The sequence below is a fragment of the Pleurodeles waltl genome, chromosome 9 (genome assembly GCF_031143425.1).
Source record: "Pleurodeles waltl isolate 20211129_DDA chromosome 9, aPleWal1.hap1.20221129, whole genome shotgun sequence".
Classification (NCBI taxonomy): Eukaryota; Metazoa; Chordata; class Amphibia; order Caudata; family Salamandridae; genus Pleurodeles; species Pleurodeles waltl.
The window spans coordinates 545,081,191-545,153,279 of NC_090448.1; positions in this window are offsets into that span (position 1 = coordinate 545,081,191).

Consider the following 72,089-nt stretch of genomic DNA (forward strand, 5'->3'; position numbering starts at 1 on the left):
TGTGTTGTTATTACGATAGAAACTTCTTTTCTTTTCTCCTTCAATTTTGGCCCTTCATTTTCTTTTAATATTTCTTTAGTCTTTGATTTCACTGGCGATATGGTTTGTCTTCGTTTCACGCTGCTTTCACCTGATGGACCTGCAACCGGTTCTGGAAGAATTTGAACAATTTCACTCTGTTCTGTCTTGTCTCCTTCGCCTAGGAGGTCAATCAGGTTTTCTCTTTCTTTGCCTGTATCGTCTGCTTCTTGGAAAGCCCTCCTCTTATTAGGCTCTCCTGCTTCTTCACCTGTGACAGGATCTTTGTTACCTTCAGGATCTTTGTTGCTTCCTGAGGCTTCTTCTCTGTTGTCCTCAAAAGGATCGACTGCGTCTTCCTCAGAAAATATTTCTTCTGTCTCTATTTCTGCTTGTTTGCCTTCAGGCTCTCTTTGTTCTGTCTCAGTGCCTCGTACTTTCCTGTCGGTTGCTGGTAATTTCAGCGCTTCAATTTCCTCTTTTGTGGGACACGTCACCCTTTTCGTGTGACTGGCGTGAATCCAGTTGGGAACTCCTGCACACTTCACAGCGGTGGTAGTTGTTAGAATCACTTGAAAAGGTCCTTTCCAACAGGGTTCCAGACACGACTTCCTCACGTGCTTCTTTATCACGACCCAGTCACCTGCTTTCAGGGCGTGTCCTGGACCTTGGATCGGTGGCAAGGTGGTTGCCTCCACCTGGTGAGAAAAAGAGCGTACCACATCAGCCAGAACTTTGCAGTAGTTCAATACCATATCATCGGTAATATTTACAAGAGCATTTGCAGGAACTGCTGGAAGTCTCATGGCTCTGCCCATGAGGATTTCATGCGGTGATAGTCCAGTTTTTCTATCAGCTGTGTTTCTCATAGAAATTAACACCAAAGGCAACGCGTCAGGCCATTTCAAGTTTGTGGATGCACATATTTTCGCCATACTCGATTTCAATGTGCCATTCATTTGCTCCACTAGTCCTTATGCTTCAGGGCGGTAGCTACAATGCAATTTTTTTCAATGTTCAGTGCTGGACAGAATAAGTTGATTAATTCGTTATTGAAGTGACTTCCCCTATCTGATTCTAAAGAGATCGGGAATCCGAAACATGGTATTAGTTCTCTCAAGAGTAGTTTTGCAACTGTAAGGCTGTCATTTCTCCATGTAGGGTATGCTTCAATCCAGTGACTAAAAATACACACAATCACCAACACATGTTTGAAGCCTCCATGCTTAGGCATCTCAATGAAATCCATATGCATCCTGCTGAATGGCCCACCTGCTCTTCCAATGTGGCTCAAGTTTACTACTGTTCCCTTCCCTGCGTTCATTTGTTGGCAAATGACCCAACGATGGCAAACTGCTTCAGCAACTTGACGGAATTTGGGATTGAACCAATCAATTTTGAATAGTCTAATCATGGCATCCCTTCCAAGGTGGGCTTGTCCATGATACAACCTGGCTAATCGCGTCAAAAGACTGTCTGGCAGAACCAATCTCCCTTCACTTGAAACCCACAAATCATCTGGTTTCTTTACGCATTGTAATTTACTCCATGAGAGCTTTTCATCCTTACTAACATTACTTTGTAAGAATTTCAATTCTTCGATTGTGTCTACGACTTTTACAGCAAAGGCTTCATTTGGTTCAAGTTCTGGCTCATTTATCAAGTTCCATTCATCTCTGAGCAATATACAGTTCAATGCGCAAAACCTTGCGACTTGATCTGCATATCCGTTTCCCAAAGAAACAAAGTCTTGTGATTTTGAGAGTGCACTGCATTTTACCACTGCTACTTCTCCTGGTAACTGGATGGCATGTTACAATTCTCTTATTCTTTCACCATTTTTCACTGGTGATCCTGAAGAGGTCAAGAAGCCTCTCTGTGACCACAATTGTCCAAAATCATGCACTATTCCAAATCCGTACTGACTGTCAGTGTAAATGGTGACTTTCATTAATGCAGAAAGTTGGCAAGCTCTAGTAAGGGCTACTAGTTCCGCCACCTGTGCAGAGTAAACTCCCTGAAGCCAAGATGCTTCCAGAACACCAGTTATTGTGCATACAGCATATCCTGCTTTCAATATTCCCAGTGCGTCTCTTAAACATGAGCCATCAACAAAAATAATTTGATCATTTTCTTCCAATCGGGTGTCTTTGATATCAGGTCTTGGTTTTGTACAAAATTCAGTCACCTGAAGACAGTCGTGCTCGATGTCTTCAGCGTTCTCCATTTCGACATTTTCACTGGGAAACAAGGTTGCTGGATTCAACGTAGTGCACCTTTTCAGCGGCACATTGAGTGATCCCAAAATTATTGTCTCGTACCTTGTAAGCCTAGCACCGGTCATGTGCTGTGTTCGGGAACGTGTCAAAGGTATTTCAACTGAGTGAGGGACCATAGCTGTTAAAGGATGTCCCTTCACTATTCCTTCACTCTGATTTAGGCTTATACCAACTGCTGCTACAGCACGCAAGCATCCTGGTAAGGCTGCTGCGACTGGATCCAAAGTAGCTGAAAATTTGCTACTGGTCTGTTTACACCACCATGGGCTTGAGTCAAGACAGACAAGGAACATGCATCACGTTCATGACAAAACAATGTGAAAGACTTTGTGTAATCAGGCATACCTAAATCTGGAGCTCCGCACATGCATTCCTTTAATTCAATAAAAGCATCCATTTCATCTCTTTTCAACACTATTTCATCCAGCGCATCTTTCTGGGTCAATTTCAGTAAAGGTTTGGCTAAAGTTGAGAAATTGGGAATCCACTGGCGACAATAGCTCACCATTCCCAAAAAATTTCTCACCTCTTTTCTCGTCTTGGGTGGACTCATTTGAAGCACACTTGTTATTCTTTCTTTCATGATTCTTCTCGACCCTTTCTCTATCTGATGACCGAAATACTTCACTTCCTTTTGACAGAATTGTAATTTTGAAGGAGACACTTTGGTGGTCATTCCAACCCTGGCGGTCCGAGACCGCCAGGGTTGGGGACCGCGGGAGCACCGCCAACAGGCTGGCGGTGCTCCCATGGGCATTCTGACCGCGGTGGTACAGCCGCGGTCAGTGACGGAAAACCGGCGGTGTACCGCCGGTTTTCCGCTGCGCCGCCATGGGGATTCCGACCCCCATACCGCCATCCTGTTCCTGGCGGCTTCAGCTGCCAGGAACAGGATGGCGGTATGGGGTGTCGTGGGCCCCCTAACAGGGCCCCAAAAAGATTTTCAGTGTCTGCCATACAGACACTGAAAATCGCGACGGGTGCAACTGCACCCGTCGCACCCCTTCCACTCCGCCGGCTCCATTCGGAGCCGGCATCCTCGTGGAAGGGTGTTTCCCGCTGGGCTGGCGGGCGGCCTTCTGGCGGTCACCCGCCAGCCCAGCGGGAAACCCAGAATAACCGCGGCGGTCTTCTGACCGCGCAGCGGTATTCTGGCGGCTCCCGCCGGCCCTGCGGTTACCGCGGCCGGCGGGAGTCAGAATGACCCCCTTTGTGTCCATTCCTTCCTAAATGGTTCAATAGGGCAATAGTGTCAACCGTACAGTTATTTTCTGTCTTGGATGCGATCAGTAAATCGTCAATATACTGTACTAAGGTTGATTGAAAAGGTAATTCCAATGATTCTAAATCTTTCTTTAGAATCTGATTGAAAATTGATGGTGACTCCGAAAACCCTTGAGGAATTCGACACCAACTGTAGACTCTGTCCCGGAATTTGAAACAAAAGAGAAATTGGCTGTCCTCATGAAGAGGCACAGAAAAGAATGCTTGTGACAAGTCGATGACTGAGAACCACTCTGCATCAGAGGGAATTTGAAACATTATCACAGCTGGATTTGGTACCACGGGACAACATTTGACTATTATGTCATTTATTTTTCTCAAATCTTGAACAATTCGGACCTTTCCACTTGGTTTTATTAGCCCCATGATTGGTGAATTACATGGACTACTTAGTACTTCTTTCAGAACTCCCTGTTTCACAAACTCATCAATGAGTTGGGCGACTTTCATGAGAGTGTCCAATCCTACTTCTTTCCCTGTCATATCCCACACTTCTTTTTCAACTGTCTCCTGTAACTCAGCTGGAATATCTGCTTCAGTGAGCATAGGATAAAGAGTAATCAGGGGATACTCTTCATCGACAGTTTCCACTTTGTCCCCTCCTAAACTGTCCTCTTCTTCCTCATCATTGTTTGTCTGAATTTTAATTCCATCATTTGAGCACATAATCGAGCATCCCAATTTGCACAATAAATCTCTCCCTAATAGGGATATCGGACTCGAGTCACACACCACAAATTTATGTGACCTTTGAAAGTTACCAATTCTAACTTGCACTGGATCTGTAATTGGGTTTGTCAGATACCTATTTGCTACTCCCACTACTTGAACTGTTCTCCCTGAAAGTGGCAAATTTGGTACTTCAATACTTCTGACTGTAGAGCGTGTAGCTCCTGTGTCAACCAAGAATGAAACGTTGTGACCCATAACTCTTCCTTCCACATACGGTCCCTTTTGATCAACTTCCAAAGATGCTGCAAGCATACATTTCCCTCCTCATCTGAACTTTTACTCTCCCATTCATTGTTTATTCCATTCTCACTGTGTAACGGAAATTGGTGTACTGTGTCACTCTGATTCATTCCTTGACCCGTGACCTGTTGAGGAAGCATTACTTGTTGCTGATTCATTGGTGCTAAGGGTATTTGCATTTGCTCATTGGGTACCATAGGAAACTGCTGTTGCATTGGCTGCAACTGTGCCATTTGTACACGGGGCATTTGCACCTGCTGTGATTGTATGGGTTGTAGACCCTACATCTGATTCACATTATTTTGGAAATTTGGATTTGGACCTCTCAATTTCGGTCCTCTCATATTCTGAAATGTATTGACATCATTGTATTGCTGACCTACACCTTAATGCACCAACATTGGGCACTCCCGTTTCCAATGCCCAACGATTCCGCACGTGTGACATGGCATCACCTTCTTCATTGCCTGTATACCATTTGGAATCACAACAGTATTTAAATCAGGACCATTATTCACAAAACCTCCTCGGCCTCTGCCTCTCATCTGTGGCTGAAACATAGCATTTCCCTGCTGTTGCTGTTGCGGCAACTGTTGTTGGAAACCTTGCAAACCTTGCAAACCTGTCTGAGCTGCTCTAATCTGCATCACCATCACTTTTTCTTTCAACCTTTTCTGTTTTGTCTCAATCTCATCACTGCAGTATTTTGCATAATTCAACACTTCATCGGTCGATTTTGACTGCCAACAAATCAAATGCATTTTAATCATCTGGCTAATTTCGGGTCTCAATCCTTCCACAAATCTGAACACAAAATGGTTCAGTCGTTTCCGTGCCACTGTAATTTTTAAATGCTTTCAACAATCTCTCATAGTATGCATGTATCGACTCTTTAACTTCTTGTGCTGTTCTGTCAATTCTCTGCCAATCCACGTTTTTCGAAGCAACTTTTGTTTTTAAATGCTCAATCACCTTGTGGTATAATCTCATTACCTTAGGCGATGGTGCACCTCTGTCCCTATCTCTTTCTGGTTCACTTGTTGGCCAACCTACAGCCCTTTTACAATCTTCCCACAAATCTGCCGGAACCACAATTTCAAATAAAGTATTCAGGTCTTCCCAAAGACATTTTGCGAGTTTCACTAATCTGTTCGTTGATACCACTCGATCGGTTTCTCTCTTAATTTAGGGAAGTCATTCGTAAAGGATTGAATATCACACCTGTGCCATGGTACATGGACTAGCTTTACCCCTGATTTTCTCTTATTGGTAACATCGTTATAAGATCATCATTCTGTTGTGCTTTCTCATTCCGGCCTGGGGTTTTTTCTTAACCCACCTGCTCTCCCATTTGTCTAAACAGCTCCAAACCTGCGCACTTTGCAGTATCTCTTTAAGGTGCGTTTTTTCATTCCTGCAGATCTCATGTGTTCAAAATCTTTTGTCTCAAAGTCTAACCTGTAACTTCTGCTCAAGTGTTTGGTTTTACCTATGTCTACTTTGTATCTATCTGCAATTTCTTGTAACCTCCTATGTATGCTGCTTACTTCTCTTGTGATTCTAGGGCAAATGTATCTCAGCTCTTCTTCTGTGTATGATTCTAACCTGTTCAGACTCATTGTTCCCTCTACTAATTCGTCTGCTTCCATGCCCAATCTTATTCTATTCAAGTATTCTTCTCCTTTCCCGCTGGGTGCACTCTGTGGGGAGTTCAGACTGTTCAACCATTGTGTTAACTGTTGTGCATCCAGTCCCATTAATGTGGCACTTACGTCTACTGCTACTGATGGTTTCTGTAACATCTCTGTTTTTGAAGTTAGCGGTACTATTGGTGGTGGACCTGATCTTACCACAGTTGACGGAGCACAAGCTGGAATTGGACTTAATTCCAACAAGGACCCAGATCTATTTAGCAGTGTACCTACCGGAGTCGTTTCTTGAGTATTTTCTATGCATCTCCTCCCTGTCTCATTTTGTGTCATTACCCCTTGGTCGCATACATTCGGCTTTGACTGTAGATACAATGGCACTGACGGACCTACCGTGATAGGCAAAGATATTGCATCCGGATTCTGTCTGTTCCCCGAACTCTGTGGCATGTTAATTCCCACATTATGGTTCATCATTGCTGGCATGCCTAACTGGTTTTCTGCTATTTGAATGTATTTCGGCACTTCTTGCATCTGCTTTTGAGGCATCAAAATTTGTGTTGATTCGGCTTGAATCAATGTAGGTCCTTGGTAATTCTGTCCTCCCTGCGCCATTAAACCAGAAGTCATTTCCAGATTATGCTCATCACAATAGCGCCTTTGAACCTGTGGCTGATAATCATTGACAGGTTTCAATTTAGGCACGTCAGGATATATTCTCTGAATTGTGGTATTTCTGGTGTAAAAGGCATATCGGGACTACTTTGCCTCTGTAATATTCTCAAGTTCGGTGCTACAGTACCCTGTATTAGTTCTGGAGGGGCAGTACTAGTGGTTGGGCCATTTTCGCTTACCACATATGGTGGCGGGCGGTCATTTAGCAATTGCAGAATGAACTCCTCATCGTCTGATTCGTCTGACCTTTTCGAATTTCTATTGTTTTCTCTATCTCCGGACTGACTCCTGTTCATTTTATAGGTAGCTTTCCTTCCTTCCGTCTCTGCTTCGTCAGTAATTGCTGGAAACAATATAATTCCCTGCAATAAGTCTGATCTCCAAACCTATTGAGTACTATCCCATCTAGCATCTGCTAGTGTCTTTTCCACTTTTCTCACTCTTGTTTCAATTTTTTTTTGTAGCTGTCTCCTAGCCATTTGCTCCCAAATTGCTAATGCTTCAAACTGTGCTGGTCTTGGAGGTACTTTCATGTCGTATAGCGCGAATCTTAGATTCTCCAAAACTCTTAGATTAAACGACCCATGGATAGGGAAGGCTACACTTCAATGCTTTTCTGTTAATTTACACCATTGCTTTAACCAAAGACATGGTGCGACACCCTTTTCTTCAATCATTATGTAAGCTGGTGTACCCTCAGGTGGTGTTTCTTCTCCTACATTTGCTTTAATATATACATCTCCCCTCAAGGCACTTTTAAGTGCTTTGAAAAACGTCATCTTTCCGTCTTTTGTTTTCTCAAAAATGTAATCAATAAGTGACTTTAATTCCCGGAATACTCTTCACTTGCCTTTCCCCACCAATTGCGCTTCACAGACTGTGTCCAATCCGTGCGCGACCCTTCTCACCAACCAACCTATCCCAGCGCAGCTCCTAGTGACGTCACACCCACACACTGCGGCTGAGAAAGACTTGCGGCTTGTCCTCCTTCATTCAGCATCACTCAAAACTAATTTCTGCAATATATTGCGGGCACTAACCAAAAAGAAGAAAACAAATCTGTCGGTTTACTACAGGAAGGGTAATACAATCGCTTCAGAAACCTTAGGGATTTTTCACTAGCCTCGGCATTTATTCCATCTTTCTCGGTTTCCCACTTTTGCAAGCAAAATTTGACCCGCAAACTTTACTCTCAACTGATCAATGAACTATTCTAGCGCGCCTTAGAATTTGTCAAATCTCAAAGTCGAACATTTTCTTTCATTCCTCAATATTCATACTGACTCGTTGACCACGCCCGATCAACCTATTAAACCGAACAAATTACAACATCAACCAAGTGTCTCATACACTTTTCAACATACTCCGGAGTCTCTTGACCTCACAGGGCCTGTCTCAACATCAACAACCACGTGGCCATTTTTTCCTGCACAAAGCGCTACACACATATGAAGTTCGACAACTTCCCTACTCTCACACTTTGGAGTATCACTCCTCTAAAATTTTGATTGGAGTTCGTAGCCCCCTAAAATCCTCACAAACTTCACAAATCATCTGCAGCATAAGCTATGCAAGCGCAAAACCCTAACTTCACTCATACCATCACTAGAAACGCCGAAAATATCCATTTCCTCCATTCTCAAGCTCCGAGATTCCAGGAAAGTCATTGGGGATTTAGGGCATCATCATCTCTCCAACTTGTTTTATCAAAGAAAATTCTAACTTGAATCCGTCTATTGTTCGGATGGGGTCCCAAAGGGCGAAACCATCAATCTCTGCTACCATCTACTGATAGCGCGTCCAGTCTTTATAAATTACTTTTACTTGGACACGCTGGAGGTTGGTGAACCTTTTAACCATGTTGGGTTCTCCTCATCCAAGAATAGTCGGATCACTCAAATTCAATAATCAATAGCCATCATTATCAATACCCAATACTCAATTAATAGATCAAACAACACATTAAAAATCAATAACAATCAGTATTTTGATGCACCATGACCTTTCAGTCATGAATTACCACACCAGTTTATTAAAGTTAATGAGTTTATTTCCCTATATTAACAAAGCTAACACAATATAAGTAAGTCTCAAAATCAAATGATATACGTATACGAACATTACTAGCTGTCCATAGCGACGGAAGAAACGCAATCTACGCAAAATCTGGATTATAATGCACTCGGTTATGGCAATACAAATCACTAATATATGTAACTGAATTTGACTAATTGCATACATCGGTCAGCATAACAAGATTTCAATTTAGCATGGTGCATCAAGTGAGTACCTCAACTAACCTCTAATTAGCATTGGCATGTGGGGCTTCATGCAAAACGAATTTAGTCAACACAAATTTAGAAAACTTCTAGCTTGGGTTCTGTCAAAATGAGCAGTTGGTACCTAAGAAGGAAAACACAATGCATAATACAATTATCCTTTCATATTTACCAAATACAATCAGCATTCAAGGAAAAGTCTTCATCCTTCAGGTACCGGTTCGATCAGCATGGGGGAGATTTCAAAGGGGCAAAGTTAAAGCAAGTTTCCTTTCGGCAGCAAGGAGAATGGGGCAAAAGTTACTGCATGGACAAGACGGGGCAAAATTAAAGTTAAAGTCTCTAGGGTGAGAATTCTTTAAGTCTCTTTCTCTGCGACAGAGAAAAGGCATCAAAGGGTCATTTAAAATGGCGTCTTGAATCTGGCTTCAAAATGGCATGAAAGAAAATGGCTGACTTCTCTTTGTCCGGTGGGTTTAAGTAAGAAACGTTCCAAATTCTTCAGGGTCTTCCATTGGAGGGTTCATAGGGTGGCTTCCTTTTGACCAATGAATAGTGTCTTTCTCTTAGTACTCATTTATGCATAAGGTGTCCTTGGAGCCTTGGAACACAAGTTGCAACAAAGTTTGCCAATTATTTCTGTATCAGAGTCTTTATTGTCTGCACCTGCAGAAACTGACCTTGCTTCAAAGGGGATGAAACTAGCATAGCATGAAACCTTGAGATAAGTGTATTAGTCATTTCTACTGGAAAAATACAACCTTAAAGTAAGAAAATATGTTTTTGTTAATACAAGTGAAAACCACGCAGTTAAATTAGAGACCAGGAAAACTAGGCCAAAGCCTCTGCTAAATTTAAGCTAAGCATAAAACAGTTTCAACAAGAAAATCATGGAATACATCCAGAATGCCTCCTCCCTCTGTAAGTATTATGTTTCGAGTTTAATGTGGTTTCTGGCAAAATGTTACATGTGTTCCTTCCTCTTCCAGAGAGTGACCTAGAAAAATGGTGAACAAAAGCTACCTCTGGAGACAGGGGTAATGTAAAACAATATGGGTTGTGTATGATTTGTCTCTGTTCATGGAAGCCGGATCCAATTAGGGACCGGGTGGAGTGCGAATCTAAGAGAAAGAATGACATTCTTACTTAATTGTCTAAGCATGTTTAGTTACTTGTGTCCTGGAATGACACTGTCTCAAGTTTCACTCTAATGACATATTTTCTGAATAATGTATTTATCTCACTGTTCAGTCTATGTGATACCACAAATATTCCTGCGCTATGAAACATGTTCTAATGAATGTCACTTTACAGTATAACGGAAAATCATTTTCATCCTTTAATCGATGTCTCTTTCTAGTTTAGTTGGTGTTGCTTGTAATGGTGATTCACAATCATGTGGAAGAGTTGGCTGGATAGGATATCTAACCACACATATCAATGACATTACAAATGGTTTCCTTCTCCAAAATATGTTTCTTTCCATGTTTTTTTATTAATTTAGATACTGGAGAATCACTGCGCATTAAAACTGCAATACCATTTAAAATCATTTTAGGTATTTTATTCGAGGCTCTGTCAGCTCCATGGAGCAGCAGAGAGTTTTAAAGAGAATATTTTGCTCAAAAACGAATGCTACCTGGAACAGTTGCATGTGTGAGGTCTGGATGAGGAAAAATTAGGAAAAACAGGAAGTGATAGGAAAAGGGGAACATGTAATTGAAACTGCAAAATGTACAGTTGTTTTATGTAAATAAACATATATTTTACATAACTCAATTCCACAGAACGTATATCTGGAATTTAGAAGGATACTGAATATGAAGCGATTCCCCACTTGAACCTCAGAGTATAAAACAGAGATGGATCTCACTATCAACACAAAGTAGGGCTTAGGACTTGACTTAGAGTGTGGCAGTGTCCTGCCCGCAAACTGAAGATCCGCCCACTCTTTTGAGCATCAGGAGGAATGTCTTATCACTGACTGTGCCTTCAGAAACCATACACCAATAGCCAGACGGAGTTGGTGCCATCGGTATAGGTGCATCAGAATAACTACCTCATTTACATTTAGAGAGGACAGCCTGAGGTATTTTTTTCAGGGATCCTCTAGCAGTCCCATACTGAAAAAAAAGAAAAACCACTCCCAGGGTGTAAGGAGAGATATATTTTTTGTTTTTCAAAAACAATATCACCCTTAGGGTGTATGGGTATTTTTTTGTTTTGTTTTCCAAAAACAAACTGCCACTTTAGAAGTTTGTTTCTGGAAAACCAAAACGTGTGATGGATGACACCTGATTCAGTAACACTAAACTTTCAGTGTATCCCATCTGAAGGTACAACAAAATCCGCAGTGCTGGTGAAGATCTCTAAATATGACCAGCGGTAGTCCAGTCAGCGTGGAGAAGGAAATTAACTCCTCCACCTTGCCAAACGGATGGCTGCCTACAGGATATGAGTGTAATATCGTGACACTATAGGCATCATATGCTCCTGACCCAGAGGTTGACTGGTTAAAAAAATCAAATACCAAGTCCAACTTATTGGTCAGGATGCCTCAGGGGCTCACACCATTTCTAGGTTTGCCAAATTCCAGTTAATGTGCTATCCACTAATCCTAACACTGTTACGAACGTAACATTTTGGAGCATTCTAGACACCCCAAGCTCAAAGAATGGACTGGATGCACCCTTTCATTATGGATTTTTAGTATATGCAACTGTGAAACAATTTGCTAGTCTTAAAAAAGACAGAACGCACCACTACGTGCTAGATTATCATAATTAAGTGCCAGTGCTTATAAACAGGAGCTGGTTCCAAACAAGAGTAAACACCTCTACAAATTAAGTCTCTGTCCTGACCCTAACTTCCTGAGCCCCAGAACACTATGGGGGTCATTCTGACCCTGGCGGTCGGCGGTGAAGCAGCGGTAAGACCGCCAACAGGCTGGCGGTCTTTTTTCATGTATTCTGACCATGGCGGTTACCGCCATGGTCAGCCGCCGCTTCACCGTTCCGACCGCCACGGCGGTAACGACCGCCGGGCTGGAGACCTGGGTCTCCAGCCTGGCGGTCGTCACATACCGCCGGCGGTATTCCAACCCGCCTGACCCTGGCTTACCGCCATGGATTTCATGCGGTTGGGGACCGCCATGCAATCCATGGCGGTAAGCACTATCAGTGCCAGGGAATCCCTTCCCTGGCACTGATAGGGGTCTCCCCCACCCCAACCCCCTCCCCGACTCCCTCCCCTACCCCCCCACCACCCCTGCCACCCCCAAAAGGTTGCAGGACCCCCGTCCCCCACCCCGATCCCCAACATATACACACACATACACTCATACAGGCACGCATTCATGCACATACACACACCCCCCCGCATTCATGCACGCATTCATGCACATACACCCCCCCGCATTCATGCACGCATTCACACGCCCCCTCAATATACACACACGCACACCCCCATGCACGCACACAACTCACAACACCCCCCCACCCCCCTTCCCTAGCGGACGATCACCTTACCTGTTCCTGGTGATCTTACGGGAGGGAACGGGCAGCTCCGCCGACACCGCCACGCCAACAGAACACCGCCACAGCGAATCACAGGTCGTGATTCGCTGGGCGGTGTTCTGTTGGCGTGGCGGTGGAGGTGGAGCTACCTCCACTTCCCCGCCTGCTGCCAGTATGGCTGTTGGCGGCTCTTCGTCCGGAAACGGGCGGAGCGCTGCCAACAGTCAGAATGGCCCATGCGGAAGACCGCCAGCACTGGCGGTCTTCCGTACGGCGTTCCCTCGGAATGACCCCCTATATCTAAAACATAATCAACAAAATATGGATTATGATGTTACATCTGGACACAGGGATGAGTCCAGCTCACATAACACATATCCACTGAGACCCAAACAGCATATTTGAAATTTCAGCAACTGTTAGTATTCACGTAATTGAAAGGATACAACTCCTTGGCCGGTAAGGTAAGTGAGCCATCACCAAATTGTGCAAGACTTGTATAAGTGGCTTTTTTCATGCCGCTACTAACGGAATCCATGTCAGCCCATCTTCTGTCCTGTTCTGCTTGACCTTCCCAAATAAATCCTACTGAGCTCTGCTCACCTGTCTCACTGACCCAGCTTGTGTAAGCATGACCCAAAATACATAGGGGCATAGTTATGAGCCCCTAGCGCCACTGGAACATCACTTTAAGAGATGCTCCATTGGCGCTAACATCTGCTCCATATTTACAAGTAGGTGTAACGCCATGTTTTGTGTCGTTACACATCCTTATAAATATGGTCCCCTCCGATGCAGTTATCTGTGTCAGAGGGGTGTGCAATGAAAGTTGCTATGGGCGTGCCACAGCAACACCCATTGCATTTTGACGCTGCCTCAGATTTACAAGATTTCATAAACCTGAGTCAGCGCCAAAATCTAACGCCACCCCCAGGGTGGCATTAGCAAGGGACAACAAGGAGGAATGCTTTTATTCCTCCTCGTTTTTTGCTTTTTCTATACGTGCTGCATTCTGCAGCACCCATAGAAAGAGCAAAATGCCGAAATGATTGCTTATGTGCAGGAAGCTGTCCACACACAGAAGTGCCGAAGCGCCATTAGTGATTGTTTATGTGCAGGAAGGGACAACTTCCCGCTCATAAACAGTCACACCCCTCAACGCAGACATCCTTGCACGATGGTCCAAGGATGCCTGTGTTCGCACTGGCAGCTAAATTTAGCGCCAGCGCAGGTGACAAAACAGGGGTGTGCTGTATTCACTGAAATACTGCACATCCTTGCATTGTGAAAATAAATGACGGAGCGCGGCGCTGCCAATATTTGCACAGCGTTGTGCTCCGTCATTTTCACATAAATATGGACCAAAGAGTTTGAGCCAGAGGTACTAGCATTTTTAAGGCTGCAAACAACCTGAATCGCTGTTTGCCACAGAAATGGTTTTTTTTATCAATGTGCTTAAGGCATTTTGAGAATCTGCAAATTTTCACTGACTCCTAAAATGCTTTTGTGACTCCATTCCAAATCACTATTTGGAAAGGGCATGATGTAGGCGTATCTTCTAATTAGCGATTCTGTATGAGATGTGTTAATGTTTTGCAACCGAAATCCGGTTGCAAAACTTTGAAAAATTACAGGCTTCTGAGGTGGAGTGGTAAGTCAGTCGCAAAAGGTAAGTTGTCCCCTTTGAACCCTTTCCCCTTTGTGAATGTAAAAGAAATGTGTGTTGTGGAGTATTAAGTGGTCCAGAGGACCACTGCCAACTCTGAAACTAACTTTTCACAAATTAGAAGATCTTTCTTTTTAAGCCCAATACTGTTTTCGTTGATGAAAATGACTGCATTCGAAAAAAGTTTGCATTATTAGAAGGCCATCACAGACATAATGATCTGTTGAACCTAGCAAGCCAGCATCCCTGTGACAGTCACCGATATGAGTGAGTCACAATTTATTTCCTAACTTATTAAAATTCATGAGATAGGTCACATTACAACCCACCCTAAATCGGAATTTGGCGAACCGACCTATTAGTACAAAAGTTGATTCATTAAGGGCCACATGTACGAAATACAGGTTTTGCGACTTGGAATTTGCGTGTCGCAAAACCTTACATACAACAGTGTCAATGACACTGTTTGCGATTCGCAAGGGGGTCACAAATGACCTACCTCATGAATATTCATGAGGTAGGTCGCAATTTGTGACCCCATTGGGAATGGCCGCCCTCACAGGGATGGTGGCCTGCTGGAGACAGCAGACCACAATGTCTGTGACTGCTTTTAAATAAAGCAGGTTTTTTTTTTCAAATGCACATTCCAAAAACAAAAAATGAAAAGTTTTCTTTTGCCAGCTCTGAAAAAATGTTTTCGCTGCCATTAACAAAGGAGAAGGGGTCCCATGGGGACACTTCCCATTTGTGACTGGGTTAGCACCAGTTTGAGACTGGTGTTAACTGCGATTGTTTTGCGACCGCATTCGTGGTCACAAAACAATCATACATGGGACTGCGACTCGCAATTAGGAAGGGAACACCCCTTCCTAATTGTGACTCGCAAACCCTTATTGCGATTCAGTAACTAGATTACTGAATCACGAAAATGGGTCTATACATCCCAAATTGCATTTTGCATGTCGCAAATGGCCAGATTCATCATTTACGACGTGCAAAATGCTTTGTACATGTGGCCCCAAATTTTTTACTGGTCGCAATTAGTACATTGAGCCCTGTATTTGCAAACACCACTGCTGCCATCCAATAATATAGTATAGTAGGACAACCAAAGAATAGAATAATTCTCGTTCTGTAGTGTATGCTGTCCATTTCCTTTAACCATAGACTTACAATTAGGAATGCCAATTGACGCATAACTTAAGTATTTGTACCAACAACATTTAACAATATTTTTTTCATTCCATTAGAAACTGCATGAAACTAAACACAATGGTAATAATGATACATAACATACGACAGCTACCACCACAAACTAACCCTGGGCTCCACAAAGTAGTGTGCTACCTGATTGCAAAGTACTCCAGTGCTTAAACAGGAGTAGAAAGATTTATAAAACTACAACAAAATACAATATTTTTGATTTATTGTATAAAAGAAAAGGAATTGATTTGCTTAGAATTTCACCACTTTTGGGTCAAGAATCAAAGTTGGCATTATGCCTCAAACCCCTGGCTAACAATATGACTACTAGATCACATCTCCATGCCATAATGTCACCTTATAAGGTTTTCTGTTTTAAGTATCCAAAGTTTTGCATTATGAAATACAGAAGAGTTAGAATTCAGTTTTTCTGTCCCTTTAACAAAATTGATGTATTTTTCAAGAATATTATTTTTGCTTTCTTATCAAAGAATTACACTAAAGCCTAAAACCAAATTAAATCCACAATTCTGGAGTCAACAAGAAGGAATGCCGCCTCTGTCTGTCCTGGGGTTCCCCTTCTACCATATTGTATGTTTTGGTGTTAGTGTGTGGTGTATCTTGCTGACAAGTGCTGTTAGAAGCAATGCGAGGGGCAACCATAGGGCTTACTGAAGTTCAATTGTATGTGTATGGGATGTTGTGCCTAACATGTATTGTGTATGTTATGTGCGTGTATAGTATCAGAATAGAAGGTGTTCGGATTACTCTAATTGGGTCATTTACATAGTGTAAGCAACATAGAAAGATAGTAGCGTACTAAATATCAAGCGGGAATATCGTTACACCCTAATATCATCGATTCTCTATACCTAACTCCAGAACTATGTACCTTGATGATACATGTAGCTTCAAGGTATGTAGATGTGATGTTAATAGCAAATCTATATTTCTCTATTGGACTTACCAGTCAATATTTTTTGTCCTCAGTGTTCTTTACTCTATATTCTAGACTACAACCAACACTTTTCATGTAAGTGTAACCACAGTGGGTCAGATCTATTAATCCAGATGGTGACAAGAAATAAAATGTGTCCTTTTCAGGACAGGGAAACGCCCTACTTCTCCACGTTTTAGAGCTGATGCAAAATGAACACTTTTGCAACTTGAATAGCAGTCATATTCGGTGACATACCAGAGTCCTGCGGCCTATTAAAGGTGCAGAGTTTCCATCTCCCCTTAGGCTCGGAGTGAAAACTTTTAAGCATGGATTTGTGCAACAAGCCCCTCTCATGCTACTATAGACTCACAAAGGTGGGCGATTTTTAGTAGAGCGAATCCTAGTGAGCTCATGTCTAAAACCCTAGCCTGTGGATATCAGAGTCAGGCGGAAATGGTTGTCAGGTTACCCTGCAGAGACAAGACTGATCAATATATGGGTCTGGAATATTGCAGAAGTAGTATCGAATGGTAACAATATCAAGACAAGAACTTCAGTGCCTAAATATCAACAGGTATATTTATATGTAGATTTTCTACATCTAACTCCATATCTATGTGCATTGATAACATATATAGCTTTAAGTTAGGTTGATGTAGAGTTACAAATGGTAAATCTATACCTCCCTCGGTGCACTTACCTTCTCGATTTTTTTATTTTTTATATATTGGTCATTATATTGTGGCCACTAAATATTCCTTCTATGATATTGCAGACTACAACACTGATGAGCCTCATATCACCCTTCGTCACCCCTTCTTACATGCATGACCAAATCTCTCAGTTAAATCAAGGATGCCATTGTAGTGCCCTGTGTAAATAAGAGGAAATTACTCCACTACCTTCCTCTTAGATAGTCTCACTTTCATTTTAGTATGGACTAATATTTTCAGGTATATCAATGTGTTTTCAATTAAAAAAGGCCAGGGGTGGAGCGAAAAAGTCTGCAGCTCCTCCAAAGAGCTTGCTCAAGCCTTAGTAAATCTAGGTCATAGATTATCTTAGACCTTACATTTCAGCAGTTTCATAGCTGAAGTACTTCCTTATCAGATTCAAATACACCTAAACCCACGATGGTGGAGTAATGCATCTCTCATGGCTCATTGAGAAGAAACCAGGTACACTGATTTCATATATACTTGTCATTCAGACACTTTCTTTGTGGCAAACACCTCCTCTTTAAGGATAAGAAGACTCCTACCTTCTGAGTGAGAGACTAGAATAATGGGAAACTAGTCTTGGGAGATCTGAATAGCTAATTAAAAACACTAACAAGACCAGTTGGCCACCTCTGAGTGTGATCTAAACATACCAGTCTGAAACAGATGATAACTGGGCTGCCATGATCCTTTTTGGGAAAGGAAAGCTTTGGCTAAAAGAGACACTGACTACTCTTGCCGATAAGCTTAGCTCCAACCTAAGGGGCATATTTAACAATCTTTCATGCAGCACAGAAAGCAACCTTGCTGTGCTGCGCAAAATGGAAAGGGCAGGAATGCGTTGTTTTTACGTTCTACAGTGCATGACTGTAATTTCCTAGTGCTGGTGCACCTTTGCCTGCCTAGCCCCAATGCAGGCATCCTTGCATCATATTGCATTGGTGCCAGCGTTGTAGGCGGGATTGTTTTTGTGCAGGAAGGAACACCTTGCACAAACACAATCTTTAGAGGCATTTTTCTCTTTCTATATGTGGTAAGGAAGAATTCAGCACACTTTGAAAGAGGAAATAATGAGGAGAAATAAAGATATTTCTCCTTCTTGCACCTCTGGTGGGGAGGAGTACAATTCTGACGTGTTCACAGGTCTACTAGTGATGGTAAATCTGGGACAGTGTCAGAGTCCATTTGTGAATGCGTGCAAACACCCATGCTACAGCCATGGAATGCATCTCTGCTGCAGAGTAGCACAAGGCAGCGATTTGCGTTGTCTTGTGTTACTCTAGATTTATCAAGTCACACACGGCCTCAGAAGGCAGCCTAAAGTGGCTTGATAAATCTCATTTAGCTTTTGTATCACTCTTCGGCTCCTTTGCATGGCACAAGGGCAACGCAAAACCCTAACACCCAGATTTATGAAAAATGATGCACAACTGTTCTTGCGCAGTTGTGCGTCAAAAATTTAATGCAAGCTACTGTCATTTCCTAGCGCCATCAGTGCACCATATTTAAAAAACAACACATGATGGTGCTAGGGAATGGTTAGTGTAAAAAAAGTGTGCTAACCGTTGCAACATGGCGCAAGAAAAAAATACGCTAATGCTGCAAAAATGGTGCTAGACAGTTTTGCGGCACGTTTTGTGACGTAAAATGGGTTAGCGCCATATTTAACTGCATTAGTGTAAAGAAAAAACACCCAAGCAAGACATAAACATTTGGGAACAAAAGATAGAGAATGCAGGCCAGAGAGACCCCAGGGAGACCCCAATCAGCCAAGTACCAGCCAGGAGGGTCCAGCAAAGTCACAGAAGAAGGCGAAGAGGAAGCAGAAGTGTCACTTTAGTGAGGAGGAGCATGACATCTTGGTCAGAGAGGTGATGGAGCACCAATACCAGCTCTTCATCACCTCCTAATTGCCAATAGGTAGGAGAGAGGCAGGCAATAGTAGACAAAGTAAACAGCGTGGCAGATTACCGATTGCAAGAAGCACTGGGGCGTTTGCAAGCACAGGACTAAGGAGAAACTGGCCAGAAACTGAAAGGCATCACTGCAGACTGGAAGTGGAAGTCCTGCACCAGACCTGGATGAGCTAGAGGAGATGGTCGCAGCAGTCATCCCAGAGGAGCTGGTCACTGGAATCGCAGGATAGAACAGCACTGACTACTATGAACTACCACAAATGCAGGGTAAGTGGCGGGGGACTATCTGTAATCTCACAAACGGCAGAAGAGGGAGGCACATAGGACACACTCAATGCATGCTAAAGGGTTCCTTCGGGACACATAGGCTCTGAATCAAAATGACTCATCGCAACCCAAGCCACCCTTGTAGTGACACTCTGATTGCGCAATGCACTTCGACATATACACATTGTGGAGATAAGCCACTCACTGTGGCTTTATACCACCATGTAAATATGCAGCACATTGCCTGGAAGGGGTGTGCAATTAGTGTGGCTGTGCCACAACAACACCCATTCCATATTGTCATTGCCCCAGATCCAACACAACATGTTCATCAGAGACTGGGACTGAAGTCAATACCACCCCAGGGGTGGTGTCAGGATAGCATAACAAGGTAAAATGCTCTCCTTTCTCCTTGTGTCATTGCAGCACACATTGAAATGCCAACTTGCCATAAAGCTTGTACATGTGCAGGAAGGGACACCTCCCTGCACATAAACAATCTATCCCCTCAAGGCATGCTCTCCTTCATCATGGTGCAGTGATGCCTGCATTGGAGCAGGGAGAACAAATCTGTGCAGGCACAGGGGGAATCTCAGAGGTGTGCCATATACAGTAAACATGGCTCATCCCTGTGTTTCAAAACCTGCGAAATGCTGTGCAACACACATTGCTGCTGCACGGAGCTCTGCCACTTGAGTAAAAATCAGGCCTTAAGTGTGCAACCTGTGGAACGCAAACTGACCGGGGTGGACCAACAACAACTTTCACATACCTCCATGCACAATTTGGGAATTGCCACAAAAGTTAAGTCATTCAACACATGGGGCATGTCTGTGAACATCATTTGTGCAGCTCTATAAGTAGCTGCAATCTCACCATCTAACAAGATTGAGTGTGTTGTGTGACTGGTTGTTGTACCGCTTAATGGGACATTCAACATGCGTAAGAACTGGCGCAAATGGTATCAAAGTTTCACTACCGGCACAATGTCACTAGCCCGTAATGCAACTGTACCATCATACAAAAAGTTCCCTATGTGGATCCAAGCGGCACATTCCCCTTGTGCCACATCAACAAAGTCTCAAAATGCATGCATTGATCCACATTCTACAGCCTTCCACCAACAAAAGCTTGTGGCAGATATTCTGTATGCAAGGAAATGTCCCAAATGTTGGGAGGTACAAACTAATGGGGTAGACAATCCATAATGGTTGCACTGTCCCTTCCAATTAGCACGTGAGTTGGGTCTGCTACAGGCATATGAGAATGCAACACAAGAATTGTATGCAATGGACCTACCTGTGCTATGCTGCACTAGTGCCATCATTCACTGTGGTGTTGCTGCAGTGTTGAGAAATCAGCAGTTCCTGTCGCGCCGCGCCACGCGGCGCAAGCCGAGCATTCGGCTCGCGCCGCACAGCGCGTTCTCAGGACGCGGCGCGCCCCGAGCCTTCTCTGCACAGCGCGAGGCCCCAGATTTTACTTGGGGCCTCGCTCTGCCTTTTGTTGCGTCCCCGTTTTTCCTTGACCTCTCCTTACCTGTTTCTTTTTCTTCTTCTTTCCTTCCTGAGGCATTTTCTGTCCTTTCTTTATGTCTTTCCCCCTTCCCATGTTACCTTTTTCTTCCCAGCATTCCTTGTTCCCTATTTTCTATGGTTCCTGTTCTATTCTATCCTATGTACTTTTTCCCTATCTAAGATGGTGTCTTTTTACTTCCTGTTGGTCACTTCCTGTTTCTTGGTATATAAGGGCTCTGTTTTCTCTCCTTCCTTGCGCTGCAACACTATCTGCTCTGATTGTGTCTTCGCTCCTGATTCTAGCCTTCGGTTCTGGATCTTGTCAATTTGTTTCTACCAGCATTTTTGTATCTTTTTGATTCCTGTTTTTGTTCTTGTTTCAGGAATCCACTGTTTGGAGGTTTTTTCCCCTTTTGGGGTTTTTTCCCTCTGGCACTATTTCTAAAGGGCACGGTCTGTTCTTGGCGGTTCCATTGCCGACAGCACCGTGGCTACTAGAAAGAGTCGCCCCTTTCTGGGCCAAAGCCGAACCTTCAAGACCCACGCCACTAGATCTGCGGTTTCCTGGCGCAAGCAACACGTAAGTCGTGACAGATTGCAGCGCCCAACCATTCCGACGTCCTCTGACACTATGGATGATACAGTGGCGGCGGCTGCAGATCCTGATCCATCTCTTTTGACTACCATTCAACAACAAGCTCAGGAATTGCAACAATTGCGCAACGAGAATGCGGTGTTGCGACAGGCTTTGGCCCTCCGCAGTGGCGATGTTCCGACTATCTCTGCCTCTACTCCTCGCTTCTCTGGTGAACCAACTAAATTGCGTGAATTCCTGGATGCACTAACGGTGTACTTCGCCTTCAGACCTACCCAATTCTCTCATGACAGAACAAAGGTGGGATATCTTATTAGTGCATTATCCGGTCCTGCCTTGGCCTGGGCAACCCCGATGGTGTCGTCCAACGATCCGGTATTGTCGGACTATTCTGCCTTCGTGACCCGTTTCAAACAAATGTTTAGTCGTCCAGGATTGGAAGCCTCGGCAGAGGAAGCCTTATGTGATATCCAGCAGGGTTCCCAAGATGTCCTTCAATATATCACACGTTTCCGTCAGTTAGCGGCAGAGACCACTTGGGTGGAGCGTACCCTGGTAACTTTGTTCCGCAGAGGGCTTAAGGAAGAAATAAAGGATGAATTAGTACATTCCACTAGAGTTGAAGATCTTCGTGGCTTGATGGATCAAGCACTTTCCATCGAGTATCGTCTTCAAGAACGACGAATGGAAAAGAGAAGGAGTAGAGGATCTTCTCAGCCAAACTCTTCACGGATGTATCTACCTCGTCCTGAGGAATCTCGTCCTCCTGTTAGAGACACAGAAGGGGAACCCATGCAAGTGGATACTACTCGAGGACCGCTCTCCGCTAGTGAGAAGGAAGACAGACGGAAGAAAGGATTATGCCTATACTGTGGTTCTGCTGGTCACATGCTTCGTACCTGTCCTGTACGTCCATCTAGATCCTCGGGAAACGCCACTTCCCGTCCTCTGTAAGAAGGGAGGGGACGGGATCATCGGCTATACCTTCCATCAGTTCATTCAATGACAATACTACATACTTGTTCGTGTTATCTGTCATATTACAGCTACCTGATGGCCGCCAAGAAAGAACTCTGGCATTGTTGGATTGTGGCGCTAGTGGTATATACATGGATAAGACCTGGGCCACTAAGCAACAGATTCCCACACAACCCAAAGACATTCCTGAACAAGTGCACACCGTGGATGGATCCTTGATATCCTCAGGTCCAGTCGACACTACGACCTTGATGTTAAATTTACAGTTTGGTAATCATCAAGAACACCTCTCCTTTGATCTCATTTCGTCTCCCAACCATACCATTATTCTCGGAATTCCGTGGTTTACAAGACATAATCCATATGTGAACTGGGTAACCCGGACAATATCCTTATCCTCACAGTTTTGTCTAGAAAACTGCTTTGCTTCCGATAAGTATTGGTCACCAAACAGACTAACACCTATTAAGAGTACTACGGAGTATTCCATCAATACTATCCAAGGTGTTCCTGAACATTATTTAGAGTTCCAAGACGTGTTTTTAAAACCATCCAGACCTGTATTACCTCCACATCGAGAGTACGATTGTGCTATTCCTTTGGAACCTGGAACAGTCGTCCCCTTTGGGAGGATGTATTCACTCACGGAACCTGAAAAGGAAGTTCTTAAGGAGTATCTGGAGGAAAATGTACAGAGTGGTCTCATTGTTCCATCGTCTTCTCCGGCAGGGGCTCCTCTCTTTTTTGTACCAAAGAAGACCAAAGATCTTCGCCCCTGCCTAGATTTTCGAGGCCTAAACAAAATAACTATCAAGGATCGTTATCCTTTGCCCCTCATCAAGGATATTCTAGAAGCGGTCAGAGGGGCTCAACGTTTTACCAAGTTGGATCTTCGGGGAGCTTACCACCTTTTACGTATAAGAGAAGGAGACGAATGGAAAACAGCATTCAGGACACCGTTTGGTCATTTTGAGTATAAAGTCATGCCCTTTGGTCTTACGAACGCCCCTGCAATATTTCAAAGATTTATGGACTCCATATTTTCCGATCTCTTGAACCAGACAGTCGTAATTTACTTAGACGACATCCTTATTTTCTCCAGACATCCCGCACTCCATTCTGCTCATGTGAAACAAGTCCTTCAAAGACTCCGAGCACATCAACTATCCTGTAAGCCCGAAAAATGTGAGTTCGATAAGACGGACGTCAAGTATCTGGGTTATCATTTAAGTCCCACCGGCATAGCTATGGACCAAGAAAAGGTACAAGCAATTCTCGATTGGCCTTCTCCTTCTTCTATTAAAGAAACACAATGTTTCCTAGGATTAGCAAATTTTTACCGGCAGTTCATTCAAGACTTTGCTAAACAGACCAGCCATATAACCCATACTTTAAAGAAGGAAAATCTTAAACAAGGGTTTGTCTGGACTAAGGCGGCTGAAACAGCTTTTCAAGATTTAAAAAAGGCATTCACTCAAGCTCCCATCTTAAGACACCCAGATACCAACAAACAGTTTATTGTAGTTACCGATGCCTCCGAAAGAGCTATTGGGGCTGTCTTACTCCAACTACAAGAGGATGATGGTCTTGAACATCCTGTTTTCTATTTGTCCCATATTCTCTCTTCAGCAGAACAACACTACTCAGTGCTAGAAAGAGAGTTGTTAGCCCTGAAGACAGCCTGCATCGAATGGAGACAGTTTCTGATGGGTTCCAAGGAGCCTTTCGAGGTGAGAACAGATCATCGCAATCTGCAATGTCTACGTAATTTTGTATGCCAAAATAGTCGTCAGGCCCGTTGGGCCTTTTTCTTCAGTCAGTATGACTTTTACATCACCTATATTCCTGGATCTCAAAACATTCTGGCTGATGCTCTGTCTCGCCGTTATCCAGATTGTACTCCTTCCCCGTCTCAGTTTCTACTGGAGCCTAGTAAGATCATTGGAGTTGCTCAATCTTTTCTGGAGGAGGTACAACTGGAGTACTCCAGCCTGTCTAATAGTGAAATAGAGAAATTAAGAACCTTTTTACGCAAGAAGGAAGGATACTATTATCATCAAAATCTGTTATTCCTCCCTACTAACAAAGTTCGAGACAAGGCATTACAGATGTGCCATGATTCACCGATTGCAGGTCATAGAGGTATCAAGGCCACACAAGAACTTCTTTCGCGATCTTTCTGGTGGCCTACCTGGAAATCAGATGTTGAAAGATACGTTCAGGCTTGTCCCATATGTGCGCAAGTCAAGATTCCCCGTAGTAGACCTGCAGGATTACTACAGCCTTTGCCAGTTCCACCAACTCCATGGCATACTATTTCCACTGACTTTATGTGTTCGCTTCCACCATCAGCTGGAAACCAGGTTATCATGGTCACTGTTGATTCTTTCACTAAAATGGCTCACTTCACTGCCCTAAAGAAGTTGCCTACATCCCAAGAATTGAGCCAGATATTTATCGACCATATTTTCCGTCTCCATGGACTTCCACATACCATTGTGTCTGACAGGGGGCCTCAGTATATTTCTCGGTTTTGGAGACATTTTTGCAAGACACTAAACATCAATATAGCACTATCATCCGGGTTCCATCCTCAGACCAATGGGCAAACCGAGCGTTTAAACCAAGGATTAGAACAATACCTTCGCTGCTTTTGTAATTCCACCCAAAGCAATTGGAACACTTATCTTTCTATTGCTGAATATTCATACAACAATACTGTCCATAGTGCCTCTAAGGTCACTCCTTTTTTCTGTTCCCATGGCTATCATCCTACCTCTTTTCCTACTTCTCCTCAATCTACCTCTCCTCTGCCTGCAATTACTTCTTTTTCCAAACGTCTCCTGCAACTCCATAAACTCATTAGATCTAATTTATTGAACACCAAGAGATATATGAAGAAGATCGCTGACAAAAAACGTGGACCCACTCCAGATTATCACCCTCAAGATAAAGTCTGTCTTTCTTCCAAATTCTTGCCCTCTCGCCTTTCTCTGAATAAATTCACGCCTCGCTATTATGGGCCTTTCCGTATTCTTCAGTTGATCAATCCTGTCACTGTTCGTCTTCGCTTGCCTCATACTTGGAAGATTCATCCGGTCTTTCATGTATCCCAACTCAAACCTTTTGTCCCTGATCCTTTCTCTCGTCAGTTTCCTTGTCCTCCTCCTGTGTTGGTGAATGATGCCCCTGAATATGAGGTTCAGGAGATTTGTGACTCTCGCCTTTTTCACCGACGTCTTCAGTATTTGATTCACTGGAAGGGTTATCCTCTTAGTGAATGCTCTTGGGAGGATGCATCTTCTGTTCACGCCCCTCTTCTGATTTCTCGTTTTCATCGTTTGTTTCCCTTCAAACCTGGACCTTCGGGGGGGGGACCTACTGTCGCGCCGCGCCACGCGGCGCAAGCCGAGCATTCGGCTCGCGCCGCACAGCGCGTTCTCAGGACGCGGCGCGCCCCGAGCCTTCTCTGCACAGCGCGAGGCCCCAGATTTTACTTGGGGCCTCGCTCTGCCTTTTGTTGCGTCCCCGTTTTTCCTTGACCTCTCCTTACCTGTTTCTTTTTCTTCTTCTTTCCTTCCTGAGGCATTTTCTGTCCTTTCTTTATGTCTTTCCCCCTTCCCATGTTACCTTTTTCTTCCCAGCATTCCTTGTTCCCTATTTTCTATGGTTCCTGTTCTATTCTATCCTATGTACTTTTTCCCTATCTAAGATGGTGTCTTTTTACTTCCTGTTGGTCACTTCCTGTTTCTTGGTATATAAGGGCTCTGTTTTCTCTCCTTCCTTGCGCTGCAACACTATCTGCTCTGATTGTGTCTTCGCTCCTGATTCTAGCCTTCGGTTCTGGATCTTGTCAATTTGTTTCTACCAGCATTTTTGTATCTTTTTGATTCCTGTTTTTGTTCTTGTTTCAGGAATCCACTGTTTGGAGGTTTTTTCCCCTTTTGGGGTTTTTTCCCTCTGGCACTATTTCTAAAGGGCACGGTCTGTTCTTGGCGGTTCCATTGCCGACAGCACCGTGGCTACTAGAAAGAGTCGCCCCTTTCTGGGCCAAAGCCGAACCTTCAAGACCCACGCCACTAGATCTGCGGTTTCCTGGCGCAAGCAACACGTAAGTCGTGACAGTTCCTCCTTGCTGCAGGTGGCTCATGTGTATCCACAAATGGCACCTGCCGGGACCTTTGACTCCACATCTCTATCCCCTGATGTGTGTGCAGCCCCCTCAACCTTAACAACAGCACCACCCATGGCACAAGAGGCACCACACACATCAGAGGATGAAGATGTGGAAGGAACAACATTCACAAGGAAAACCACCCGGTTGCACCAGACTGTGCCACAAGGACAGTATCTCCTTAGTTCTTGGCTTAAGATCAAGCTAGTTTTGTGACAGCAGGCAATATGCCCTCTTCACTCAACCACTGTTGACTTGTCTGCTATGTACTGTCATTATCTCAAATCTTACCTATTGGCAATTTGGACACCTCCTCACTAATGCGCTCTTCTCCTAACCATGTCTCATGACTTGTCGCTCACCCCTGGACTCTGATTGTACAACAAATGGCTCAGGATCTCTATTGGGGTCTGTGAACTGGTCATTGTTTAGCATTTGCAAATACACTTGCCCCTGTAAATAAATCACCTTGTTCACATGTAACATTTACTGTGATCCGTCAACTCAGCTAAATATATGCATTGTGTGAAGCTATGCCAATGAGAACAGAACATAATTACATGTGAGCATTAGTGTCAGACAAAAAGCTACACACCAGGATCCTAACATGAAAAAGGTGAATGATGGTGTTGTGGGCTACAACCAACTAACAGAGTCTTAAATACATGTATTGAACAGATATTCATGGAAGTTGACATATGGCATGTATGGGTCTCAACCAAGTGTATGGTAATTTACCCAAATGAAAGCACCAGTACAACTAATTTGTGTGGTTCAGAAGAGGCAAATGTAATCAGTGATGGGCAGCTGTCAGTGTGGCAGGATACAGACCCAAATATGGCTAATGTAATATGTGCCACACTTTCCACCAATATACTGCCAGACCCCAGCAATGACAGTTGAAGTTCCATACTCACCTGTCCAAGATAGCGTATACATACACAATGTGAATGACTGGAACTGTGGATGCCAAATGTAGCTGATGTCATTTAGCAGCCAACCTGACAGCTCCTTGGTCATAGGGGATGCACATGGTCATCCATGGAAATAAAGACAGAAAGCATACCCGGAGACATTCCTCCTAGTTGGCCAGTGCACACATGAGACCACCCAGACACTCATTCAACATAGATAGATAATTGTCTAATACTAACAGGATTTATTAAAACATATTAAAAACATCATATCATAACCTATCCTATACGCTACCCTACACTAAACTAACCTAAAGTAACTTAATTTAACTCACACCTATCTATCCTATTCTAAACTAATCGTACACATGTAACGCCACCCTCCCTTAAGAAACAAGACACAAGTAGGACAACATAAACTAAGGCTACACATGTACTAACCTAAAATATTACCTAAACAAATATAATTTTTTTGTAGATTTGTTTTTAAATAAATTATTAACATAGAAACCCCAACATAACCCCCCCAAAAATTAAAAATGTACTAAAACCCACCCCCATCTATACTTACACTTACCTATACCTTAACTAAACAATTTTACTATCCTAACACTGCCCACCTAAAACCCACTTACAAATTTAACATCAGTAAAAGGGAGAGAGAAGTAACTAGGAGGTTGTGGCACAATTTATTTTACAACTTGGTCAGTTTTTTCTGCAGTACTTTAGTAGTTGATAATTACAGGCATTGTCTCTTTCCAACTTCTCCAGCCTTGCCATCATGGCTGCCATGTCCCCTCTCATCACGGATTCGAAGGTAGAGCTTGTGGCTGGAGCAGGTGGCTTTTGGGGGCCAGGCCCTGGATTGGTGCAGTATAAGTGGAGAGGGTAGACCAGCAGAGGCCCCCCTGGCCCCAGATTTCTTCCCTGATGTGGCCTGACCAGTTGTGGGCTGTAGCAGAGGTCCCACATTTGAAAATGCACGCCAAGCCCCAGTTGATTTCTCCCTCCTATATTACTTCTCCATCCTTTGGTACCCGGCCTGTACAGCCATTTTGTGCCTGTACTTGTCAGCCCTTTTCTCAAAGGCATGTTTTTCGCCTGGGGTCATACTGGCAGCCAAAACATGAAGAGAACGTGGCATTAAATACAGCATTGGGTGGAGGAGGAACAGACATGCAATGTACACAGCATCCGCAAATGACACATGCTGTCCACCACACATTCCACAACACTGACAAACTCCAAATCGATACAAACTTCCTACCAGCCATCTACGGTATCATGTACATGTCACTGGGGTAACGGTGATTCATTGTTGACCATCAGGGCCCAGAGGTAAGTGGACTACTGTGTCCTTGCTCAACATTTGTGTCATCAGACTAGTGAGGATCAAGTGGCCCTACAATTCCAGAATCGCTGTGCCATTGTCAAAACGTGGCATAATTTATGCAATCCACCACTTTGACACCCCTGGTGCTACATCAAGCCTTTGCCAGCATCATGGATGCAAAGTGGGGGTCATCTGATAGGGGGACAGGAAACTTCCCACTGGCAATTCTAAGGTTTGGCAAAACATCATTCATGTGTCTTTGGATTTACTCCTGCTCAGAGCACGCATTACAAGGAAGCACACCATTGCTCACAATGGTCCGGCATGTACAGTTCAGGCTTATGCCCATATAGTGGGGCCAAAACATGAACAGTTCATCTATGTTGTCTACAGAAATGGTACCTATTGCCCGCTACCCTGAGCTATGTTGTGCACATTGGGTAATGCGGCACACACATGGTGGCTGTATCGGTGCCCTAAGAGGCACAGTTTGATTGGCACTGCGCTGAGTGCAGCTACACTAGTCCTATTTATCGAACAACGTGTGCTCATGCATGTCAGACGTCTCCTAAGTACCAGGTACACACTCAGATTCACATTCTATGAAGCAGTCACTTGATGTGACCAAGATCACTCACAAATATCATGATGGATAGACCATGTTGGTAAATGTGCACGCACCCAGCCTGCTACATACCGTAGATGTGTCCCACAAACTACTGTCGCGTGGGCTCTCATTCTTCTAAATGAGACTACTGGATTTCTAGGCAGCAGGATCTATAACGGTGTGGGGGACTGAGTCTGACCCACGTGTAAAGAACTCTGTCACCCTAAATCCGGTTTTTGCTCCGGCTAACTAGCAGTGCCTCATTTCTCCCATGTGGAAGGAATGATTTGGCAGCCGAGCGCATGACATCTTTGGAACTTCTCAGGAAGTCGTGGTTACTCAGATCCAAACCAACTCTCTTATTTCCATTATGATCTCATATACAAATGACAAAGACAGTATAAGTTTTATATAATGTTTTAATAAAACAACTGTATTTTAGATATTAAGGCGTGAGCCGCAATAACCAGAACGATACAACACAGTAGGATTGTAATAGTTACCAGGAGAGTAAAACATAAAAACAATGCTATCATATTGTCAAACAGTTTCTACTCTCCCTCTGCTTGTTCTATCTAGAGCACAGCATGTTAAGCTTCTAGCTTGCCTATTAGAATCACCGTGGAGATATCAGCCCTCATACCTGAGCAAAGACCTGTGATCTCGGTTCAGCATCTGCAACGAGGCAGTCAGCGTCAAGTTGTGGTTCCCTGGTCGGAATCTCCCTCTCGCGTGCATTGGGACAAGGAAGTGATTTTATAACTAACATGTCAACGTGATCACAAAATGTCCCTACGCAGGAATGCCAAGTCTAAACTTTTACCACGTCTATCGGCAATGTACCAGACTGTATCCTTGACTGAAGCACAGAGTAAATATGTTATGGAGAACTCCAGTGCTGAAGTATGCAAAACAGTGTGATATGAATAAAAAACAACACCGTAGAACTGGCTATTTGAAAAATAACAGTACGAAGCCTAATAAAAAGCATGTAGAGCAGAGTGCACAGAGGCTCTAAGCTGTCAGCAAATGAATAAAATATATTCAGGGCAAAATGCACAAAGGCCTAAAGCCTGAAGCTAAAGCGCAATGAATACGTAAAACTAACCACACTACACCCTCCCCTTGTCGGTAGCAAGTGGTTCCAATAATATAAAAGGATGCCCTAAATATAAACAATATCTAAAACAAGTATTTCGACAAGGTGAGAAGACAACAAAGTCATAAATTTAGGTAACATGTGAGCATAAAACCAAATTCAATAAAGTGTCAATTTCGTAAAAATCCAATCGTCAGACAGAAGCAATAGAACGCAGGAGTTCCTCCACTTCGATATATGTCAATATCGGAAGATCCACGCCACAAAGTACCATGGAGCAGGTGTGATCCAAAGCCCCAAAACCAGTCAGGGCGGCACCCCGTGCAGGGCCTATGAAAGAGACAATACCATCTTCCTCCAGGAAGGGAATCTCATAAACTGCCTCACGAAGCAAGCGCATCCGTAGTGCACAAGTCTGGGAATGAGCCCTAATCGGGAACATCAACAGATCAGTATCGACCATTGGAGGGCGCTGCAATGAGAGACAGAGAGCCAGTGCATGTTCAAACGAGCACCAAAGGCATCGAAACACGGGTTGCACACAATCCAAAACCGGTCAGAATGACAGAGACCAGTCGCACTCCAAATGTCCCAGGAGTGTCGCTCCAAAATGCTGCATCATGCGTTCACGACACAGCTGCGCTGATGGGAGCAGCAGTACAGGATCTCGTCGTGACGGGACAGCCATTGCGAAAAAATAGCAACAACAGCAAGACTCCAGCCAATAAAGCCAAAGTAATCGGGAAACCCCCAAAAATGCTTCCGAAAATAGAATGTATAGCCGAAGGTATCAAACCGAATATGGAAGAGAAGGTATGAGCAAAACCAACACCAACGACTTTGAAAAAATGTGCATTACCAGCGGTGCTGGATGCATTAAATATACGTCCCACAAGTTCACCGAAGTGATTCGGAAAGTTAGTATTCAAAAGGGACTGTATCTCCGCCGATGACCTTGCCACTTGAAGTGCGTAGGTCTCGCTAGCAGATGTAAGGGCCACATGCTTTTGAAACAATAAAGCTTTTAGCCGACTCAACTTGTCGAAATCAACCTTGGAAGTAGCAATATGAGGCCAGATGTCTGCTACCTCCCTAAATTGAGTGGGGGGAAACAACACATTCCCGCAGCACGTAACGGCCTTGTTGACAACGACGATGTAAACTATTCCGGCACGCATGCCACAGCAGCGTTCGCTGTTAAGAACAATGTAACTGCCGTTAGAAAGCACCTGGAAAGTGTTTTTAATAACCGGGACTGGAACTCCCTTCAGATAACAAGCTAAGTTAGCAATCGAAGCGTTACACGCCCCGTGCAAGGACAGCTGTTTACAAACCATTGAATGGCTGACAGAAGCTTCGCATTCGCTGCCGCTAAGAAAAACCTCCTTCAAACCATTAACACATCTGTACTGAAAGGGAAGGTCCCACACCTCGTGTATGTAACTGTCTCCCAATAGTTCATATCTACCCACCGGAATGTGCTTCAAACACGAAGTAAATTGCAAAGTAGAGATAGGCCAATTAATAACCCCATGGATCAACCATTCAGCTGACGGAATCTCAGCTACTGTGAAAGGCAGTTTCTCTAATTTCTCAATATTTAACATAACATATGTCGCTTCCTTTTTAGCCATCAGTTGTTGTTGACGAGTTAAATTAAAAGAGATAAAGATCTCTCTGGCACGAACGTGCTGCCATGGAACGCGACCCGCCTTCAAGGTCTGAAGAGTCCAACCCAGCTGCATGATGGACCGCGTCTGACTCTGCCCATGATATAAAGAAGACATGTCCGATTTAATAATGTCAATGGCAGAGGAAACAATGCTGTCAATCGTGTAAACACGTTCAGAAAGGGTATGCATGCCATTATCTACAACAGACAAAGAGGGTCATTCTGACCCTGGCGGCCAGTGGCCGCCAGGGCCACCGACCACGGGAGCACCGCCAACAGGCTGGCGGTGCTCCAATGAGCATTCTGACCGCGGCGGTTCAGCCGCGGTCAGAAGCGGAAAGTCAGCGGTCTCCCGCTGACTTTCCGCTGCTCATTGGAATCCTCCATGGCTGCGGAGCGCGCTCCGCAGCCATGAGGATTCTGACCCCCCCTACCGCCATCCAGTTCATGGCGGAAAAGCCGCCATGAACAGGATGGCGGTAGGGGGGGTCGCGGGGCCCCTGGGGGCCCCTGCCGTGCCCATGCCAATGGCATGGGCACGGCAGGGGCCCCCGTAAGAGGGCCCCAAAATGTATTTCACTGTCTGCCTTGCAGACAGTGAAATACGCGACGGGTGCAGTAGCACCCGTCGCACCTTCCCACTCCGCCGGCTCGATTACGAGCCGGCATCCTCGTGGGAAGGTCGTTTTCCCCTGGGCTGGCGGGCGGTTTAACTGGAACCGCCCGCCAGCCCAGGGGAAAACTCGTAATACCCGCCGCGGTCTTTTGACCGCGGCGCGGTAATTTGGAGGGCGGGATCCTGGCGGGCGGCCTCCGCCGCCCGCCAGGGTCATAATGAGGCCCAAAGTCTGCATCAGATTTTTTTGATCAATCTGCCTCAACCGGGCTGCAGCTTCTTGTTGTGAAAGCTTCCAAATCTCATTATAAACCTCGTATAAGAACCTTTTCTTCCGTGGTACTCTGGGACCTGACAAAAAATCTTGTAAATCAGTATTATTAGACAGTAACATGAGATGTGACTTAACTGCATCCAGCGTGGATGACTTCAACCATTGCTGACAAAGCTTCCCCACACTGTATGTAGTTATAATATCAGCATGTTCTGGTGAAACGTAACGAGGGTCCGCCCTACTAGTGCTGAACCCCCCTGAAGAGGTGACAAAACGTTGATGACACTTATTAGTGTCTACAGGCCATAATAACCACCCGCCCGGATGTAACAATGAAGTGTTAAGCGTACCATTCTGGACCCAATGTGTAAAGTCACTGAAAGTAGCATTCACATAGTGCTGCCAATTTTTTAATTTAGAAGGGACAGGTATACTAGGCAAAGTTAATTCCCTAATCGTCGCTAAGCCCAAACAGCTAGTCTGTTGTACTGTGTCATTGAGGAAAATCATCTGCACAGGGATAATACATGCTCTAAATAACGTGTCCCTGCCTTGCATTTGCCAATTTTTCGTACCCCAAACACTTTTCAAGTCAACAGTTTTAAACCAGTATTCATATCCCTCGACCGACAGTTTAGATACAAACAAATTGGAATACAGTAATTTAGTATCGGTCAATAACATTTGCTTATTAGAATACGGTGTAACTTTAAAATAGTAGGACCGAGCATTACGTGGATCATGCCCAGTAAAATATGCAAATTTTTCATTATACGTTTTTGAACTCCCTTGCGGAGGAGTCGAGCAATGTTCCCATTGCACATAATTAAACATGGACTTAGGGCTACTAGCTTTATGAATAAAATGGTGTCCATAATAGTTGTAACAAAACATGTCACCATGATTATCTCTAAACTGGTAAGCATCTTCATCGTCATAGACAGTATAATATTGCAAATCCGTTAGCATAGAATCTACTGTCTTCACATCCCAATCATCAGAAACAATGCCAGGTATAACAATATCATTCATTGATAATTTGAGGACATACGGTATTTGAATCAATTCAGTGGGACCATATATATCAAACATTACTTTATCCCACACAATTCCATCCGGAACTGGTATAGCAGAAATGTTCACTGTGGACAAGTCTCTTCGAACCATATGAGACGAAAAATTTGGTTTCAACACAGTCTCCACGTGCTCAATGTCAGATCGATCAGGAAGAAAATGACCATGTATTATCAGAAAAAAAGTAACCACAAATCCCAACCATAATAAAATAGTCATCACGGCCAAAAACAGCCAAAAATAGTTCCAAGGAAAAACAAAATATGTTCGTTTAAGCCATCCCAGCAGCCGTCGTGGACCGTGGACAGAAGACATCGAAGACGAGGAGCCGGACCCATCATTATCAGCGTCGTTGAAGCAGCCAGAAGCAGTTCTAGCAAAAGGTGCAACTGTGAACGAAGAAGCAGACGGAGGCTCTCGCCGTGGCATGCTATAAACCACATGTTCAGAAACGTCAGTAGAACGTACAGCAATTTGATCACAAGATTCCATATTAATCGCCGTCGGTGGAACAATCGCAAGATCATCATCCACCCTCCCCAAGCTCGGAGAGGAAACAGTGTCGGTGAAAATCACCTGCAGCGGGACTTCTTCCCCAGTAGTGAGAGGGATTCCGGAACTACTGGGTGTCCCTCTTGGTCTGCTGTGCAGAATCGGCCACATGTTGTAACTTGACATTATCAATGGAAACAAAGCGATTTCCTTTGGCCCCTCGCAGCGGCGGTAAAATCACAGTTCTCGTGCCGCTCACCCCCAACACAGGGACAGGTTCTCGATAAGAAGGACCAAATTCTTTTTTAACTGCGACCTTTTCACGCACCAGATCCCCAATCCTGGGTATCCAACCAGTAGGTGTTACTGGCTCATCCTTAATTCCTGAGGAGGCAGCACTGGCAGAAGAGTTAACTTCACGGAATTGTTGTAAATCCTGCAAAACAGTGACACGATCATTTATGTCAAAGGGCGTATCTGCCGCCTCCACACCAGGACCATCAAGATCAGGAACATACATTTGTGTTCCAAACAGGCACTCATATGAAGTACGACCCCCCAGTGACCTTCTAGGCAAGTTATTAAGTGCTCTCTGTACTCCATATAGGTGGGCTAGCCAACCACGACCCGTACCTATAACTCTGGCCGTTAAGGACTGCTTTAAATCACGATTTAAACGCTCCACGACAGAATTTCCCTCTGGATGAAATGGAGACGAGAATTGAAGTTGGACCCCCAACGAAGCCATGGTGTCCCTGAATGCCTTAGAGGCAAAAGCAGGGCCCTGGTCCGAATGAAAAGCCGCAACTGCAAATATATCGACAAAGATGCGCAAATCTTTAATAACAGTGCGAGCGTCAGCCGAGCGTTGTGGCCATACCCATACAAATCTGGAGCACGAATCTACAGCAACCAATATATACTTGTATGCACCATCTGGCGTCAGCGGACCACAATGATCCAAGTACACACACTGTAATGGTTTGTTTGAAATCAGAAGGGGCGTCTGCTGCGGGCGTCTAGCCGACGATGCCTTAATTAGTTGACAAATGTCACAACAAAGGACATACTGCTTCGTCTCTTTATAGAGACCAGGCCACCAGTAACGAGCCTGTAAAAGTGAAATTGTGGCAGCCACCCCAGCATGTGCAGAAGCCACCCCCTCATGGGCTGCAGAAATCAATCGAGGTCTCTCTATTTTATTCGGAATTTCACGTACACCAATGCTGGAATTGTAACAGTAGCATTTAGCGCACTATTCAAGCAGTAACTATATTTTGAAGGAAATCCTTTAGGAAAGGGCGTGCCATCAGCCGTAGCCTTTATGGCAGCCGAAATTTCTGTGTCTGGTTTGGAACTCGAACGAGTCACTGCAGCCACAGTGGCGACAGCCACTGCCGATTTCGCGGCTTCATCAGCCAAAGTATTCCCAGCAACGTGTATTCCAACGCGCTGGTGTCCAAGTGTATGCACAACATGGACTCTAGGAAGCGTTTCCTTCAGATCCGCAACCTTACCCCACAACATTTTATGCTTAATGGTGTTGCCTTTAGAATCTCTGAACCCATTCATCTTCCAATAGTGTAAATATTCGTTGAAAGACTGCACACAGTAGTAGGAGTCACAGACCAGCAAGGTTAAAAGTGCCGGATCCGCATGCTCCAACGCTAACAATAGAGCTTTGAGCTCAGCCAGCTGTGCCGTGCAATCTCCCAAGGTTTTAGTATAAGTATGTCGGGGGCAGAACACTTCCCCCTCCATAGTGCCGCTCACCACCGCACATGCAGCAGAATACTGTTGTTTAGTCCCAACCGCCGGTTGCGCAGAGCCATCTGTATACATGAACACTTCATATTGGTCAATAGGCAATGTACCAGCAGGAACAGGGTATTCTATTTCATATTGAAGAAATTCTTGAGTCTGCAGTTTAGGGTCAAATACATAATCTACATCAGTGGCTGTCAAAGACGTAGCCCATTGTATCATTCGCGGGTGTAGAGCCTTCGAATTAGGAACACTCGCTTTTGTAACAGCCTCTAAGGCCGGAACCGGGGAAACGACAACAATGCGTTGACCCTGGGCCAGCGGTCTTTCTTTAATAACAGCCATCTGTACTGCAGTGAGAATTTTCTCAGTTTGTGCAAAACGTTGCTCTGCGGCAGAATACAAGTGAGATTTGTATGCAATCGGGACAGTCTCCCCTTCATTAAAGGTGACATAAGTAAACCCAACAGCCCCAGGTATTACCCTGATCACTAAATGTGTCTTATTGTCCCGAGTGTGTAAGTGTTTAACTGCTAAAAGATCACTCTGTAATTCTCGCAGTATGTATGTATGTTCAATCGTCCAAAATTTACTCGAAAAATTCGGGCGAATCAACTCGTATAAGGGTTTTATACGCGTTGCATATTCAGGAATGTAAGTTCTGCCAAAATTCAGAAACCCCAACAATGACTGGAGCTTCCGAACCGTATTAGGAGGCTGCAATAAAGCACATTTCTCCAAAAAATGTGGCGCTAAGCTCTTGCCCTCACTCGACAACTCATAACCCAGGAAAATGACGCTGAGGAAGGCAATCTTTGATTTCTTAAAATTAAACTTATAGCCAATATTAGCAAACCCCACAACAATGCGCGATACACGCCTTAGATGTTGCAGAATCTCATCATCTGTCAGATATATGTCATCAACATATGATAATGCTTCAGGGTCGAACTCATGCAGCAGTTCAGTTACACGAGCCGAAAACAGTCCTGGGCTATTCTTATACCCCTGAGGCAAACGACAAAAAAATTTCTGAGAGCCAAACGCACTGAAACAGGTATAGTCCCGACTCTCGGGCGCTATGTTCTGGCAGAAAAATCCATTCGAGATATCTAATGTTGTCTTGTATTTTTTACGCACTATATTATTCATAAGCGCTGCGCTGTGTGAATTCTGTATTGCATATGTGCGTGTATGACTATTTAAATGTCGGTAATCCACCACTATCCTATATGAATGGTCCGGTTTAGCAACCGGAAACAAGGGATTATTCATCGGCGAGACACAGGGCTCAATTACACCCTGATACTCCAATTCCGTAAGAATTTGTCTAACCGATGCCCTAGCTTCAAATTTGATAGGATATTGCGGTTGTGGCTGAGGTTCGCCCTTTATCGGTATTACATGATAAGGTGATTGTCTGTCCCACCCCACGTTATTTCTATACAAGGCGGGAGCCTGTGCTAGAGCCCATGATTTACTATAGGACTCCGCGAGTTCTCTCGGAACAAGTGGTGAGAAGGAAGGTGTAATAACCTCCTCCCCAACTGGACAGTCGCGAACAAAGTCAGGTGGCCAATCTTGTTCGGCCAAGAGAACATCATATGATTTTACCACATGGTCCCAAAAAATGGCGTTTATAATACGGTCAATGTCCCCTTCCAATCGCAGAGTTACTTCATATACTCTATCAGGATCAGAGACTCGCATATCCGCCGTTTCGACTTGTATGAAGTCATCAGTTGCTTTCACCTCCAGATGCTCTAGAAGACTCCGGCGAACTATTGTGACCTCTGCCGCGCTGTCTAACAGTGCTAACGCCCATGTCTTGTTCGTCAAGAGAACTCTCTTCTTGAGCGGCATGTCTAACTGATACTGCTGCCACCTTCTTCTTTTTGAATTGCTGTTTCTGTTGCAGCGGTTTCTCTTCTTGTTTAATAGAAACCTCCGCTGAGCGTTGTGAATCCTGTCTCGGTTTCACGTACTCCGTCCTCCGCTCTGACAGCCCACCTCTCTCACTTCTCTTTTCCGAGGAGTCCTGAAAGGAACGAGATTGGCGTGTATCAGTATATTGATATCTATCAGGCATCTTCAAAGTATCCCTATTCCTGAGATTATACTTATTCTGTGGGGTCTCCGGTTACGGAGACTGCCCATCATCCTTCTTAGGTGTTTGCTGTTTCTTTTCCCAGCGCTTTTTCGAACCCTCAGGTTGTTGCTGTTTAGCATTATCTTTATTATTTTTACCCTGTAACTGGGGTTTTTGTGGTCTAGCCCCTAGGCTATCACGACCAATACTAGAATATGTTTCCGCTATTATTCTCGGAAGCTCCCGCTCCTGTTGAAGCAGCGGAACATCCCGAAGACGCATACGCACTGCTAGTGCTACCGCCTCTCCTTTGAGATTACTCAAAATAATAGAAGAAACTGTGGCAAAATTGCCCAGCAACTGCATGCCCAAATCCAAGGCAGGGGCAGCCCCATATTCATCCTGAATCTGTTTAAGTATGTCCGGTAAATTAGCTAATGTCGGTGTACCGTGTGCAGTAGTGTAGAGCGCGGCAAACACCGTGCCCCAGGTATTACAAAGGTCTACCGGAGGAACCATCCCGTACGGCAAACACATCGTCAAAATTCTATGTTTATCCTGAGGTCCCGTATGGGGAAATATTGCCTCCAGCGTATTAATTTTTTGCGCCAGCCAAAACGGAGTCTCCTCTCGTTTAGCCGGTACTTTACCCATAACTGAGTGTACAGTGGCCGGATTAAGACCCGGAACCACCGCCTGTGGGTGCGCTGGAGCAGCACGCGCTGCATTCGTATTTAATGTCTGCATCACAAACTGAACTAATCGTCTATATGTAGCCGTTAATTCTGTATATAAACGACGAACTTCAACCACTGCCAATTGAGCAACCGCAGGATGTGGTGTATATGTAGCCAATAAAGGCCAGGTAGGACCATCATTACTCAGTGGCCCTAACCTTACTTGTGCTATTGTGTGTGGGAGGGCGCCATCAAGCCAATTATGGTGTTCTTGATAAGATAGAGGTATTTCTAAATAAGCGTAAGCCCTGTATTGTCCAGGGACATTCGCAACTGTGTATTCGTGAAAAGTATTTGTTCCCCCATCCACTGCTGGAAAAGCGACCCAAGAATAAAAAAGTTCCGTTCTATAGGCTGCATGGGCGTCCACCACAAAAGTGACTGGACCCCCCTGGACTGTCAGTCCATGTGTTAATAGATGTCCCGTGAGCGGATGTCGCATATTAATTGCTATGTTCACTACATTAGGATTCGCCATTTCATTAAAAAACAGCTACAGGTCAGAGAAGGCACACCAATATCGGGGTGTTTTTCCTTTTCAAAGTTCAAGTTTGAACAACCAACCACTAAGCAATAGGTAGCACCTATGCCGTGGCGGCGGAAACCCTCAGCCCCACGGACGTCTCCGTATACGGAACCGAGGAGTCAAAATATATATGAGACCAAGAGAGTCAGTCGGACCTAATCATTAGAGCCAGACCAAACGTTGGCGGCGCCATGTCGCGTGGGCTCTCATTCTTCTAAATGAGACTACTGGATTTCTAGGCAGCAGGATCTATAACGGTGTGGGGGACTGAGTCTGACCCACGTGTAAAGAACTCTGTCACCCTAAATCCGGTTTTTGCTCCGGCTAACTAGCAGTGCCTCATTTCTCCCATGTGGAAGGAATGATTTGGCAGCCGAGCGCATGACATCTTTGGAACTTCTCAGGGAAGTCGTGGTTACTCAGATCCAAACCAACTCTCTTATTTCCAATATGATCTCATATACAAATGACAAAGACAGTATAAGTTTTATATAATGTTTTAATAAAACGACTGTATTTTAGATATTAAGGCGTGAGCCGCAATAACCAGAACGATACAACACAGTAGGATTTTAATAGTTACCAGGAGAGTAAAACATAAAAACAATGCTATCATATTGTCAAACAGTTTCTACTCTCCCTCTGCTTGTTCTATCTAGAGCACAGCATGTTAAGCTTCTAGCTTGCCTATTAGAATCACCGTGGAGATATCAGCCCTCATACCTGAGCAAAGACCTGTGATCTCGGTTCAGCATCTGCAACGAGGCAGTCAGCGTCAAGTTGTGGTTCCCTGGTCGGAATCTACCTCTCGCGTACATTGGGACAAGGAAGTGATTTTATAACTAACATGTCAACGTGATCACAAAATGTCCCTACGCAGGAATGCCAAGTCTAAACTTTTACCACGTCTATCGGCAATGTACCAGACTGTATCCTTGACTGAAGCACAGAGTAAATATGTTATGGAGAACTCCAGTGCTGAAGTATGCAAAACAGTGTGATATGAATAAAAAACAACACCGTAGAACTGGCTATTTGAAAAATAACAGTACGAAGCCTAATAAAAAGCATGTAGAGCAGAGTGCACAGAGGCTCTAAGCTGTCAGCAAATGAATAAAATATATTCAGGGCAAAACGCACAAAGGTCTAAAGCCTGAAGCTAAAGCGCAATGAATACGTAAAACTAACCACACTACACTACTTGAGCAGAGTTGTATTCTCATTGTGTAATCAACTGACTGTGGGCCAGCACAATAAGGCTCCTTCATGACCGCTACCTCACTCAAAATTTGAATAGTGAGGCACAGGTGGTGCAAGGGTCTCCTACATAACCCCCCCAGAGACCTCTAAACATGTACATCATCGGTACCATTTCCTGAGTAACTGAAAGCTACATCTGGCTCACAGTACTATCAAAAGTACTGTGACATATGTTGGCAACAGGCATGCTAACCAGATAAACAGCAGCTCAGACACATATGATTGACATCAATGTATATGTGGACATGCTTTCCTATTCCTAACACCCACTATTCCTTAGCAGCTCATGTTGGCACTTGTGCAAAAATCATCTCATACTCCTTCCTCAACATACCATCAGCCATGATGTCCATATCCTAACTCAGATGACGTCATCTCATTGGTCACACATTACATTTTATCATTGCATTGCACACATCAGACCCTCTTACACAAAACACAGAAATGACACACGTGACGCACAAGCTGACAATTACTGGCTGCATTGAGGTCTTCAAATCGGGACACTTCTCGAGTGGTGTATGGTGGAGGCCCACCTGCAATACATGACATGAAAACATATCCTAGTGATTTATGGACATTTCTGTGCATGGACAACAGTTTCACATTCAACTTGTTAAGATGAGTAAGCAAATCAACGTAGTGGTAGGTCAGAACAACTGCCAAACATTTAAGGGCCAGATAATGGAGACCCTGGCACCACCAAAGCATCACTTTCGCTGACACTCCTGTGGTGCATTTCTCTTCACCATATGTACATGGATTTGTCATGCAGCTGTCTATTAGCATTACACCTCCATGTCCATATGGTACAGCATGACAATATTCTGCATCAGAGGTGCATGCAATGGTTGTTGAGGTGTCCGTCCCATTGTAACACCCATTGCTTTTGACCCTGTCCCAGATGTTGAAGACATCTTACTCATTATCAGCGCTAAAAGACTAACAACTACCCAGGGGTGGTGTGAGCATAGCAAAGTGTTGAGGAATGCACTGATACATTCTTTCTTGTTTTTTTGTCACTAATAGGTGTGTGCCATGTCAAGGCACACACAATAGAGCTTAAACACCATGGCAGTTTCCTCATGTTCATGTAGTTGTCCCTTCCTGCATATTAACTGAATAACATTACGGATGTCTTGCCAGTGCTGTGTGGGCAGCCATTGTCACCATAGTAGAACATTTATGTCCAAGAAGGGATACCAACCTGTGCTTATACACTCCCCTCAACACAGACACACTTGCACTGTGATCCAAGTATGCCTGCATGTGGTGGTGGTTGCTGAGTGATGTGCTAATGCTGCCGCAGTTCAGGCCTGCCCCATACTGTCTGTAAAACGGGGCATGCCTGTGGTACAAATTCAGCACGTGTGTCAGATAATAGACACATTATGGGGTGTATGTGATACACGATGTACACAAAGAGGAATGTGCAAGTAGTCTGGACTCGGTGCCTAGCTAAGCTCCCTTAAATGCCATTGGCCAATGACACAAAGGAGCTGATTTAAGGAAAGTGGTGCTGCACCTCGTGCCTTGCAACTGTCCTTGCGCTGTATGAAATATAGGGCGCACCATGCCGCAGACTTGTGGGCAATTGCGTCATTACATATATATGCAAATTATGTACTCAGCAGGAGTGGCACCAAAAATGTAGCACTACTCCTCCACAGTACAAAGGGGACCATCAAATTAAAGTTATGCCCCCTTTGAATGCCTGCTCTGAGAAGGCGTTCAAAGTGGGGGAAAATTGCCCTGGGATATATAAAGTTATTCCCTACCTCATTTATTTTGACAACCTTACAGGGGAAGGCCTCCCCTCCCATACATGATGATTAGCACAACCATCATGTTGTCCAAGGCTTAACAAAGTGGCGCTATGCATGCATCACACCACTTTGTTGATATGGCACTGGGAAAATTGCACTTCTGCCCTGGCTTGGCGTAATTTGTGAATTTCACAATAGCAGCACTAAGGTGGCACTAGGGACTCTTACATCTGGTCCACAACAACCTGTCCTGACCCTTGACAAAACATGCTGCACTTAACCTTATGTCAGCCGGTCATGCACTTGCAAATAAGGATGTAGCAATGCAAATGGGGTACTTACCAACTGGTCCACTAATCTGTATCCCCAGATGATCCGGTAGATCCTGCTCCCATGGTATTAGGTCGGTCCAGCGGTGCTTCAACTTTTGGTTGGTGCACACTACTCCAAATATTGTGAGCCGGTGGTGGAGCAGCTTGCCCCACCGCAGCTTCTGTGCCTCTGTGAGGTAGCCCTGGATTAAGCAGCCACCCAGAATTAGCATCATCAGAAGGTAATGCTGCACCAACCAAATGAGCCCTCCCAGTTCATCAACTACCATCATGGTTGCCCTTCCTTTCCCACACATTATGCAGTATGTGCAGACTGAAAATGTACCAACCCAAAAAAACTAAATTAACAAACTACCCCACCTAACCCCAATTACCCCAACAAACTATGCTACACTTAGACAAATAAACCACAATGCACTCACAAATATAGGACTAAAACATTACAAAAGATTGATAAAAAAGACAAAAGCAGACAACAGCAACAGGACACACACAAAACTCTCCAAAAACACCAATCCTCAACCAGCATCAGCTCCACAGACCCTCATACAGTCACAGACAAAAAGACTGTGAAGTAAAAAATAAAGTGAATGCACTTTACCATTTATGCAGCCAGGAAGTCCTGTTTCATCACTTCTTTTCTCTCTCGGCGAGCACTCTACGCTCACCTTACCCCAGACACAGTACTAAGGTTCTACCCACTCACTATACCTTTCCTCTCCGCCCCCTACACTTTCCTCCTAGCAAGATGGCAGAAGGCCTAGCCTTTAATGATGAGGAAGTATCAGCAATCCTCGCAGCCCCCTCTCTTCTTGGGGACACAGCTCTATCCAAGAGTATGTCCCAACTGGGAGACTGGGACACTCTAGTGAAGTTAAAACATTCACAGGTTAAAACCATCCTACACGGAGCTGTCCTAACGGAATACCTCCGCAGCAACACGGCACCTAACGAGCTATTGGTTACCAATGAACCACGTATATTTCTAGACGATCTCGAATTTAGGACGGATTGGGCCCTTATAGCGTGGAAATGTACACGTGATTGGCTTATACTAATCATAAAAACAGCCACTAGGTTATCTGAAGCCCTCTTAATTCAGATCAAAACTATTGAAAATAATTTGAATTCAGGAGTGAGCATTCTCTCCTTTAAAAAGAAACTGGAGGAGGTGAATAGGAATATGAACGAATACAAAGAATATCTGACCCAGCAAAAAATAGCAAAATTCTAAAAAGATCTGAACTGATTCTTCCTCGAAAAAGTGTACCCCTACACCAAACCCGATTACGTATCCAAAACCTCCAATAATGCATCTGATACATCGTCAGGTAGCAACACTAGCTCAGACAATGACAGCGAGTCCTCGGGGAACACACGGCAACGCCGCGGGTGACGTGGGCAACGCCGGGGTAGATGGAACTCCCCACCAATGCCACCCCCTTGCCCTCCGTATTTCAACCAGCAATGGGGTTGGCCCAATCAATATGGGCCTCCTATGCAATACCAAGCACCCTTTCTGCAGCACCCTGCCCAATGGTCCTTCCCTGACCCACCACCTCCTTTTTTAGACAGAGGCCATGGGAGGGGAAAAGGGAGAAGGAAAGAGGTGCAGTGGCACCCAAAAGAGGACACCACGAAGAACCTAACGCTCAGAGAAGCCACCCCAGGGACAAGCAAGATGCAATAAATGATGATTCAGACAATAAGATCAACATCATAAACTTGAGTAACCGGACACTGAGCGAATTCGAAACCCGAGCATTAAGTAAAGGTTTAAACTTTGTACCTACACCATAAATTGATCTGTTCAAAACCAGAACAGAATTAGCGGGTTTGTTCCGCAAAATTCGCCTCAAATCCTTCTTTCTTGGTAAAGAGTTTGAGGCTCCTGAACAGAACACAGGACTGCGTCCTAAGTCCGTCTTCTGTCCATCAGCAGGGCAAATGCCTCCTGAGGTTTTGGCATTTGAGAAATCAGTGTCCCTTAAGATCAATGGGCTCACAAAGACATCAAACAGAGTATTTTACAACATGAGTAAGGAGGAGCTCAAGGCCCTTACATGTCTGACATCCGACCCCAACATCATTATAAAACCAGCCGACAAAGGGGAAGCAATGGTGATTCTACCACAAAAGATGTACAGAGATGAGTGTGAGCGACTTTTGGGCAACATTAAACATTACAAACGCCTTGCCCGTGACCCCACTCCTGATATCCAAGAACAGATTTCCTTTTTGGTGGCTAAAGGTATGGCTATTAACTGGCTCACTGAACACAAGGCAGCTTTTCAAATACAGACTAACCCTAAGATCCCTTACTTCTACATTCTGCCAAAGGTACATAAAGAAAGGATTCCCCCTCCAGGCAGACCTATAGTATCTGGGGTCGGCTCAGCATTAGAGCCCTTGTCTAAGTTTGTGGATTTCTTTTTACAACCATTAATGAAAAGAATCCCTACCTACCTCAAGGATACCCCCAATGTCCTACTACTACTGGAATCCATGTCTTTTGACAAGACTAAAGAACTCCTGATTACTCTAGATGTGGAATCTCTATATACTAACATCCCCCAGGATGCCACACTGGAAGTGATCAGTAATCTGTTAGAAGCAAATATGGGTGAATCTATAACCCCACCGGAATTCATACTGGACCTTGCGCATCTTGCACTCATGAGGAACTATTTCAAATTCAAAGAAAGCTTCTTCTTACAAACACAAGGGACATCAATGGGCAGCAAATTTGCCCCCAGTTTGGCATGCCTATATGTCGATAACTTCAAGAGACTTGTGGTCCTTCACGATGACAACCCGTACCGAGACCAGATAAAACTCTGGAAGCGGTACATAGACGACGTCCTGTTGGGTTGGACGGGAAATAAGGAAGAGGCCCTTGCTTTTGCTGTCTGGCTCAATGGGGCTAACCTCTTCCTCACCTTCACCATGACAATAGGTGAAAACAAACTACCTTTCCTCGACCTTCTCATCTATGAGCACGAAGGTGGCTTGGCAACTGAAGTATACTATAAACCAACGGACCGTAACAATCTGCTACAATACCAGAGCTTTCATCCACGAGCTCTGAAGGATAACCTCCCAGTGGGACAATTCCTACGACTAAGACGGAACTGCTCGTCTGTAGCGGATTACCGCAAACATGCTGACAAACTAGCCACCAAATTACAAGCAAAGGATTATCCCACACGTCTGGTCAACAGGGCTCGCAAGAGAGCACGCAACAACAACAGGGACCAGTTGCTGCAGCCTCGGGCAGTGAAACCAGACCTAGAGAAGATCGTGTGTGTCACCACCTTTAGCCCCTTATCCAATAGGATTCAGAAGATTATTAAAGATGACTGGAAGATCCTCACATCAGGTGGCTTACCATTCCAGCAGCCCCTACATGCATATAAGAGAGCATCCAACATACGTGACTTAGTGGTCCACACAAGAACTAAAGAGAACCCCCGTCCCAGACAGACTACGCTCTGGCATTTCCCACCCCCAGCAGACCACTACCCTTGTGGTAATTGCAGCGTGTGCCGCCTAACCCTTAAATCTACTACCATTAACCTCGACCTCAAAACCCCATGGGTACAAAAATCTCTTCCGAACTGTAGTAGCAAGAATGTGGTTTACTTGATCAAATGTCCCTACCAACTCAAATATGTGGGTATGACCACCAGAAAGGTCAGTACTAGAATCTGCGAACACAGAAGCACGATCTGGTGCAAACGCGGTGCCACCAAATTGACCAGTCACTTCCTTCTGAAGAACCACTCTCCGGATGACATGTCCTGGACGGTCCTCGAGCAACTTCCCCCAACAACCCCTAATATGTCACAAAAACTGTTTCGGGCCGAACAACGCTGGGTGTGGAGGTTACACACAGATACTGCTGGTCTGAATGATGAGATACCCTGGTTCTCTCTCCACAATTAGGTCCTCCGCTAGTTGCCTACTGAACCAAGTTGGCCTTCCTGCCACCCATGTCTTCTCCCTCTGTTCTTGCCCTCTGTGCCCTTTCGTGTTCCCTCCACATCTACTTCCGTTGCACCTTTTACCCCCCTTTCCTTTTCCTTTCTCCCCAATCCTACCCTTCCCTCGCCCCCGTATCTCCCCCCTTTTTTCTTTCTTTTTTTTTCTTTTCGCCCCCTTTCTTTTCCCCCCTCCACCTCCCATTCTTTTTCCCTTTTCTTTTTCCTTTTTCTTCTTTCTTTTTTCCTCTTTTTGTCCCCCCTCGGCCCCTTCCCTCTTCCTATCCCCGCCCTTTCTTCATTCCCTTCTCTCCCATCCCTCTTTCCTTCCTTCTTTCCTGTTTTTTTTCATCCCCCCACTTCCCTGGCCTCCCCTTTTGAGCCCCCGCCCCCCCACCCATCCTCCTTTTGCCTCTTCTGATGCTTTCCCCTTCCCTCTCTTTCCCCCCTTCCCCTTCTTATTTTCTGTCTTTCTTTATTTTATTTTATTTTACTTTATTTCTTTACCCTATCTTCGCCTCATTTTTCTAGGCCACGGGCCGCCAGGCAGACTTGTTCCCCGGTGTACCCTGCGGTCGCCGGGGAACTACGGTTCCCGGCGTCCCCCCCAGGGCCTACGTCACTGCCTGACGTGGGCACCCGCGGCAGGGCAGAGATAATTAACCGGCCGACCATAATGGATGCTCCTCTTCAGGGTCTCACGTTCAATTATCGTTGGGGCACGGCAGAGACAATGAACCGGCCAACAGCAATGGAAGCTCTTCTTCCGGGTCCCACTTCCAATTATCGTTCGGACCATGGGATGCGGCGGTGATTGCCTCCACCTGTTTACAATCAACCCTGGCGATTATCACTATATTAACTCGTCTCTCCCAGACCACTTTATCCAAGCGGTCCAGGGAGAGGACGGTTTAGGCGCACAGTGAGCGCCCACCTTTGATGCAGTGAGTGATCCGGCAACCACTGGACAACACAGATAAGATTTCACTGGGCTTCCTACTATTTCATTCCTTTATCTTTCCCTTTTGCCTCCTTTACCTTCTTCTCTACTGTTTCTTCCCCTTTCTTTCCTTTTTTCTTTCTCTTCTTCTTGTTCTCTTTTCTTTTTCCTCTTTCTTTCCATTTCCTTTCTTTCTTTTTTCTTTAGTCATCTTCTCCTGTTTCTTTTTCCTTTTTCCTTTTCTTTTAACTTGTTGTTCTTTTCTTCTTTCTCTTGTTTTCTCCTTCTATCTGATCTTTTCGTCCTTTGTTATACCATCCCCCTCTCCTCTCTGGGCCAGGCGTTTTTCTGTGTTATGGAACCAAGCAGGTGTCCTTCCACCAAGGGGCCTCGCCTTTTGATCTCTAGAGGCAGGTCATTTGCCTTTGGTTTCTAACTTTTGTTTTTATCTTCAGGTTCTCCCCTTTCTCCCCCTTCTTTCGAACCTTAGTGTCTGACTATAAGGGGACACTCCCTCTCCTGGACACCAGAGGCCAGTCGCCTCTAGGGATAGGGTAAGAACTTCCTACATACCGTCCTAGTAATACTGTCCACTACCTAGTTGTGATTTTGTACATAAATTATATGTGATGAATGTTTTGTGCACCCAGTAATTCTGTTTGCTGCATGATAATCTGCTTCACGTGTGCTGTGGTTTGCTGTGCAGTGCTGTGTCACAGTGCTATGCACATTGTCGGTCTGTTTCACTTCCAATAGGCCCCCTACCAGCTAGTTTCCTGGCAAGGTAGGCCCCTTCTCTTTTTACTCACTTTTCATAGCATGAGTAGCGGGGATCCTTTGCCCTGATGAATGCCCGAGACTTTCCAGAGCTCATTACTGAGGGCAGAAACATGTTGGCTCCTTCCTTCTAGATAGGTGAACCTGTGAGTCCTTGTTCTCACAGAGGTGTCCCATTCTCCATTTTTTAACCACACCAAACAGAACCTTTTATTAAATACTCACACAGGTATCTGCTTAGGTGTTTTTATTCCTTAGTTTAGCTGGATCCCTCTATTTCCAGAACCAGAATGAATTTACGCACTCCCTCCTGTTCCTTTAACAGTGAGGTTGAGTCCGCCTAGGTGGCACTGTCCTACCTGGATGGGGCTAGGTGGTCATATGATGAAGCATGACACTATGGGGGTCAACGACCGCAGGAGCACCGCCAACAGGCTGGCAGTGCTCCCAAGGGCATTCTGACCGCGGCAGTATGGCCGCGGTCATAAACGGAAAACCGGCGGTCTCCCGCCGGTTTTCCGCTGCCCTGAGGAATCCTCCATGGCGGCGCAGCTTGCTGCGCCGCCATGGGGATTCCGACCCCCTCACCGCCATCCTGTTCCTGGCGGTTGTGACCGCCAGGAACAGGATGGCGGTGAGGGGTGTCGTGGGGCCCCTGGGGGCCCCTGCAGTGCCCATGCCAATGGCATGGGCACTGCAGGGGCCCCCGTAAGAGGGCCCCTAAAAGATTTTCAGTGTCTGCCATGCAGACACTGAAAATCGCGACAGGTGCTACTGCATTCGGAGCCGGCTTGCTCGTGGGAAGGGGTTTCCCGCTGGGCTGGCGGGCGGCCTTCTGGCGGTCGCCCGCCAGCCCAGCGGGAAACACAGAATAACCGCGGCGGTCTTCTGACCGTGTAGCGGTATTCTGTTGGGGGAACTTTGGCGGGCGGCCTCCGCCGCCCGCCAAAGTTAGAATCACCCCCTATATAGTGTGTAAGACCACCAAGCATGTAAAGGAAATTCCCTTTCCCTCCCCCCCTTTTTTCCAGACCCGCCGCAGTACCATAGTTAACTGATACCCCACCTCCAATTGAGGACCACGAGGGATCTGGTGTCACAATCGATGCACCATTGATCCATCCCTCGTTATACTAAAAGAACCCCGTACTCCTTGTTGTGTTTTTGTCATCACTTCTTGGGCCTGTGCGTCACGTTTCTGATCTGCGTCATTTTTTTTACGCATTATGATCATACGTCAAATTTTCCCCATTGAGACTGACAAGGCCTCAAGACTGGCGATTGAGGCGCAGGGGCCAGGTGTCATTTATTTCTTAGCAAAGTTAGAAGTATTGGCGTTTGTGTCAAAAACTTTTGACACATGATGGTCATGTGTGGTATTTCTTCCTGCCTGACAAGGCCTTTGGACTTGAGATTGATGCGCAGAGGCCAGGCAGTATATTTTTGGCATAGCTGAGTATTGAATATTGCCGTTTGTGTCAAAGTTTTTGACGCATCATGGGAACGGGTGGATTTTCTTAGAAAGGCTGACAGTGCACCTAGAGTCACATACCATGTTACAGGGGCTATGCATGTATGTAGTAAGTATGGCATGGCAACCTGTGTGTGCATGTTCGTAGAGATCTTAACGGTAACATCGGTATGTGTTATCATTGTGTTTGTATGTGTGTGTGATGTATGCGTTTACTGATACCATTTGCACATGTGCATGTGTTGCTAGACTTCGTTCACATACACGTTGCCAAATGTGTACTAATAGTGTACATATGTTTAACACATTTTAATATCTGGTTTCCAAATATATGTGTGACTACAACACAGTAGATATGTCCCCATACCCATGACAAATCGTACTTTGCTGAGGCAGTGGACAAAGGCTGGGTTGATTTCAGGTTACACCTGGCAATTTGATTGCATGTGTGTCCACACACAATGTTTTGTTAGGTTCAAGCTTCATGATGCTCTGCTACATGTGTGACATATAGTTCCTCATGCATCTATGATGCAGGAGATGGTGTACTCATATGTGTCAATGAAGGTTGGTATGTGCTGTGTGGGTTGGAAGACGTGTAGTATCATATGTGCAAAATTTACCACAACGGTGTGTTCATGGGATATGAAACCTCACATATCTACCTTCCGCAATGGACACTTGTTGGACTTTGTTAAATGACTATGTAGTCATATCAGTCCCACCTATGTTTCTGTATGTTGGAACACATCTGATAGTCATTTAAGACTGTAAATGATCATGTGATACAAGTTCATTTTTATTGGTGGAAAGTTCACTTTTGTGCAGACTCCAACACACAATACCAGGCCTGTGCCATTTAAGTGGTACATGTGTGCTGAGATATCGGACATATGTGTGCATGCCATAAACTAGGTACTTACAATCTACCAAAACATGTTTGTTATGACTGTCACATACAATGGCATACAATGGCATACAACTGTGTAGCAGTGTTGCAGTCAGGCAATGATGGCAGCCCAGTGATTCGTTGTACTGTTTGACTATTGATGCCCATACTGACACATGGTGGCATGTTTTGGTGCAGCTTTACAGTGCTCAACTCTGCTCAGTCTACTGTGCAAATGCATAAGGCTCCTGACTGTGTCAAGAGTCAATGGAGCCTTAGCATTGTGGTTAGGGGGTACTGGGCAGGGATCTAGTCTCCTCATGATAGCTCTTCAGCAGAGCAATGCGTAGTCCCCTGCAGACTGATACATGAACATTTGTGATCAAATGGCTTGGGATTTTTATTTTCCTTTGGGGTGCTTGATGTCATGCTTTCCCTATCATGTACAGAAGTCCAGCTATGTGTATGTGTAGGACATGTCTCATCATTTGGCATGGTCTGACAGACATGGTAATATATTCTTAGTAATTTCCATTTGCAGCTTGGTTAGAGCCTGTATCTCTAATGTAACTCGTAATCTTTGTACAACCCAGTGGATAGATTATGTCATCTGTCACTGCCTTCTGTCAGAATAGTATGCGATGGGCAACTACAACGTTGTTGTTGTAGCAAACATGAGTGGTTTATGTACTGGCATAGCCATCCTCTCTGACCATATATTGGGTGATCACATGGTGACATTGTTGTGTTGCTCAGACAGTATTGGTCTATGTGTGTACCTTCAAAATCATTTACGGCATATTCCATCTCAACATTATCCAGTAATACATGGACAGGATGTAACATGTGACTTGTGTAATTTGGAAATGTACACATCTTCTAGTACTGGTTACATGATAGTTTCCCTCCCATTTCCAGGCTTTGCAAGGTTACATGACTTCCCCAAACACATGACAGTACCCCTGCCACAGCACATTTGCAGTCTCCAAGTGACCTCCCCATGCTGTATCTCCAAGTATCTCTGGGATTCTTTCAGCTGTCCTGACACATCCTTTGGTGTACATGGGTTTGCACTAAATTCAGCATTCCACAACCTATAACACTGTCACCATGAGTGTATCTTGTTAGTGAGTGAAATCATCTCAGCACTGTATTCTTTTTTGGCCACATGCAACATATCTGTCTTCTTCTTCTGACATACATTTTAGGATGGGTCTGTGACATGTTTGGACATTGCTAGACATACTTGCACATCTCACACCTGAGTGGCATGTTGGAGACCTAGACATTTTAGTGAATGTTGTCACTGTTGGTAACTTTCTCTTGGTCAGACATGTGAGTGTCAATTAGAGGTGTGTTTTCATATGTGGTGTGCGATGGTATCATACAGACTATACTGTGTAACCTTGCTGACACATGTGAACCATTGTAGGTAATTGCAAACCCTTTTCTACCTAGGACATACACCCGTACAACAGTCCTCACCCCTATATCTGGATTAGCTGCATGCATGTGTCAAGACAGCAGATTTGTGTGGTAAGTGTTTTAGAATGTGTATAGGGAATGGGACTGACTCTGCCTACATTCCACCCAGACATGAATTTGGTGTTGTGTATTCTCCCATTTTATAGTTAAATCCTGGCTATGGGCCATATGTATAGAGAGTGGATCAGCACCCATTGCTACTTCACTTTGTCTAGCAACCCTTAGCGCACTCCACAGCCAACATGTGCGTGCTATTTACGAGGTACAGCACACCTCGTGGCAGGGTTGGGCCCAATGGCGGTGCAGGAACATAATACCATTGATATACAGTGCAGGCTTAGGCTCAAACTTTGGTTCCTAACCCTGAACAGTCAATAAAGGCCCATTGATGGTAATGGTCTCCTGTTTTTCATGTGTGTTCATTGCTGGTGAAGCAGCTATCCACCTGGGAAGTGACACAGTTCAGTTCTTATTTTTCTAATGCACCATTTGGAAGCAGCCGCTACCATATGTAGACCCCACTTGCGTACATCTTGCCAGGCATGGAGATGATGTGGGGAAAGGTGTAGGAATTTGCACAATGGCCACTTAACACCACCTATTATTTGTGGAGCGTGGATCTAGGTCTTCCAGAGCCCCATGGCCGTGAGTTATGTGACACTGATGTGTGGCATGAAGGCGCTATACCATTTTACATCACAACCTTTGTTCCAGCCATCTTTGTTACTGTTGTGTTTCTTTCCTGCTCTCTGAGGTATGAGCAACATTCCAATGGTATATGTAGTAGAGAATGAGTAGACTATAGACACTCTGGTGCAAAATGATTTATTGGTGATAATTATAAAGTGATATTATTTGTACAGTGTCTAGGTGTAGAAGTTCTGTACAATGTGTTGTCTTCTGAGAACTCCAGCAGCAGTGGTTTGTTGTTCCTCCTCCACCTGTGATGCACAATTGTCATCCTCCTCCTCCTCATTGGGGACATCTAAAAATTCATCCCAGGGAACATTGGTCCATATACATATGTTATGCAAGATTGCAGATACCAGTATCATCCTGCATCCAAGCGGTGGTGCATACAACAGGCTTCCTCCTGTCAGGGCCAGTCACCTGAACCTTGACTTCAGGAGCCCAAATGTCCTCTCCACCACATGTTGTGTCCTTCTGTGCCCTTCAATGTATGGCCGATCTTCCACCGTTGTTGGGTTGCCAAGAGGAGTCATCACCCATGACTGTATGCTGCAACCTTGGTCGGCTGCAAATCAATGAGAGAACATGTATTGGTAATGCACATTTGTGGTTTTGTATATTCTATGGCAGGTTAGTTTTAGGTGGAGTGGTGACTCTAACTTGCTTCTGGTATTGTGTGTGTTCCTCTTTTCTAGTAGGGTTCCATTGGTTTGTGTTGATGGACATTACTATCATGGGTTGTGGCTCAGGGAACTGATGATGTCCGAATATCCTCTCCCTCCTTCTGCGCTGGCTTTGTGGCTGCAATAGTGGCATTTAGGGTTGCTGTGGTGGTGCTGGAGGGACCTGTTGTCATTGCTGTCATCTGCGGCATGTGCCAAGCTGGAGCATTAACAGTTCCATGTTGTCCAAGAGGGTACCAATGCTCCTTCTGTGTATTTCGCTGAGTAGTCGTGTGTGGGCCTCATTTTAACGCCTGGTCTGACAGATTCCTTCCTGTGCATCATTTTAGCATCAGGCTGTAAATATGATGCTAGAGGGCTAGCATCATTTTTTGGAATGGCACGCCTACCTTGCATATCATTGTCGCAAAACGCTGCAAGGTGGATTGGCGATCCCAAAAAATGACGCTAACTCTGATATTTTGATGCTAGACGGGTCTAGTCTCCATATATAAATGTGGCGGCAGGTTAGTGCTGCTGCTGTTGCATCAAAAAAATGTCCCAAAGGCAGCACAAACGTTTCATGAATGTGGGCCTAAGAGTGTTAGGGATAGATTGTGGAGCTAATGGGACTAGGATTCGGAAGCTTCACCCCTAGCTCGTATATGACTCATGGAACCTGTGTGTGCCTGGGGGTCCTCACAAGGATGCTCTCCAAGACTGGCTGGGGTATGAAGTGAGCCTGCCAACTAATGGCCTCAAATATACATCTATCCTTTTGAAATCTCTATTGTAATGTACTGTGATAATGACAGCCAATAGCATATTAGTGCACATTTAGATACCAATAGGCTTAATTTCAATGAGAGACAAACAATGAAATCCACTCACAACTAGTAGATGAGTCAGGTTGCATCAATGTATGTTCATTCCTACAGATAGGAATGTGACTTGCATTTTGCAATTGGTAATTGATCGTGGCCTGGGGTATTTCAGATCACCATCAAAGTCTGCAGTTTAAATTCTAATGTACATGCCATCCCTAGGAGTTTGCACAAGAGATAAATTATCTGGCTGAGAATGTTTACACTTATCTTGCCCTTACCTAGTGATAAAGAAATTATCACTACAGAAGAAGGACGCACAACTGTTTATTTTAATTTACTTTACTAATAAGTACTTTTATTTGTTTACTTTATTACCATCAGTATTGATATTGATATCTGGCAACAGAGCATTTTACAGATGACCAGTAAACTATGGGCATTTATAGGCATGAAGTGAACTATGGTCTATCAACATTTACAAAGAAAAGTGGAAGGAATTAGCATGTGGCTCAGTATGTAAACTGTTTTTAATTTTTTCCTGAAAGGAGGTTAGGATTCAATCTGGAATAGAGTTCCATAGTCGAGAGACTAGGCATGTAAATGATTGTTTTGGTGTTTTTTATTCTTGATTTTCGTGCCACTAGGTACTCAGAAGCAACGCCTTTTGAGGACCACAACTGCGCCTGTAGTCGCAATGGCCTGGATGGGGATTTTCCCGCGAGTGGGTTTCCCCAAGGATGTGGTATCTGACAGGGGCACCAACTTCATGTCAGCCTAAATGCAGTCAATGTGGAGTAACCTACAAATTCTCCACTCCCTACCATCCACAAACAAATGGGCTTGCTAAGAGTTTCAATAAGACTAAGAAGAGAATGTTTGGAGGCCTGCCTGATGCCTTGAATAAAAAGTGGGAAATCCTCTTGCCATGCCTTCGGTATGCAAACAGGGAGGTGCCACAGAAGGGAGTGGGCTTCAGCCCCTTTGAGCATCTGTATGGTCACCCCATCAGAGGACCTCTTAATTTGGTCAAAGAAAGATGGGAGCAAGCTCCTAGGAACATTTCCCAGATGTAGTGAGCTACCTGCTGGCCTTCAGGAGCCAAATGGCTAAGTTGTGGGAGCAAGTTTCAGACAAGTTAAAGCCAAACCAGGCTGTGATGAATGAGTGGTATGACCACAATTCTACCACTGTGGAATTACAACCTGGGCAGAAAGTGTGGGTTATGGATCCTGTGGAGGTCAGAGCCCTCCACGACTGCTGGACTAGACGGTATGAGGTGATTGAGAAAAAGTGGGAGGCCATCTACCTGGTGGACCTCAAGACCCCTAGGCAACCCCACAGGGTGCTGCATGTCAATCGCTTCAAACCCCACTTTGAGAGATCTGAACTCATCTTGGGATTGGTGACAGATGGAGAAGAGAAGAGGAAGTGGAGAGGGAACCTCTCCCTGTCCTCTTAAACTCTAAGGAGAAAGATGAGTCTGTGGAGGGAGTAATTATTTCCCTCAGTCTAAATTTTTAACAGCAGAGGGACTACCGCCAGGTACTGGGGCGGTACGCCTCTCTGTTTTTCCTCACAACAGGGACTACCCACCTGTGTACCCATGATGTGGACACAGGAGACAACCACACCGTCAAGAATAAATCTTACAGGTTCTCTGATAAGGGGAGGGCCAGCATTAAGGAAGGGGTTTCCAAAATGCTGGAGATGGGGATGATAGAACCCTCCAGTAGACACGTGCCCAGTACTGTGGTTCTGGTTCCAACGGCTGTCCCACCGGGCACCACACCTTAACTCAGGTTCTATGTGGATTATAAAGGGCTATGCTAAGTCACAAAGACAGAAGCTCATACCACCCCTGGGGCTGATGGGCTTATTGACAGTTTAGGGGCTGCCTAGTACTTAAGTACCTTTTATCTTACATCAGGGTACTGCCAGATCCCTCTAACAGAAGGTGCAAAGGAGAGGTCAGCCTTCTTTACTCTAGAGGGCCACTATCAGTTTAGAGTGATGCCCTTTGGGCTTCAGCATGCCCCTGCCACCTTCCAGTGGTTGGGGAACCAGGCCCTTGCTGGGTTGGAGGCCATCTGAGCTGCTTATTTGGATGACATAGTTGTCTTAAGTAGCTGCTGGATGGACCACCCATTTCACCTCTAGGAAGGGCTTCAGGCTCTGCAACAGGGAATCCTAACTTTCAAGGCCATTAAGTGTGAGTTAGAACAGGGGTCTGTCATGTGTTTGGAACACCTGGTGGGTGGGGGTACGGAGCAGCCCCTCCAGGTCAATATAGAGACTATCAAGGCCTGGAAGCCCCCCCCCAAACTCAGATTGAGGCCTCAGCATTCCTGGGCCTCACTGGGTACTGCAGGAGGTTTGTGAAGGGAGGTGGCACCACTATTGCCCCCTTGACAGAGCGGACTTCTAAGAAGCAGCCCAGAATTGTGATTGAACGGAGGCATGCCAAAAAGCATTTGACTCCCTTAAGCAGGCCATGTGTACAGCCCCTGTGCTACAGGCCCCTGACTTTATCATTCAGATGGATGCCTCAGAGCATGGCATGGGGCACTACTTTCACAACTTAATAAAGAGGGCCTATACCAACCTGTAGCTTTCATCTCCAGGAGGTTATTCCCCAGGGAACAAAGGCGAAGTGCTATAGAAAGAGAAGCTTTAGCTGTTGTCTGGGCACTGAAGAAGCTGAGACCGTCCCTGTTTGGTACTCTCTTCCTTATTCAGACTTCCCACAGGCCCTTCAGATGGCTCATGCAAATGAGGGGTGAGAATGTGCATTGATGTGGGGTAGACCACATCAATGCTGATGGTTTTTCCAGGTTTTTCCACCTTAGTGATTAGAACACCCTAGAGGTTTGGTAAATCACCCCACTTTCAGCTGGGGTGGACAGGCAGTGCTAAAATGAATGTGCTTTACCCGGAAACATGGTAACATTGGTATATACACAATTAGCATATTGGATTTACTTGTGAGCCCCTTGTAAAGTGGTATGCCAGTTAAAGGCCACTGGTGGGCCTGCAGCAGCTATTGTGCCACCCACTGAAGTACCTCTTTAAACATGTCTCAGGCCTTTTACTAAAGACCCTGGGTGTGCAGTTTGTCTGCCATTTCAACTTGGCATTCAAAACCGCTTGCCAAGCCTTAAACTCCCCATTTATTTCATATATGTCACCCCTAAGTTATGCGTCAGGTAGCCCATAGGGCAGGGTGCTCTCTAATTAAAAGGTAGGACATGCATTTTTACGTTTTAGATGTCCTGGTATGAATAACTCCCAAAGTTGAGAGACATCCTCACCTAACCGAGTAGCACAACTTATTGCAAATGCTCTAGGGTGTGTCCAATGATCTTGTCAATAGTATCGTAGACAGCTAAACTAAAAGGATCTCACTTCCAGGCAGGTCCACGCTAGGTGCATAAAGTCAGCACATGGTGCGAAGCAGCCCAGGGAATACAGCACACATCCTCAAACAGGCTCATCTTGTACAGTTGCTCAGGACGAATGGACTAGGCACAGCCTGCAGTTAGGTGATAGCGCCCAAGACAGTGTACAGCAAAACCTCCACTGTTCTTCCATTATGGGGATCCCAGGGTCATCAGACCACGTCTGTCAGGCCCCAGGGACACGAAAAGGTGCTGCTTTCTGCAATGACAATGGTAAAGTTGGATTTAACATCACTACTTTAGAAATGCCACTGTTAGAAAGTAAGAATTTCTCTGCTCTTACAGCTCTGTGTGCTTTCAGCCTGTCTCCAATACATGTCTGGGGTAGGTGACAGCCAACCTTTGTGCATTCCCTCTAGACAGCCACAAACATTGAAAGGTTAGGTGTGTCTCAATTGTATTCATCTTCAGTCTGATGACTCTTCCTGGTCAGGAAGGGCAAGAGAGGATGACAATGACACCTGAATAGGCACTGCCTGTCCCCACATGAAGGGCTGATTAACCCCTTCATATAGTCTGAAGCAAGGGCTGAGGAAGAAAGGATTCTTGTTCACTTCAAAGACCCTTCTTTGAAGTCACCCCCACTTCAAAGGTACAAATGGGTATAAGTACTTGGGCTCTGTCCTCACCAAATCAGATACATCTGGACCTACAACTAGACTTTGTCTGAAGAATTGCTGTGCTGCATCAAGTACTGTCACTCTGCTGGACTGTTGACCTGGAAGGACTGCTTTTCTGCTGTGCTGCACTGCTACCTGCTGCTCTCTGACCTTGCTGAGGGAGAGCTGAATTCTGTCTTGCACCCCAAAGTGATCTCAAAGGGCTTATGGGCTTGCCTCCTGTTGTGGAGACTCAGGGATTTCAAATTCTCTACCCTTGCTCCTGTGCCTGGTTCACTGGAAGTCGATGCAGATACTTGCACCAGTGAAATCAACGTATCTCCTGCCTGCTGGAAGTGGGCACTGACGAATCAACCCTGCTGTGGGAGTAAAATTGGCGCGTCACACTCGCAGCCTGAGCAGCAACTCTCAAACTGCTGCATAGAGCGACGCACCCCCTTTCTGCTGGAAGCGGCACCTGGCCTTTGGCATCCACACAGCACTGAAACCACAGCATTGCTGCCATAATTGAAGGAAGATAGATGCACCCCTTCAACAGCATGGAGAAAACGGGTGCATTGGCTTCAGAATCATCGCATCACGGTTTAGACGCTCGTTTTCAGAAACCAGCGCCTCGCCATCAACACGTGAAAAATCAATACATTCTCTTGGCTGTGGGAGTAACATCAACGTATCTACTGAAGCAGAACCCCTGCATCTTGTGGTTGCGACCAGGATCAAAGTACTCTGTTCCCTGGGCCTGTGTGGTTTCTGTACAAGGCCCATGCTCCCTCGCTGTCTGCTTGAACTGTTGACTTTGCATCGGTCCAGTGTGACCTCAAGAAACCCCTAAAGCGCTATTTGCTACTAAGCGCTATAACTCTTTTATTCTTTTAAAATTCATAACTAAACTTCTACTCATTGGAGTTTTCTCATTTTGGTGTTGATTTATTTATACAATTATTGTCTATTTTTCTAAGGCTGTGTAGAGTCTTTTTGTGGTGTTTTCATTGTGTTACTGTGTGTGTGTGTGTGTGTGTTACACAAATACGTTATACATTGTTTCTTTACATAAGCCTGTCTGCTCTGTGCCAAGCTACCAGAGGGGGGCACAAGTTATCTTTTAGTGTGTATCTGACTTACCTTGACTAGAGTGGTGATCCTAACCTGGACTGGGTGTACACCCTTGTCAACTTCCTCAATAATTTCCTTAGAGACTTAAACAACAGCTTAGTTCCAGTGTATAGGAAGTAATAGCCCCAGTTTTGTTTCTTGAAGAGGGCGTGAGTTGGTCAGATTCCCCCTTCTACAGAGGAGTTGACTATTCTGAACAGAAGAAGTGAGATATTTTGTCTGAATTCCTTTAAGAAGAATGCAGGCATAGGCTCTTTGGAATAATAGGAAGGATTTGTGGAAGAGATAATTTGCGAGGTGCATTGTAAGTGAAGTTTTTCTAATACAAAGCATTTGCCAGTGTTTTTTATCTGGGTTTTGTAAGAAGGAAACCTTTTCCATTTTCCAGTGAGGTCAGAGTGCATTAAATAGATTTTCTTTGCCAAAAGGTTTGCAATGTTGGAGAAGTTGGTGAGGTGACTTGTAGAAGTTGGTAGATGTGGGGAATAAGCTACATCTCAGACCTCTTCTATGAGGAGAGCAATAGGAACCTCTTTTCGCTCTTTTCTTTAGGTTTTCATTCTTTTGGATTGTCCTATTTTCAGGGTTCTATTGGCGAGATGGTGCAGGGAATCACTAGGTGGTCGGACCAGTCAGTGTCCAGAGAATTATTGAAGAACATTATGTTTGGTCCTAGAGATAAAAAGATTGAGACTGTTGCCTTTCTTTTGAGTAGCATAGGACACAGCCTGTGTCAGGTCATGGCGAAATTAAGTCTGAGATTACTTGTCATGGTTTTGTTCCATAGTATTTGAAATCTCCCAAAAAAGATATTGTAGGAGTATTGTGTTTCCATCATTGTGATTAGTACTTCCAGACAACAAACTTTGAATTTTTAAAGGAAAAAACATGTTATGACCTGGAGGTCAACAAATGGTTTAGAAACAACATGTGGTGTTTTAGTTGCATGCAATAGAGAGTTGTTTAAAGGAGGCAAAGGTAAGGGAGTCTGTGCAGCATTTCCAGCTGCTTATGACTCCAGTGGTTCTTCAATTTTTGTTGTGTCTGTGCTTGTGGAGGATAGAGTAATCTTTACATAGTGTTAACAGATGGATTTCTATGTGGAAGGAAATACTATCGGGCATATTTATACTCCATTTGCGCCGAAGTTGTATCATTTCTTTTTACGCAAATTCGTCTCAAAGCTAACTCCATATTTATATTTTTACGTTAGACACTTCTAACGTCAAAATACTGTAGTTTGCACTTTTTTTTAGATGAGTGAACCTATTTTGCGTCAATGAGGTGCAAGGTAGGCGTTCCCATCTAAAAAATGGTGCTTACCCCACAGCCCCATATTTATCCCCCCCTGCTAAAATGATGCACCAGTGGGAGGAGGGGCTAAATAATGGTGCAAAGCTTGCTTTGCAGCATTATTTAACACCTGGGACGGACCAGGCGTTAGGAGACCTGTGGACCCATTTCCATGGTTAAGCACCAGGGAATGGGTCCACAGGTGCCTTCCTCAAGCCCCAGAAACACCCCCACCAGCACCAGAGGGACACTGGAGGATGGGGGATCCCATCCCAGGTAAGTAGGGTAAGTATAGGTAAGTATTGTATTTTTTAAATTAAAGTGCAATCGGGGGCCCAACTTGGGGAACCCTGCACAGCACAGGTGCAATGGCCATGCCCAGGGGACACTGGTTCCCTGTGCTGGCCATTGGGGTGGTGGGCATGACTCCTGTTTTTTTTAAGACAGGAGTCATGTGGTATGGAGGGTTTTGCGTCATATAATGACGCAAGGCTGGTTAGAGGCATTTTTTTTGCCTCTAACCAGCCAAACATCATTTTTTGGTGCAAAACCCTCTTCTTCCATACCACCACACCCCCACCCGGCTCACGTCATTTTTTTTTACGCTAGCCCACCCTTTGCACCGGCTTGTGCCATTCCATAAATATGGCACTCAGCTGGAGCTCAGGAATGGCGCAAGCCGGTGCTAAACTTTTTGATGCAAAACTGCATTAGTGTTTTTGCATCAAAAAGTATAAATATGCCCCTTTCTCTCAGTCATAAACTGCAGGTCAAAATTACATGATGTTAGTGCTAGTTGTTTCAAATAGTTATGTCTGTTATTGTGAGTGCATTTTAGATTTGTACGTAAAGAATGTGTTTGTGGTGTCTAAATTCCAATCATAATTTTAGTGGGGTATTCCAAATGTACTCCTTGTTGAACCTTCCTTTGGACAGGTTGATGTCTTTTTGTGTATTTGAGGATAGGTGAGAGTGAATCAGGCGGCATGGAGAAGCACATAGTTATGTTTTCAAGATGATTTCAGAATGGTGGGAAAAATATAGCTTTGGACCAGAGAATTCCTTTGACTCAGGTAAGTGGGGTCTTTTGGCAGTTTGTTATCTAGAAGGCTCTGGATTCTCAAGATTTTCGAGGTTCGAGAGATTGACAATAGATTGAAAGTACTTATTTGCAGTAAATCCCACTTGGACGATTTGTCTTTAAGTGACGGTACCTCACTGTAGGTAACATATTTTTGCCAGTAGATAGGGCCAGGCAGGTAAGAATCACTTGCAGAAGCAGATGGACTAGTTTCAAGTTCAGATTTCAATTCTTCTAGCCGATGATGTGTGTGAACGTTTTCAAGGCAGAAAGGGAATAGACAATGTACTAATAGCTAACATACAGATGGTTGGTAAACAAGGATAACTGCCAGACTCTTATTCCTCACATGGTCCAACATATGAAGCATATAAAAAAATTATGAGGCAGAAAGTGTGCTGGCAGTTAGCAGTTGAGATGCATGAACAATTAGGCCATGAGAGTTGATTTATTTGTAATCGTGTTGGTTGCATTAAAAGAATCCTCTTTTACGTTCCAGGCCAGAGTAGGTAAATTTATTGCTACCAAGTAGGCAGGGCCTCACCTTGAAGGGCTTGTGATGGTATGCTTCTCTGCTTTCAGCTTATGAGAGGAACATTCAAGAATACTGAGGCCCATATTTATACTTTTTTAGAGCCTCACTTGCGTCATTTTTTGACGCAAAAGCAGCCAAACCTACAAAATACAACTGTATTTTGTAAGTTTGCGCCGACTTTGCGTCAAAAATTGGCGTAAATGCGGCGCTAAAAATGTATGATTATGAGCCTGAGAGTGAATGAGCCATAGAATTATATTTTAAAGTTGATGCAAATAAATGAACAATCGTTTTCAATAAATACAATTAAGTAAAAATAAACAATACATTAAACATGAATACTATTTAATAATAATTACAAACACTAGATATTACATTATTGAGAAGAATACAATACAATTATGAACATTAAAAAATAATTGTATAAAATAATATTGCTTCAAAACATAATAAAAGTAATTTGAATTAAAATAACTTAGGAATTGGAATCACAAAATGTATGTCATTTTTCTTTAATAAAACTGATACAAAAAATTAAAACTTAGAAGGATCAAATTCACTGCACCCTCTCTAACCTGAACAACAGTAGATAAGTGGTGGACTTTTGAAAGGTCAGATGTATTATTCCTACTCCAACGTAAGCAACAGTAGGGAAAGTGTTGTGCTTTGTAGGGGTCAGATTGTCTGTTCTCACTCCATCACAAGTAACAGTAAGGAAACTTTTGGACTTTGGAGGTGTGAGCTTTACTACTCCCACTCCAACCTAGACAACAGTAGGGAAAGACTTGGAATTTAGAGGGGTCCGATGTACTATTTCCAGTCCAGTGTGTCAATAGTGTAAGTGTTGGACTCAGATTTACTGTTCCTACTTCTACATTTGAATATAGATAATATTAACATTATATATATATATAAATATATATATATATATATATATATATATATATATATATATATATATATATATATATATATATATATATATATATATATCACAATACCCACTACCCATAAATTATGGTATTGCACTCCAGGGAAAAAATAAATAAATATATATATATATATATATATATATATATATATATATATATATATATATATATATATCCACTAGGGAAAGATACAGGCCACATTTGAAACTCCCAATCCAATTCAAACCCTTGCACAGTGCCCATTCAAGTGCTGTTTGTCAAAAAACGTCAAAGAAACAAATATAACCCCAAACGATCTCCAGCTATGTTTGGCGTGAAACACATTTAGAGACATATTTAACATTATTTCATGCAACACAAAGCAGCAAGACACCTTGCTGCATTGCGCTGTGTGAAAGAGAGAGTGAAACAGCTGGCACTCTGCCTGCGATGGCGCACAATCTGCAGCCTAGTCCCACCACAGACACCCTAGTGCCGTGGTGTAAGGGCTCCTGTATTACAGGCAGGATTGGTTTTGTGCAGGGTGGGACGCCTTTTGTGCACGTGCACGAAAACAATCCTCTGAAATGTTTTCCTCTTTCTATGAGTGATGCAGAATGCAGCACACATAGAAAGAGGAAAAACAAGAAGAAATAAAAATAGTTCTCCTCATTAAACCTCAGCTGGGGAGGCATAGCATTTTGACGCATTCCCAGGTCTACTTGTGTACCAGTATTTGTAAATCTGAGAATGCTTCGGAATTCATGGGTGGATGAGTGGGACACCCATGCTACACTCACGGAACATCTCCCTGAGGCAGAGTAGCACAAGGCAGCAACTTGAGCTGCCTTACGTTACTTCAGAATTACCAAGCCACACAGGGCCACAGAAGGTGGGCTTTCTTTGCTTGGTAAATATCATTCTATGCTTTGTGTCACCCTGGCATTACCATGCGTGGCACAAGGACAATGCAAAACTTTAATAAATATGTCCCTTAAAGTATAAATGGGTGTCTTGCTCTCCCAATTCTCTTGACCCTATATTATATACTTTCTATTGTGTATTAGCCTTTCTTACCCAACTTGTTTCTATTCCAGTATTCACAGGCTTGAGTTATTATATACTGCAAAATGCATGGCCTGATGTAGTATGAAAATGCGTCAGGAAATAAGGTTACTCTTGTGAATAACTCAATTGAGGAGACCATTAGGATAATTGTCCCATCACCTTTTGTGTTATCATCCCTTTGCCACTTGTGGGCCTCAGATCTTCAGTTGCCTATGTTCCCTTAGGTTCTAAGGCCTCCATCATCATTCCTCCCCACTCGCTCTGCTCGATTTGCCTCTTCTTACACTTACATGGTGCAGCCCTTCCCAAGCCCCACCACTAATCCTGCCCTCCCAAGGCGAAAACATCCAATATCAAGACGTACCGACTGCCTCAGAAAGTACAGTGAATTTAAACAAGATGGACTTAGGGGAATGCCTGTGCAATGTGTTAATACTATGTACATTTCTATTGTTTTCACCAGGTACTTTTACACACAGGAGGTTTAAGTACAGAAATACTGGCTATCTTATGGCCGGTATTTATTAAATACCTCCGCAGCCTATCAACTTGTAATTACCAGTGGTCCTGGTAAAGTACCGGTTAGATGGCAACCCTAATACAAAGGCATATGAGGCATTGCTTTCTGCATTACACACCGAGATGCAACTAAAGATGCATTGTAATCCAAATGAATAATGTTTTTGGGTGGCTTTATGTTGGACAAAGATCAGACAAGGGCAGCCACATAAATTTTTTAATTGTCTTTTGTTGAAGCCATCACTGTGATGAAATTTCAAACTCTGTTTGTGCACAGTAACGTATTCTTTGCTGCCTCCTGTGGTGGTGTGCCCATCTTCTGGGGCTTGACCTACCGAGGAGGTGGAGCAAAGAAAATTAGTCCAACAGTCCTTCAGTACATAAAGAGCAGAAACATATGCAGTCCTTTTCACAAAGGTGTGTGCACCCTTGTGTATCTCAGATGTGCCACAAAAAGCATCCCCACAGAAATACAGGTTTACGGGTCTCCATCCCCACTCCAAAACCTCTGCTCGTATCAGTTGGGTAGCACATTCGTCATGGCATGATTCATGGATCAGTTATGTATTATAAATGCTGCATGAAGCACACTCTGCCTCATCTCACTTAGCTCTATTACTTGCTGATATATTACTAGCTACAGGTTTGCCATGCATGACCAGACCTCTTGTCAAGATCTCACATTTCGCACCCACTTGCCCTCACATCTTCCTGCACAGGACATTCTATAACAGCACACTGCCTAAACCAAACATAGAGGTCTTTCAGTAAAATGTCCAGATGGTAGGAATGCTACAGGGCCACACTAGTGATAGTTTCATCTCATACAGATGCTAAATGGCATTCTCACCATAGAGCATCCAATCTATGCCTCTGAGGTCAGATTTAATTTCCTGTCATATTTATTACTTTATTTATATTTATTGTTGATTAAGCATGTGACTTTTGAATGGGTATCTTGGCGCTTAGACCAAGAAATAAAATCTGCATACTAATCAGAAATAAGAGCCAACCTTAAAACAAGCATTTGCAATGCAACGGGTCTCGCATTTCACTGAGTTAGAGCTATTACCGTTGTAAACTCCTAACCGGACTTTTCTTGCCACATTAAATGGAAAAAAAAATGAGCGCGATTGCGCTGCTAAATAAAGAGAAAAAGTAGTCAAGAAACCACACAGAAAACATAGAGCCTTGTATGTTTCCAGTAGCTGGTTGGTGCGCTCGAGGAGTGCTAAACACCGGAAAAGACATGATGTATTCATGCCTTTCTCAATTGAAAGCAAGCCAATTTTAAAAGGCAAGACGCCGAACCAATGTAAGGGACTGACGTGACATGGGCATTGTTAGAAGCCCAAAGAGAGATTACATCAGGGGACGGAGCACTTTGCGCTCGCCCCTAAAAATAGATAAGATTTCAAAGCTTTTCATAATTTTAGTAAGTCTGGCTCAAGACAGAGATCAAAGACAGCTCCTTCCAGGGCTGAGCAGTGACCACAGAAAAGGCCTTGCCCAATGTGAGTACATTACGGAACTTTGGAGTGATAATCAGACCAGCAGAAGCTGACTGTTGAAGTTTGGGGGGCAGTACCTTATAAACATATATGAGACATACTGTATGAGCCCTGAGTTCCAGGATAAAGAGCTTTGTGGGCCACTCCGAGGGCTTTAAACTGGCATCTCCTCTTAATAGGTAGCCTTTGAACCCGTATAACAAGGGAGAAAATGCTATTATGTTTTCTCTTACCAAACATCAATCTGGCTGCTGTGTTCTGTATAGGTTAAAACCTCCTGATAAGACACTCAGGGAGGCAGAAACAAAGGGCATTGCAGTAGTCTAGTCAACCAAGGACCAAGGTTTGCAACAGAACTGCCTGGAATACTGAGGGATGATCTGAATGATCTTCCTAAATTGTTTCAAAAGTAGGAAATAGGTGAGCATCTATTTATTAATGTGCAACGCAAACGAGAACTTGTTGGCAAATAAAACTCTATGCTATTTAATATTAAGGGGGTCATTCTGAAGACCGCCAGGGCCACGAACGACTGAAGCACTGCCAACAGGCTGGCAGTGCTTCATAGCCCATTCTGACCGCGGCTGTAAAGCCGCGGTCGGAAAACCGGGTCCGGCGGTTTCCCGCCGGATTTCCCCCGGTTTCCCGCCGGATTTCCCCCGGGTGGGCGAATCCTCCATGGCGGCGCTGCAAGCAGCGCCGCCATGGGGATTCTGACCCCCTTCCCGCCAGCCTGTTCCTGTCGGTTTTCACCGCCAGGAACAGGCTGGTGGGAACGGGTGTCCTGGGGCCCCTGGTGGCCCCTGCACTGCCCATGCCACCGGCATGGGCAGTGCAGGGGCCCACACACAGGGCCCCAGCATGCTTTTCACTGTCTGCATAGCAGACAGTGAAAAGCGCGACGGGTGCAACTGCACCCGTCGCACACCTGCAACACCGCCAGCTCCATTCGGAGCCGGCTTCAGTGTTGCAGGCCCTTTCCCGCTGGGCCGGCGGGCGCTCCCTTGGCGGGCGCCCGCCGGCCCAGCGGGAAAGTCCGAATGGCCCCAGCGGTCTTCTGACCGCGGAGCGGCCAATTGGCGGTTCCCGTTTGGCGGGCGGCAAACCGCCGCCCGCCAAACTTAGAATGACCCCCTAAGTGTTAGTAAATACATTTCTACAGCACTTGCTCAGTAAATTATTTTCGGGGTGAAAATTCACTTTCTTCATGAACATAAATTTACATTGGAAGTCTTGCCATTTGCATTTCTGAGCTGAACTTATGAATGAAAACAGCTTTGTAAATCAGGCCCTATGTTGACAACGTGAAATCAGTAGATAGGTTCACCAAAAGTTATGTGGCAGGGCTTTAGGGGTTCCTTACAGTCAAAATATGTTCCTGTGCAAAGGAAAGAATAATGAAAAAAGTGTAGCCTCAAGTTCCGATAAGGCCAGCAATTACAGACCCCATCGGAATTATGAGATCTTCTGAAACACTGTGGATCACTCAACTTTCACTGGGATATTTTGACTGTTTAAAGCAACTAAAAAGACCATGTGAAGCTCCGAATCAAAATTAGGACTTCCTGGGGGAATCAGTCCTGTGATAACTGATTCCCACCATACTTCCTCATTTCTCTCCGTACCCTCAATGTCCAACACGAATTCGTCTATATCTCCCCACCCCTGGGAGCTACTGGTATCTCTAGTATCGGTAGCCACAGGTATGGGGCAAATCCTCTAAAAAATGAGGGCTTAGGTAGAAAATCTACATGAACATTTTTGGACAGAAGGAGTATGTCTCGAAATAGATGACTGTCCCAGAGATTTCAAGGACTACTGCACACTCTATGAATGTTTGTGAATCTCCAAAATGTCCGAAATGTAAAGAGACATATGCAAGGTCATTTACAACTTTTGAGGTTTGAGTTGTGCTTATACATGAATTCCTAAAGGGAACATCAAAGGCTTTAAACAAATGTGCTTCAGGTCCCCCTCTTGGAAATAACTTTTCTGTGCTGCTGAATCTTTTAGCTTTTTAACCCAATTGTCTATGTTTTCCGATTTCATTTTTGCAACGTTTTGTTTAAGAATGTATAAATATGTTAAGCAGATTAACTGGGCTTTCCCGCTGCCAATATGTCAGCAATAAATGCTTTTACAGTCAGGGAATTGTCATGAAACCAGCTTGTTGCTAAGTCAAATGCCTGCGCATACCAAAGGGCACTGAGCGCATAATGTGATTACCCTCTGAGCCGAGCATGTCCTGGTTAAATTTACTGGCTACTACATTTTTATGAGTGTCCTGGGGGTTTATTGAGTTTCCAGTCCCAATAAAAAAGTATTGTTGTCATAGCTTCAGCAACCCAGCTCTGTCTGCGGTAAACAAATCTGTCAAACCCTAGCAAGCCCATCAGTCAAACATCCCACTTGCAAATAGTAAGGCTGCGCTATATTTGTTAATGGAATGTGAAAACACGATACACACATGAGTTATGACTCTGTATCAGTACTGCAGGTTCTCCCTCTTATTCTCTACCACTTTCACGACCATGCTTCCCTCTTGTTTTTGTTGGTCACAGTCTTTCATCCTCCATACTTAATCTATAACACTTTTTTCATTCTTCTGCCACGGCCTGTAATTTTGTCGTATGCACTCACTCGCCCACTTGAAAGCAGGGCCCTTTAAAAATTACACCGAGCAAACGTCGAAAGGAGGAGGCAGTGTTCTCGAGCCTACTGCCTGCTCCCCCTTTCACATTTCCTATATAGAAACCATTGTATTATAAAAGCAGCACTGGTAGTTTAAGGAATTGGGCTGCAAATGAAGGGATGGGAGCAAGCTATTCGTTAGAGACCACCGTTCCTATTTTGTAGCCAATCACGGGGGGTCACAAATGATGACCGGCCTAGTCAATATTCATTAAGCAGTTGGTTCGAAGGACCTTTTTGACTGGAAATGTTGTGATGTGACCTATTAGTACACAGGTCTCTTGCAAGATCCGAGCCAGGTGGTGTTGGAGTGTAGTTATTAGAATCAAAATTAACATGAAATGTTTGCAAATTAATGCCTAATGATGCCGCATAGAAATTGTATTGCTATGTTTTACTAAACATGTGTTTGAAATGTGCCCACGGGGAGGGGCCACCAATGTATACGATGATAAATGAAATTGACTAATGATGAATTATTAATGTACTAATGTATGATTTTGTACTAGCATTAAGAGTTATATGTTAAGATGTTGCTAAAAATTAATAACTAGGCCTTAGTTAGCATGAGTCGGGGCCTAGATGCCATTCTCATATTAAATGTGTTTCTCTAACGTGCGATGTGCTGACTTGCTGAAGGACATGTAGCCGTACTTTTCCCGAAACTTTAAGATGTGTGCAACTGTAGTAAATTCTTTCTCATGAGACTCGACTTGCTCAAGGATACATTCTTGCTGAATGCAACAGTGTAAACTTGCAACAGGTACGAGGTCGCCTGAACTGGTAAAGACAATGGAACTACTGACTGAGCCTGAGAGAATAAAGTTTGTACCTAATATTCTACCCATTGGAGACGTCAATTACAGGAGCCAATAAACTATGTGAGAACTGTTCTAAAGTGACAGTTCTAATGAGGTGACTACCTGATTATTGGACGGAGATAATGATGCACCAAATGTTACCCAATTGGAAATTGGGGGACTGTACAACAAGATTTATATAATCCTGTGACACGAGGAGAATTCAGCCATTTCATGCCTTTTTGCTATCACCTAGCCACTTTGTCACTCTGATTTTGCTGTTTGATTCTTCAACCCATCCTTATCTTTGTCTTACCCGATTCATACTTTTCCTCCTTATGAGGGAAGTATCCCGTATTGCCTGTCTTGCTAAACTTTGCTGTGTTCCCTGGCTGATGGCGAATCAACTGATGTCCTGAGGACGAAGACTGACTCTGTATGCTGACCCATTATGGAGGGTAACTATATGACAATGAAATTGTAACTGTTTGCCTTTCCTTTCTAGGTACCAACTGATACCTTTGATAGAGACCAGAGTGAGATGTTTTCTAAATTTGTGTTGCTAAATCGTTTTGCATGAAGCCCACCATGCTAATGCTAATTCGAGGTTAGTTAAGGAGTTCACTAAAGCGGACGCAAATAGACAAAGGACTGAATCAACGCTTTGTTGAATAATGTGCTAATGATACTCTGCTAAGATTAATCCATGTTGACGTTGTGCTTTGTTCTAATGTTCATGATCTTCGCTTTGATGAAATCTTATTTGAGTTGCCATATTGTGACAGTGCTAATGTGTTTTATGGTTTTGAGACTAATAAACTTGCTAGTAGAGTGTAACCAATAGGGAATAAAATAACTTAAATCATACTAATTTTTGTGTGATTATTCATGGTTGAAAGGTCATGGTGTGATCAAACTTTATTAATTCATTTATCTAGATTGGTTTACTTTGACATATTGGATAAGGAGGAAATTATTGACCTAGTGTTTTATATGCTGATTAGTTGTCTCGTCCTAAGGAGTCTTCAATCAGGGTCAAAAGATTCATTGGCCTGAAAGGAGTCCCAGACAAGTAAATTATCTAAGACTGGAAGCGTTATCAGAGGCAAATAATCACTGCGCAAGTTGCGACCTCAATTTCCAAATCGTCTCTTTCTACAGCAGTTCCCTGATGTACAAAAGAGAGTGAATATTTACACCTACAGGTTTACTACCTCACAAAAGTGGCGGTTTTCAAATTTTAGGGATCCATGTATCTAAAGGGTACTCCATAAAACTTTTTGAAACCCCATGATTATTCATGGAGTACAGGTGTATATGGGAAAATGCCTTAGGGCCTGATTTAGAGTTTGGTGGATGCAATTATTCTGTCACAAATGGACGGATACCTTGTCTGCCGTATGACGATTTCATTACCTCCTATGGACATCGAAATATGGCGGCCGGGATATCCGTCACATTTTTGACAGAGTAACCCGTCCACCAAACTCTAAATCAGGCCCTTAGTCTGTGTGCAATTGGATAGTTTGCTCCTATTTTTTTTTCTCCTTCTGGGAAAGTTTTTATTTTT